Below are 69,068 nucleotides of genomic sequence, written 5' to 3'. Positions count from 1 at the left end.
TTCCCCCCTGCTTTCTCTTTCCAATCCATCCTGCTCACATTTAGGAAACTTAACATTCCAAAACCACTACTTCTATCTTTTCTTGTCTCCCCTTCAGGAGCCTAAAATGGTACCCACCATGGCAAGTCTCTGTTTCTCTGCCTGACTTTTGTGGACCTCCATATACCAGTCCCCCCCGACATTCACCAAGCTCCTCCTCTTCCCAGTTGTACCCCGTGTGCCTCTGCCCAAAGCACACTTCATAGAGCCTTGCATGCTATTCTCGCCCTCTCATCTTTCAAGAGCTGTCTTTGGTCATTTATCCTGTAGTTGGCCCTAAGTTCGCCAGGCACCCTCTTGTTAATAGGGGTGCAAAGTTGGATTGAACTTGGTTATTCTCCGTCCTCGAAGAGCCTATGGAGCTGATTCCTCCACAGGACTCCTGAATACGTAGCTACCACTCTTTTCCTCTGCCCCACCAACTCCCTTTGGAGACCACCACAACACAACTGGGCACCTGAGTTCACTGCTAGACTCTGTACATAGCAATCCTGACTCTTCAACCAAAAAAAGCTTATAAAAGGCCTGAGTCATACTTGCTTTTTCCTTCTGAACTCCCTGTGATTTCAGTTCTGCAATGAGTTGCTTTTAGCTTCAGGAAGTCCTTTCTTATGTCTACCTTAAATCACTGCTACATCACTGTGCACTTATTTCTTACAGTCTTATTCTTCATGGCTTTAGGGCAGAGCTTTGGCACTCTGCTTAATACTGGGTCTCTGCTAAGTGTTCACAAAGTGCCTGTCACTTGATTAGTAAGTGCCTGGTACTTAAAAATCATTATTTGATTCCCTCCTCCAGGTTCTTCCCTCCAGACTTGAAAACTGCAGCTTCTTAAACCTTTCTTCCCCAGTCACTTAATTATCACGTGACACTTCTCAAATTCTGTTAATCAGCGTTTTTTTCTTTATTTTTAAATGATTAGTGAGAGTTTTAAAGAAGGCCCTTAAACCAGAGGCAAAAAAAGAAAATATAAAATGGAATTCAGAAAGGGTCCGCCAGGGCAATTGAGTTCAGCTCCCTGTCTTTGGCCCTGCAGGCCCTTCTGCCAGCTAGTACATCAGGCCAACTGTCCCAGCTGAGCACAATCGTCCCAGCCTCTGATATGAATGTGCACTGCAGAAAAACTAGATTTGAAGGGATGGGAGCATAGCCTGCAGCCCCGTTGGTACTCTTCTTCAGAATGCTACTCATCACTGTAGTCAGAAAACTCCAGGCCAGGGCAAAATTTACTTAGGTGGTTGAATTTAGGCAACTTTTCATTCTTCCTTCCAGTGCCATTTCCTGGTAAATCCACAGATTCTCATGAAATTTTAGGTGCCGTGTGTGTGTGTGTGTTTGTGTGAGAGAGAAAGAGAGAGTGAGAGAGAGATTACCTCAGATAGACTAATTTGCGCTAAAGTTTTACTGACTTACATGCAATGCCTTGCAAGCATTTTTACCGCAATACCTCTAATGTCAGACAAGAGTGAATGTGGACACCAAGGAGGGGCATGGCCTTTAAGCCATCTGTCCAAGAAGACATTGAAGTTACCATTAAACACCCATATGATTTTTTCTCTTTTTCTGAGACACAGCTTCACTGTGGCCCAGTGTGGAGTGCACTGGTGCGATCTCAGTTCACTGCAACCTCTGCTTCCTGGGTTCAGGCAATTCTTGTGCCTCAGCCTCCCGAGTAGCTGGGATTATAGGCATGTGCCACCATGCCCAGCTAACTTTTGTGTTATCAGTAGAGGTGGGATTTCACCATGTTGGCTGGGCTGGCCTCAAACTCCTGACTTCGAGTGATCCAACCGCCTCAGCCTCCCAAAGTGCCGGGATTACATGTGTGAGCCACCGTGACCGGCCCCATGTGATTGTTTATTCTTCCTCAAGCTATTTCCACATAAGCTGGTTTTCTAAAAATGGAAGTAGTATCATTGTTATTTTTATGACATAAGAGTAATACATTTGAATGCTTAATACAGATAATACAGGACAAGATATCAAAAATAATGTAAAAATCACAAGAAGTCCCAACCCCCTGATGTGATAGTTTAATTTTTTTCCCTTCTACACTATTTTCTAAGACACATTCCTTGATTTAATATTAAAAAGTTTTAAATTACTTAATACTGCATAAAGAGACTCTGGCTTATCTTTGTGGTAGCATCAGGTCCAGGCCCTGGGGAAATGGCCCAGCCTGATTTCCACTTTGAAAAGCTGGCACCCATGTGTGATCTCTCCAGGAACCACAGACATTTCAGAAGAGAGGGGAAGAGGCAGGGCAGAAGAACTTTCTGGAAATGTACTGGATGGACACTTTTGAGAGGAGTGGGTGCTTTCCTACCTTTGCTCAAGTCACCCACAGGCAGCAGGCAGCCATTGGCTTGGACAACGTCTTTTGCAGTGTGCTGGTGTTTCCCTGAATGACCTACCTACAAACCTAGATTAATCTTCCTTGCAGGGAGGCTTCACCCTCCTTCAGCAGAGCGCTAAACACGCCAATTTCTAAAGAAGTGTTTTCTTTCTTTCAGGCACGAAAATTAATGAGCTCCATCTTTGGCATGGGCTAGAAAATTCCACTGTGGCATTGGCAGGGTTTATGCAGCACCAGAACTTTAAAGCAACCCTGTGCTGAACGCTGTGAGGAATAAAGGTAAGGCAAATTGGTCTGACTTCCTTGCCCACAGTGGGGAAGAGACAAAGAAAGGAGGCAAGGCCAAATCACCTGGCCGGGAGAGGTGTGTCCAGTCGGAGGAGGTGCGCTCCCGAATTGTTTTCGGAACGTGTCTCTGCAGGCAGCACAATGCCCTCCTTATTCCTCCATCCTCACACCATGGTGGCTGACTTGGAGCCTGACGGGCAGTGGCAAGCGTTCAGATCTGTGGCCGACGGGCACGTCTTGGACGGATTCCTTCAGCCACTGGGGTGGGAACAAGCAGCATTTGCCTCACAGTCTCGCCTTGTTGCAATGAATTGGCAGATTGAACTGAATACATACAACGTGTGGCCTCATTGTCAATAAGTACTTGTTCGTTCACTCAGTAAATGATTTTTGAGCACCTACTGTGCTCCAGGGGCTGGACATACAGCAGTGAACAAAACTGATGCAAAGCCTCTCCACAAGGAGGTGTGGGATGGGAGGTGGACAGTCAGCACAAAACCAAGACAATTTCAAGTATTCATAAAACAGTGATGGGACAGAGTGGGAGGAGGCTATTTTGGGATGATTAGGTAAAGCCCCAAGAGACACTGGAGCTGAAATCTGAATCACCCGAGGGAACCCACTGTCGAAGATGCGGGAGCAGAGGTCTTCTAGGTGCAGGGATCAGCATGTGCAAAGGCCCTGAGGCAGGAGTGTGTTAGAAAATCTTAGGAACTGAGTGGAAGCTGGTGAGGAAGTAGTACTCATGAGCAAGGGGTTAAGAGGTCAGAAACAAAGGCAAGGCCTGGATTTATTAATGCATTGTGTGAAACATTACATCTAACATTGTAGTGCTTTATCGTTTGCAGAGGGCTTTTTTTCTTTCTTTCTTTCTTTTCTTTTTTCTTTTTCTTTTTTTTTTTTTGAGACAGAGTCTTGCTTTGTTGCCCAGGCTAGAGTGCAGTCATGCCATCACAGCTCACTGTAGCCTTGACCTCTCAGGCTCAAGTGATTCTCCTCTCTTAGACTCCCAAGTAGAAATAGAGGTTCATGCCACCAGGCCTGGATACGTTTTAAAAATTTTTCTGTAGAGGCAGGGTCTCACTCTGTTGTCCAGGTTGGTCTTGAACTCCTGGACTCAAGCAATCTTCCTGCCTCATCCTCCCAAAGTGCTGGGCTTATAGGTGTGAGCCACTGCATCCTGCCCGCAGAGGGCTTTGAACATACATTATTCTAATTCAATCATTCCAACAAACCGATTATATAGATAAGAAAACTGAGGCTCATGAAATAACTTCGTTTAGGTCATAAAATGAGGAAGTAGTGGGACAGGGACTTTGACCAAGGACTCTGTTTGCACAACTCCTGATTGTTATGGACCACCATAAGCACTTGCCTTTAGCAGCTTGACATTTTTAAAAAATGAACATTTTCATTCTATTATTTAAAAAGTAAGGCTGGGTGTGCTGGTGTAATCCCAGCACTTTGGGAGGCAGAGACTGGAGGAGGATTGCTTGAGTCCAGGGGTTTGAGACCAGCCTGGTCAACATAGGGAAGACCCCATCTCTACAGACAATAATTAAAAAAAAAAAAAGTTAGCTGGGCTGCCTGTAATTACTCGGGAGGCTGAAGCAGGAAGATTGCTTGAGCCTGGGAGGTCAAGGATACAGTAAGCCATGTTCACAGCCCTGTACTCCAACCTGGGGTACAGAGCAAGACCCTGTCTCAAAAAAAAAAAAAAGAAAAAGAAAAGAAAAAAGGTAGAATCGCATAGGTAAAATGTTGGTGAATTTAAGAAGAGAAAAAAATTATCTACAATCTCATCTATGAAACATAATGACTTATGCATTTTAGCATATTCTTTCTAGTTTTTTCCCCTAGAAAAACCTAGGGTGTGTGTGTGTGTGTGGTGTGTGTATTACACATTACATATACACACACCACACATACATATATGTGTATATTGTCACCTTTATTGAGGTATAATTTACATGCTCTAAAATTCACACATTAAGTGTACAAGTTGATGAATTTTGACAAATGTATACACCTGAGTAATCATCGCCATGATAGAGATCTGGAATATTCCCTTCATCCCACAGAGTCACCTGTGCTGTTTAGCCTGTTCCCCCGACCCCCACTCCAGGCAAACTTTGACCTTATCTCTGTAGCCTCAGATCAGTTTTGTATATTCCCGGATTTCATGTAATGGCAACCATGTGTGTACTCTTTTATGTCTGGCCTCTGTTGCTCAGCATAATGTTTTCAAGGTTTATCATGTTATCATATATGCATCAAGAGTTTGTTCCTTTTGTTGCTGATTAATATTTCATTATAAGAATATATATTCACTTGTTAATGGACATTCACCTGTTAATGGACATTTGGGTGTTTTTGGTTTGGGGCTATGATGAGTAAAGCAGTTATGACCATTCCTGCACAAATCTTTTTGTGGACATGTTTTCTTTATTGTTATTTATTGTAGTTAGGGTCTTTCTATATTGCCCAGGCTGGTCTTGAGCTCCTGGCCTCAAATGATCCTCCTGCCTTGGCCTCCCAAAGTACCGAGATTACAGGCATAAGCCACCACACCCAGCTTGTAGACATGTTTTCATTTGTCTTGGGTAATTACCCAGGAGTAGAATCTTTGGTCATGGGGTAGGTCTTTATGTTTAATTTTACAAGAAACTACCAGACAATTTTCCAAAGTGGTTATATTACGTTACATTATATGAGAGTTCCAGTTGCCCCACATCTTTGTCAACACTTAGTATTGTTGCTCTTTTTAATATTAGCCTTTCTGGTGAGCATGTAGAGGTTTTAATTTGCATTTCCCTTATTGCTAATAATGTCGAACATTTTTTCAGAGGTAAGTGTTTTTATAGTTGTAATTCTTTGTCTAGAGGCAGAGCTAAAGACTGAGGCAATTTTTTGAGTCCTGGGTATTGCTGAAAATATCGATATTGTTATTGATGCAATGCTCTGGTACAGTAGGCTTCATTCTTCCTCTAGCCAAGTTGAAATGTGGAGGAAAAGAACTCTGGGTGCCATGTTGCCCAAGAATGATTTGTGTGAATGACCAGCCAAGGAGTGACTGGATCTTTTCAGCAGTGATTCCAGAATTTCAGTATATGCCGTGTCTGATTGGAAGAATGGGAACTGGACTTGAGTGCTTTCTCACCATATGGTGTTTTCATTTGGATTGTATGTGTGTTAGCAGGATCTCTAAGAGATCTGATGGTGATGATGGTGATGATGATGATGGGGAGGAGAATGTGGAAGGAGTTAGGGTAGAAACTAATGCCCACTGCAAAAGCAATGGCAGAGTTGGATTAATCCTACCATAGTGCAGGTGTGAGGCTGGCATAGTATGGTATTGAGCAGAGCACCTAGGAAAGCATATTAATCCTAACAGGCCAGCAGATATCCCAAGCAAGCCTTCTCTAAGCACCCGAAACTCCCCCAAAAGTGTGAACAAGAGCCATATTTAATATGGTGCTAGCTCCACCTCAATATTCTTATTCCAGGGGGAATTGTCCAGGGAGGTGGAAAGCACGTGGAGTTTGTGTAGCAAATCAGTCCCCTGGGGGGTAGGGCATTCAGGCCTCCCTGTGCGGAAGAAAAGGCCTTTGGGCCAGGTTGCCAGGCCTCCCCCTGAGCATATCAGTTCATGTGTTTCCTCAAGACATTCTTGATGATACTCCAAAGGCCAACCAGCAGAACACCTCCATCTGCCCTGAGACCTGACACTCACCAGTTCCCAGACGTTCTGAATTGTTCCAAGCCAGTTTATATACTTTCTCCATCTAAATGTGAACTTATAAAGAACAGAAACCATTTCTTATTTATAAAGTCTTAGTTTGGGTTCCCGTTGAAGCAGACCCTGAAACAAGGATTTGAGTGGAAGTAGTTTATTTGCAAGTTGATCCCAGGAAACATGGGTAGGGGAGTGGGGAGGTGAGGCAGGGGATATGGGCAGCAATGTGGGGTATGTTAGCAAGCCGGCTGCCACTGTGGGCACTGATATGGTTTGAATATTTGTCCCCTCCAAATCTCACATTGAAATGTGATCTCAATGTTGGAGGTGGGGACTGGTGGGTGGTGTTTGGGTCCTGGGGGCAGATCCCTCGTGAATGTCTTGGTGCTGTCCTCATGATAGTGAGTTATTGTGAGATCTGGTTGTTTAAAAGTGTGTGGTACCTGGCTGGCAGCAGTGGCTCATGCCTGTAATCCCAACACTTTGGGAGGCCGGGATGGGTGGATCATCTGAGGTCAGGAGTTTGAGAACAGCCTGGCCAAAGGTGAAACCCCATCTCTACTAAAAATACAAAAAAATTAGCTGGGAGTGGTGGTGGGTGCCTGTAATCCCAGCTACTTTGGAGGTTGAGGCAAGAGAATTGCTTGAACCTGGGAGGCGGAGGTTGCAGTGAGCCAAGATCGTGCCATTGCATTCCAGCCTGGGCAACAAGAGTGAGACTCTGCCTCAAAAAAAAAAAAAAAAAAAAAAAAAAAAATTTAAAAAATTGAAAAATGTGTGGTACCTCCCCTGCCTTGTTCCCACTCCTGCCATGTGATACACTGGCTCCCTGTTTGCCTTCAGACCTAATTGTCAGCTCCTTAAGGCCTCACTGGAAGCAAAGTGGGTGCTGGCACCATGCTTCCTGAACAGCCTGCAGAACTGTGAACCAATTAAACTTCTTTTCTTTGGAAATTACCCAGCCTCGGATATTTCTTTATAGCAACAGAATGACCTAGCATAGGCACCTACAGGTGGGTCCTGTGGGTCCTCTGGGCCATGGTACAGAACATGACTCCAAGTTATTCCACCTGAGCAGGGAGGGAGCTGGGGTATTTATCTACCAACTGACAATAGTCATTGAATGAGGACGTTCCTGGGAGGCTTTAACTTCTGGAACTTGCAGCTGCCCGCTTGTAGGCAGGGTGGACTCCAGCAGCTGGTAAAAGCCCTCAAGTAAAGATTTGCAGGTACTGGTAGCTGGGAGTCAGACTACCTTTGTACAGTGAAGTTGTAAGGCCAAGAGGCTATGGGCAGGGCACTGACAATGTCCGTTGTGCTTACCCAAAACATGGCTCAGTTCTGGCAATGAACAGATCCTCAATAAAGCATGCTGGTTGAACCCAGAGAGACCAGCCAGTGTTGGCCCCAAAGCTACAGCTCCTGTTTATTCTCCAGCAACCCCTGAATACCGCCATCAGCTGGCAATACTATTTCAGGATCAAACCTAAGATACCAGCACCCTTACATGTTCTTAAAGTGTGTGGTCTCAGAGCAAGCAGCCTCAACGTCATGTGGGAACATGTAAGAAATGTGAATTATTGAGTTCTCCCCCAGACCTACTGAGTCAGAAATCTGGGAGTGGGGCCCAGGAATCTGTATTTCCAGGTCATTCTAATGCAACCTAAAGTTTAAGATCCACTGTTTTGGACTCTAAAATTTAGGACCACTTAACAGTTTCCAAAGCAAAGCCGTTTGCTCTTGGTTAGAACTTCTCCACCCCCAATCCCAAGCACCAGTGGCAAAAGGGGATGGAACCTCCAGAAACATTTTATACTTTGCCCCCTTTTCTGAGTTTTTCTTTCCTTTTTAGGCTTAGTAAATATACATTATACCAAGTTATCAATTACCAACAACGGAAAGAAGCCCAGGCATATGTACTATAGAAGATAACCTAAAGGACACCTGTGTTGAATTTAACTTGAAGGTGGGAGGATTTATATTTCTGCTTGTTTTCCTGAGCTAATATTTAAGTTACTTCTCTTTCCTTGAGTCCCTACCAGGTGGGCAGTAGGGGGAAAGTCACGGGTATACCAGTAGAAGAAAAAGCTGCCCTAGAATTTTAAGTCCATCACAGCAGATGTGTAAGGAGCTGGGGGTAACCACAGAAGTTGCTTGGTGTGGGAAAACTGTATGAAGGATGGACTTGGTTTTACTGAAGTGACCCAGGCCAGGTGAGAATAGAAACTGTGGCAGCAAGTGGCAGTGGATGGACTCATCAGCAGTCTTCCAGGCTGATGTTTTCTGTATAGCAGACATCCCTCATTCCTTCCCAGCAACCCCACCTGAGAACAGCACCTAGACAGGCCGATTTCTTCTGGAGAGGCCTGAGGCTCTCGTTCCTGCCCTGCCCTGCCCTGTGCCCTGATGCCAGCAGCCACAGCAGCCCTTCCTGTGCCCACCCCTGACCCGTAGAGTGACATCACAATGTAGTCCATTCAGGATCTTGGGACTGATTGCTCCATGGGCCTGGGACATAAGCTGAACCTCTGGCCTGCAGTTCCAGATCCAAGGGGACTGAGATAAACTGCCAACTGCCACTGGCTTTTCAGGAGTACCTGGTGAGTATTCAGAACTTCCCCCAGCAGCATGGAAGGAGATACAGACAACAGCTGGCTGTCTTAGCACTTTAGGGTCTCATTCTCACATAGGTTTAGATGGGCCAAACTGGTGGCTGGGGGTTCGCCAGGTAATCCCCAAACTCTTCCTAGGAAAGCTGACTGACCTGATGCACAGATCCCTTCCCAGCCTCTTCCTGCTGTGTCACCATCTGTGGGAGGCGGTACTCTATTCTCCCCTAAGACTCAGCTTGCCACCTGCACCAGCTCCCTGGGCAAAGGTCGCCTGTGTTCTTAATAGACAGAGCAGAGAGGCCAGGCTTTCAGACGGCAAATTCACTAGAGCATCACTTCTAGCCCGAATTGAGGTCAGGGACAGCCATTGGCCAAATGACACACCACATAGTAGGATAAGCAGAGGTAGCTGACACAGCCACCTCCCATCCAAAATGGGTACGACGGCCCTTCCTTTCTGTAAAAGGCCTTCCTGCTTTGGCTGTTTTTAAATCTCCACCTCCCGGTGACCCGCTTGTATATTAAATCGCCTCCTTTACTTTCAGGACAGTAAGAGAGCTTTGGGATGGTGACGGAAATGAGTAGATGGATTAGAACACCAGGAAAGTGGGCAAAATCTAAGGTGGGGGCATGGGGACAGAGGCCAAAGCCATCTCTCAAAGTGGATGCTGGTTCTTTCCATATGGGCCACCGGCACTCGGTCGAGGGTGGTTTGAGGCCCAAGGTCTTCTACAACAAACAGTGGGGACCCGTTCTGGGCCTCAGGAGTTACAGCTGCCTTCCCCACCATGGCCCATTCGTGTCTTCCCACAGTCTGTCCATGGTCCATTCACCATCTGTGAGTGCCAACACGTCCACACAGCTGCCACTGAGTCCCTTCTCCCACGAAGGAGTGGCTTCTGTAGGGACCCCATGATTTTGAGAAGGCTCCTGGCTCTCCCTGACTGTAAGGTAGAAAGGGAGGTGGGGGTGGGGGATCAGAGAAATAGTTTACCTTTAGGGTTTGCCATCCCTCCTTAGTTTTATATGTGATGGGCTGAAGCCAACCTCTGCTTCACACACAAGTCTAAGATGCCGATGGTTCACCAAGCATGCTAAGAACATTTTAGCCCAGGTTAGGCCCCACTGGAAAAGGGAAAAAGACAGTAGAGGGGCCAGCGCTAGAGCAACCTGTGGTCCCCGTCCTGCAGCAGGTTTAATTTGGTGAGGAGAAAGGGAGCAAACGCTGAACCTCCCATGCCAGGCCCGCCACCTATGTTGTCACTCTTAATTCCGACCTCTGTGAAGCAGGTGTTCTCAGATTCATTCTACAGACACAGAAACTGAAGACTGTTCTGTGCTGGTGGCACGTCTAAAGAGGGCCATTAACCTGGAGCATGCATTCACTGTCTATCGACTATCCCCAACATTAGAGCTCTCTGAAAAGAGAATGAGCTGCTTTGCTTTGCAAGGCAGCAAGAGTATGCAGGCCCCAGTTCTTCAGTCAGCATGGAAGGGAACGAGATCCTTGTCATCACCTGGGAGCTGGACCAAAAGATCTTTAAAGGCCGTTTCCAAATCCAAGACTGTAGGATTCTGGGCCTTAGTACTTTGCCCAGCCTCTACGATTGAACTCAGATGAGTCATGCCTTAAGGGCAGCTGCAAACTTTCTGTTAGGCAAGGAGAACTGCAAAGAACCACAGAGATCAGCTACGGGCCTCAGGTAGGAAAGAGGAACCTAGACTGGTTGAGGGAGTTTTCCAAGGCTCCAGAGCCAATTTGCAGAGTTAACCTGTGTTGACTGAACAAATGGGGGAGCCAGGTCTGAGTGCTGATCAAACGTCCCCATGCCCATCTCTCTCGTTCACCTGGTTCTTTCCTATCAAGATTATGATTCAGCCACCATTTACAGAATACCTGCTGTATGCCAAGTGTGTTTCCAGAGATTATTTCACATACTCCTCCCCAACTCCATGAGGTGGGTGTCATCGGCCCCGTTTCTCAGATGAGCATGGGTAGGTAACCACCCCAGAGGTTCAGGTACTTGTGGAGATGTCATAAATACTACATGACAAAGCAGGTCTTTCTAACCCCAAGGAAAACTTCTGTCTCCATCTGCCGCCTCCTAGCTTGTGCAAGGAAGCAGGAAGCACTCTCCTTTCTTAGCTTTTTCCTAAGACAAACTGCCATTGACACACCAAGTTCCACAGTGCCTATTTCCAGCCCCTCCTGGACATTGTCCTGATGGATGCTGAACTCCCTGTGGGCCCGCCTGGTTCACTGGCTCAGCCCCTCGCTCTGACAGGGCAAGATGGAGCGATGTCTATACACGGACGGATGTTATACACCAAGGAAGAAAATCTGCTAATCGAAAGCAGCTTCGGCTAATTGTGGCACTCTCCCTTCTGCGTGGTGCCCTGAAATAGTAGCCATGCTCTGTTCTTTTTTCACATCAGGGAGCCCCAGTTGGCAACTTAAATGAGGTTGCAAAGAAGTCAGTTACACAGACCTCTGCCGCCAGTTTCCATGGATGAGGCCTTGCTGATGATGTTCCTTGGGTAGGACCCGTGTGCAACTGTCTGTGGACTTGGCTTCTTGCTGTGGATAATTTGGACTCACTGTCAGGCTGGAAAAGCCTCATTTAACCCTGGGGAAAACTGGAACGTCCAGAAATTTAATGGAATACTAAGCCCAAGAGCACATGGTCTGACCTTGAACTCTGGTTCTGATCTGCTTCTGAGTTATTCTATAGCCATCTCAGCCAGCAGAACCGTCATGGGAATATTCTGTCTCTGTGTTGCCCAATATGATAGCCACTAGCCACACAGGGCCACTGGGCACTTGCGATGTGGCCAGTGGGGCTGAGGAGTTGCACTTGTTGTTTAAATGGAAGCTTAGATTACAGAGCCGTGGGTGGCTGGTGGCTGGTGTGCTAGACGCTGCTGCTCTGGCCCCTGCTGACTTTTGTGACTTCATCTCTGATCTCATTCCCCTCTCCTGGCTTTCCCTTTCCCTGTTTTCACTCCCAGACCTCCTGCACTTTTTGATTTTTGCATTTGCTGTTCTCTCTGCCAGCATCACTTTTTCCTCTGATCATTTTATGGCTTGCCCCTGTTCAACAGGAGGGCCTTGGATCAAGTATGTGTCTTCAGAAAGACCTTCCCTATTCTATCTAATAGTGTCCCTAGCCCCATTCCAAATTTCTCCTTATCTCTCTGAAGTTATCGTGTTTGTGTGTTTTCTTGTCTACTGCCCTCTCCCTGGATACGAATCCCAGTTTCACCAGAGTGGGGATGCAGTCTGCCCTCTTCCACTCCATCTTTGTGCCTGGAACAGTGCCTGACAGGCAGAAAGTGCTCAGTATGGTTCTCAGAGTGCAGGAACATTCTGCAGGACAGCCCCCTCCTTCAGTGAGGAGGAAAGACAGTCACAGCCCCAGTACCTTCTGCTGTGTGACAAAATAACACGAGCATAGTGGCCTGGAACAGCAAAGATTCGTATTTCTTCCACTTCTCTGGGTCTGGAATGTGAGCAGGACTCAGTTCCACATTGTGTCAGTGAGGGTCACTCAGCTGGGGGCTGGGCTGGATGGGGTGGCCCAAGAAGGCCTCACTCACACAGCTGGGACTTTTGGGCCCTCCAGGAAACATCTCTATGGGGTTCTTCTGGGTTTTCTTACAGCATGGAGGTCTCAGGGCAAGTAGGCTGACTTTTTTTTTTGAGACCGTGTCTTGCTCTGTTGAGCAGGTTGGAGTGCAGTGGCATGATCTTAGCTCACTGCAACCTCTGCCTCCTGGGTTCAAGCGATTCTCCTGCCTCAGCCTCCCGAGTAGCTGGGATTGCAGGTGCCCACCACAATGCCCAGCTAATTTTTGTGTTTTTAGTAGAGATGGGGTTTCACCATGTTGGCCAGGCTGATCTCGAACTCCTGACCTCAAGCCTCTACCTCAGCCTCACAAAGTGCTGGGATTACAGGTGTGAGCCACCGCACCCAGCTGGCTTCTGAAAGAGGAAGCAGAGGCTACCAGGCGCAGAACTGGCAGCACCATTTTCATCACCTTCTACCTGGCTAACTAACCCACAGGGTGAGAGCCCAGATAAAAGGGGAGGGGAAACTGTCCACCTCCTGGTGGGTTGGTAGCATGTTCGTATTAGCAGGAAGGGATCTATGGACACGCTACACAGTCACTTCAACAATGCTGTGCTGGTACTTCTCAGCTTTGATCATGCACATAGGCCATCTGGGGTCTGGTTAAGATGCAGATTCAGTAGGTCTGGAGTGGAGCCTGAGATTCTGCATTCCGAAGAAACTCTAAGAGACAGCAAAGCTGTAGGCCCACAGGCTGCACGTGGAGTAACAAGGCTGTATTAGAACGCATCCTATCTGAGCCTGTGCTTAGGTTTGACATTGCAGGGCCCCCAATTCTACTTCTAGAGTGGACATCACTTATTTGCGTTAAGCATTACCCACTGTTGCTGAGGTCTACGTGACTGGTCCCTTCTTCCCTGGCATCCAGACTTGTGCCCACATGACGCCATGGGGTAACTGTCCCATTCTACCTCCCAAGCACTTCTCATGCCTTACTTTACCAGCCTTTAAGGCCCCTTCCTTCTTTAACATTTAATTCTCATCGTGTCCCTTGTAAAATTGGTGGAATGGGGCTCTTTCAGTTAGGATTAGAAACTAAACTCAAACTAGTTAAAATGCAAAAGATTGATTGGAGCATGTATGGCTTCAGGACTAGCTGTATCTAGGCCCTCAAATGATGTTAAGAAACTATTTGTCACAATCTCCAGTTCTGCATCACCAGGATCTCTCTGACAGGATCCCCCACAAGTGGAAGAAGAGACAAACACTCACTTAGCAACCCCAGCAAGAAGGGGGCACCACTTCTTGCCTAATCTTTCTGGCAAAAGTGCCAGGATTCTCTCTGGCTGGCCCAGCTGAGGTCATGTGTCCACAATGATGCAGTCATTGTGGCCAGGAGGATGTGTTACCTCATTGGCCAGGCCTGGTCATGTGTGTATCCCTGGAGCCAAGTGGGAGGCTGGCCCCACCCAAGCCACATTGGATGAAAGCAGGAAGAGGTGATTCTCCATGTGAAATTGGAGAGAAGAGAGAGCAATTAGGAAGCTAAAAAATTGTCCCAGTTGATCATGAGAACAGGTGTTGGAGTTCTTGTGTGATGGCTGAGAAAGCAGAGGGCAGGAACCTCATAAATTCCAGAGGGCCCACAGCTAACCAGGCCTCCCGACCCCTAGCACAGACTTAGAGGGGCTGTCGAATTAAAGATCTTTAGCACCAGAAGAATCTTGGAAATTAGCCAACACATGTTCCACAGAACACTGGTTCAAGGGAAGCTAACTGATGTTACTTAAAAGACTGTCTGGTCTAGGAAAGGTAAAAGACAATGGGCTAGGCCAGGTCAGCAGTTTCCTTGCTTTACGGGACTTTTCAGAGCCGTAAATAGGCTGGTACACATTGTGAATCCCCGAGAATGGGGGAGGCCTAGGGACCATTGTTTGGAAAATGAGTAACCTAACTCTGTTCCTCCCCATTTTATAGATGAAGCAACTAAGGCCAAGAAGGGAAAGTGATTTGGGAAAGGTTATGCAACTAGTTCATCCTGGGATGACCCCAAATGCTGTGCTGAGACATACCTCATGCTCTGCAGAAGCATCTCTTTGTACCTCAGAGTAGCCCTGTCCTCCTGGTTGTACTCCTGCTGTCTGGAGTGTGTGTGTTTTCCTTTCTCCCACATATCCCTGCATAAGGGTTTGTGGGCTTCTACAGCACTGCTCCTGCAAGGGCCCATGGGCACCCAGAGTGCCCAACCCCTGCCTGGGACATGGCCCTCACTGCTGCATGCCTGAGGGAACTACTGAGAGGCACAGAAAACCACATGGGTCTGTACTTAGGAAAACACAGCCACTCAACTGGCAAGGTGACGGCATTGATGAGGTTGAAGGGGCCTGAAGGTTGGCCAAATCTGGAGAGTCAGCACAGACAGACACCAAGAGTGCCAGGCTGAAGGGTGGAGGGAAAGGAAGGTTCCTAGAGCCAAGCACACACTTTAAATGTAGGGAGAGATTGTCGGTCAGGGCTGGGGTGTGCTGACGTGAGAGCGACTGTTATAGTAACATTACCTTTGAGACCCTCATTCATCTGGGCACTTCATATGAGCTCATTCTAAGCCACTCAGTGACCCGGGCTGGGGATTATCATGACCCATATAGATCAAGAAGAGAAAAGTAGCTGTTGGTTAGTTGGCTGAACTCATGAGTATGAGCTAAACACAAAGGATTCAAGCTCTGGCTCTTCTCCCTGCCAAGTACATGATCTTGGACATGTTACTAAACTGTCTGAGCCTCCATTTCCTTGTCTGGCAAATGGGACTCAGATACGTTCTCACATCATAGCTTTGTTTTGAGGATTAAATAAGATGTCTGTGAATTAGCAAGACACCTAGCGCATCCGTGGTAGGATATCCTTAAGTGATGGCAGGAATGGAGAAGTAGGAACAGATCCACCAAGTAAAGGGTAAAGCCAAGATCAAACACAGGTCCAGCCAGCTGTGGTTCCTTCTGCCTCTTCACTGCCACTAAGAGAGGGGGAGCATTCAATGAGCAGATGACAGTGGCTCCGAGTGCAGATCAGTGCAAAGGGCTTTCTCATCTTCTCTGCAAAGAAGGAGGGATGGCATATGTGTATCTTGGTCATTTCCAGGTGACTCTATCCAAAGTCCATGCAGGAAAGTGGACGCTGTGAGCAGGATGGAATATACATATCCAAACCTCTAGAGCAGAGCCAGAGCCAGGCATGACTTGATCAACATCTAAATGCCACCAACACCCAAGGGCCATGCAGAGGGAAGAGAACAGGGACCACATCTTGGCACTTTCAGATGGGTTTGCAAGCACTGGAAATCAAAGCTTCACCAGGGATGCTTTAAGGATGAAAATCCCAGCCAGGCATGGTGGCTCACGCCTGCAATCCCAGCACTTTGTTTGGGAGGCCAAGGCGGGTGGATCACAAGGGCAGGAGATAGAGACCATCCTGGCCAACATGCTGAAACCCCGTCTTTACTAAAAAAAATACAAAAAATTAGTCAGGCGTGGTGGCGGGCACCTGTAGTCCCAGCTACTTGGGAGGCTGAAGCAGGAGAATGGCGTGAACCTGGGAGGTGGAGCTTGCAGTAAGCTGAGAGCACACCACTGCACTCCAGCCTGGGCAACAGAGCAAGACTCTGTCTCAAAAAAAAAAAAGAGAAAATCCCAGCAGGGATTTAAGGGAAGATGCTGGGAGCTGGGAGTAGCATGTGGCCCCTGAGCAGGAAGATGGAAGTACAGCAGAGGCAAGAATGACAGTCCGTGTTTGTAGATGTTTTTCACAGGGAAGGTCAGAACACGTCCCAGGGAAACCACGTCCAAGATTCAAGATGAGAACCACCTGACCCCCCCCCATATATATATATTTTTTTGAGATGGAGTTTTGCTCTTATTGCCCAGGCTGGAGTGCAATGGCATGATCTTGGCTCACTGCCACATCCACCTCCTGGGTTCAAGTGATTCTCCTGCCTCAGCTTCTGGAGTAGATGGGATTACAGGCATGTGCCACCATACCTGGCTACTTTCTTTGTATTTAGTAGAGATGAAGTTTCACCATGTTGGTCAGGCTGGTCTCGAACTTCTGACCTCAGATGATCCACCCACCTTGGCCTCCCGAAGTGTTGAGATCACAGGCATGAGCCACTGCACCCGGCCCGAGTCAAGATTGTTTTCTAAGAATCAAAACTTGACTACAGGCTGGACATGGTATCTCACGCCTGTAATCCTAGCACTTTGGGAGGCCGAGGCAGGTGGATCACTTGAAGTCAGGAGTTTGAGACCAGCTTGACCAACATGGTGAAACCCTGTCTCTACTAAAAATACAAAAATAAAAAAGCAAAAAAAAAAAAAAAAAAAAAAGCCAGGTGTTGCAGTGCATGCCTGTAATCCCAGCTACTTGAGAGATTGAGACAGAAGTATCACTTGAACCCAGGATGCAGAGGTTGTGGTGAGCTGAGATCATGCCACTGCACTCCAGCCTGGACGACAAAGTGATATGTCTGAAAAAAACAAAAACGAACAGAAAAAAACCTGAGATCCCTGATCCACAAAAGCCTGAAATATGATGTTAAATTGTACTTATATGTGCAAGGGAACATTTTTCTTGAAGGAAGGTGCATAGCAGGAGAGGCAAACTGTGGCATGGCTTTGTTTTGTTAGGTCCACATAGCATTATGAATATTTGAATGATTTCCCAACATTTAAAAATTGGGTACTAGTACGTAAAAATCTAAATGTCGGGCTCCTCTTGAAAAGACTCACAAGATCCAGTCACATGGGACCCACATTCCAGAAATGGGTGGCCTCCTTTAGATGGGGTGTGTGGGACCACAGTCAGCTACACAGTCCATAGCACTTTTGTGACCTCCCCAGTGGATGTCCAATGTTGGTCCTCATTTGCCAGCACCCTTGCACTGTTTTCTTCACTGCTTTGTTTTTTAAATTTGCCTAGTCCCTCTGCCTTTTTCATTTGCAACTCATGATTTGAACTTCTAATAGATGCTCAAAGCGTGGCTGATTTTAAGATCATTGACACTGAGATCTTTTTTCCAGCTTAAACTCTTTCCCCACAATCCAGTGTTGAAACCGGCCCTTAGTAGAGGCAGAATGCCACCCTTCCCAGGCCCAGAAACACAGATTCTTTTCCTCCTAAGGAATGTATGTATGCTGTTTGTCCAAGGGCATGTTTACAAATGGCAAGTTCATCTTCTGATGTTATAAAACACCAAAAGCTATTTAGAAATTACTGAAACTCCTATCTATAGTCTCTGCAAGATACTGCTCAGGTGATAATGCAATCAATGAAAGCAACAACAATCTGGGAAATCCTTTCTTTATAACCTGGAGAATTTGGCTTTGAATGGAGACAAATCAGACAGAACTCTTGCTCAGACCCCTTTTCCAAAAGCCTAGCTTTCTTATGAAAGGGTCTTAAGTAGGTCTTTGCATTTGGGAAGATCAGGCAAGTCACTTAGAGCCGATTTCTGAACTGAGACTCAGAGATGCACATATTCACACCTGCGTATCCGGAGATATGTGGACCTGGAGGGCTGGAGGAACTCAGCTGCCTTGGTCCTTAGGAGGCTCCAGAACCACCATGCTGAGGCCCGGCGGGCAAGGGCAGGACACACAAAATGTGAGAGCAGAGGAATGAAGGAAAATTAAATCTTGGGCGAGGCATTCTGTCCAGCAAAGAACGGGAGGTAAATACATGGCACGTGGGCCTTCATTATCCTATGAGTGGAATGAAAGCAATGCTTAAAACACTGCACCACTGCACAGCTCCACCTGTACACAAGATGCCCCTTTGTTTTGGGGCAGCCAACTGCTGCATCCCTGTTTATATTTGCACCCAAGCAGAGGAAGTCAGTCCAAAGCTAGAAGGAGAGAAAATGATTACCCAGAAGCTCAATGGAAGACTTGATTAATACCTCAGTGGTTGAGAACACAGATATTAGGCTGAAGCCCACTCGGTTTGAGGCCTGGCAATGCCATAGGTCAGTTAATTTATCTTATCTGTGAAATGGGATAATCATAGAACCTATCTCATCTCAAGGGCAGGTGGGTGGATGAAATGAGATGATCTTGGTGCGGAGCTTAGCACGGTGCCTTGGTAAGCCTGGATAAGCATGAGCTGCTCTCTTAGGTGGGTTTCCCAGTTGCTGACCTGATAATCTAACTGCAGTGCAAGTAGTTGATATGGAAAGGGTTCCTGGTCCCATGAAGAAGGGAGTGAGGATGTGAGACCGGAAAGGGAAGGTGGTCTTGAGCAGTTACTGCCATGAGCACTGGGGGCTCCCTCCCACTGGGGATGTCTGGATATCACCTAATGTGGGCCAGGCCCCAGAGCTGTGCCACCTGAGGGTTGTGGGGCTGGATACTTACCCACCTACTCACATCCTGGCCGAGGGCTGCTCCCAGGGTGTCTTGTCCCCAGCCCTGCCCACTTGCAGGGCGAAGAGCCCCCCATGGAAACTGTGAGCCCTGGAGGGACATGGGCAAGGCAGGGACAGCATCTGCTAAAACTGTCCTTGTTGTTCTGACTCCTGTCCTGGAGAGGGAAGACCTGGGCTTTGGAACCACCCAGACCTCAGCCTGTAGCTTATCACCGCCTTTTACTAGATAGGTGGCCCCCTTTGCCTCTTTGGGCCTCCATTTTCACATCTCTTAAATTAGGACCAATTCTCTAACGTTGCAGAACTCTTTTTGAGGACTCTGTGTGACAATGGCCATACAGAGGCAGGCATGTAGTAGGTGCTCGGTTACTGTGAGCCCCCTTACTCGCCAGCTTAGTTCGGTTCCATTTCTCCCGCTTGCCTGTGATCCTTACTCTGTTTCTAGTCCCGGGGTAAGCCCAGGCCGGCATCAGACCTTCTTTCCATGTGAGCAGGGACAAGCTGACATCGAGACTAGTGCTTGCCTCCCAGGTGACTTCTGAGTGACAGGCTGCTGCAGTGATCTCCCAAGCTGGGTATTATCATCCTGTTTCTCCCTTAGCTTTGAGTCTCAACAGTCTGTGGCTTTCATCAGATCCAGAGTGGGTAGAATAACCGGCCGGCCTAACGGCGGCTAAGCCAGGAGTGAAATCCCCGCAGAAAGAACTTCGGACCCTTGCAGCTTCCCTGGCAGCCCAGGGCTGGGTGTGTGGGCAGATCTGGGGGCTTCTGCTGAGTCAGACTATGTGGGAGTGTTGTGGTGGGGGCAGGGGTGCCGCCAGATGAAATCAGGATGCCCAGTGAAATTTACATTTCAGATAAACAAGAAAAAACCCCTTCTGTATAAGTACGGTCTGGGAAATACTTGGGCCATACTTATACTAAAAAGTTATGTAGTGTTTATCTGAAATTCAAATTTCACTGGGCATCTGACATTTTTATGACCGAAATCTGGCAACACTACTCTGGTGGGAACGGAGAACAAACCTCCTGGGAGGTCTGGGTTAGAGATCAGCACAGCAACCCTCCTGCAGGCAAAGGCCAGTGTGGAGCCACTGCCTGCCCCCAGATGGCCTTCCCCGGGATCCCCTCCAGGGCCTGTAAAGCCCTCATGAGAGTCACTTTTGCCTGAAGACATTGTTTAACTACACAGTGGAGTCAGTTATAGATTCACTCTCACTACACTTGCCCGTCTAAAGAAAATACGATTCTTTATTCTTAGGCACCTCCACACAATGTGGTAAGAACAGAGTAGCTGCAAATTGTGTATGTGTGGGGTGGGGTTCCCTGGAAGCAGAGCCTGAGACCTGGGTTCCGGTGCCCCTGATCTGGTGAAGGAAGCAGGACAGGGCAGGGAAGGAGCTGAGAGGTGTGGACCAGGGGCACTCAGCTTCTGCCTGACCCCCTGGGGGGCTCTGGAGCCAGAATGGTACCAGGGAGTTGGCTCCATCTTGAGACAAGGGAGTTAGGGTTTTGTGCTTCTGCATCCGCAGGCCATTAGCTGCCCTCAGGCAGGGGGCTGGGCCTTGCAACCTCCCAGGTGTCTCCAGGTGTAGCAGCTTCCACAGCAGAGGTGACAGTCCAGAGAAAGCCACGACCACACATTGAGGATCCCCGCAACACTGGTAGCAGCGGGGCGCACCAACTGGTCCAGGAGACCTGGGCATGGCACCGATGGCACCTACTAGGCTCTGTCTCCTTGTAATGTAATAGTCAGATTCTCTCCAGGCTGTGTTAAAGAGTCCCTGTTGGGAGGCGCAGTCTCCTTAGGGACTTTTCTGCCCCTCCTCTGTCCTTCCTAAAGAGTGATGGCTGCCAGGTGTGTGTGGAGACAGGTGCTGACTGTGTCTTCAAGGCAGTGGGGAGAGGGGACTTTGATTACCTGTGAGATCTGCAGGATGATGGCCTGAGCCTGTGGCAGTGTGACTGCTGGAATCTGCTCCCTGCTGTGGAGGGGTGACCAGCCCCTTTTTGTCTTTTAGGGCTATCTTAGTTTCCTCTGCTGCAGCCTGTGGCCTGGTCATTTGCCCATGGTTGTATGGTCCCCATGCACGGGACTTCTTCATCCTGACTCCAGGCTTCAATTCACCCATCAGGCCTTAAAGCATCTTCTGCCCTATCATGCCCTGAACTTTTTGCTGCAAAAAGCCAAGGGCACTGGCTCAAGCTTATCTTCCCAGCCACTGTTTACTGCTGCTACACTGCTGCCCAAGACACTTCAGAAGTGACCGTTGTTGTCATCTCCTGCCAAGTCCCGGAAGGCAAGCCACCAAGTCCCATGCACCTTTCCCACAGCCCGACAACCTTCCCAACTCTACCTGCTGGAATCTAAAGAGTCTGCCCACTTCTGGATGTTTGTTCAGGTAGGGAAGTTCAAGCCCCATGCCTATGAACATTCATCTTTCTTTTCTCTTCCACCTTCCCTGGGAGGGTAGTGTGGATAATGAGGTGAGCCTTCTTCCTCTTCTAGAATCCGTGGGGTGGAGAAGGTAGATTCTCCCTTCCTCTCTTCTGGGGAAACTCCTTCTCCCTCAAGCTAACATTGCTTTCCCCTTCTCTGTGGGGTTATAATGGTAGAGAAAGATGGGATCAAAATGCTCTGCTCATAAGGGGGTGTACATTGAGAGGTTTAGAAACATGTTAGAATGCCCCTATGTTTATAGCAGCATTAGTCACAATGGCCAGAAGGTGGAAGTAACCCAGGTTCCCATGATGGATGAATGGAGGAGCAAAATGTGCTGTATATGGTGGAATGTTGTTTAGTCTTAGAAAGAGGAAAAATCTTGGCTGGGCACAGTAGCTCATGCCTGTAATTCTAGTATTTTGGGAGATCAAGGAGGGAGGACTGCTTGAGGCCAGGAGATCAAGACTAGCCTGGGCAACTTAGGGAGACCCACAACCTCTACAAAAAATTTTAAAAATTAGCTGAGCATGGTGGTGCACATCTGTAGTCCCAGCTACTCAGGAGGCTGAGGTGGGAGGATGGAGGATCACTTAACCCCAGAGTTTAAGGCTGCAGTGAGCTATGATTGCACTCCAGCCTCGTGATGGAGCAAGACTCCATCTTATAAAGAAAGACAGAGAGAGAGAGAGAGAGAGAGAGAGAGAGAGAAAGAGAGAGAGATCCTGTTGCATGGATGCACCTTGAGGACATCAAGCTGAGTAAAATAGGCCAGTCACCAAAAGACAACTCCTGTGTGATTCCACTTCCATGAGGCATCTAGAGTAGTCAGCTTCATAAAGACAGAAAGTAGAATGGTGTTTGTCAGGAGCTAGGAGGAGGGGGAAATGGGGAGTTGTTGTGTATTGGGTATGAGAATGTTCTGAAGATTAGCACAACATGAATACATTGAACACTACCGCACTGTGCACTTAAAGATGACTAAGATAGTCTGGGCGCAGTGGCTCATGCCTGTAATCCCAGCACTTTGGAAGGCCGAGGCAGGAGGATCACTTGAGGCCAGGAGTTTGAGACCAGCCTGGGCAACATAGCAAGACCTCATCTTTACAGAAATATTAAAAAGTTACCTGGGTGTGGTGGCTCGTGCCTGTAGTCCCAGCTACTCACGAGGCTGAAACGAGAGGATTGCTTGAATCCAGGAGTTCGAGACTGCAGTGAGCTATAATCAGGCCACTGTACTCCAGCCTGGGTGATAGAGTGAGACTCCATCTCAAAAATAAAAAAAAAAAAATAAATAAATAATATAAAATAAATAAATAAATGTTAAGATGGTAAGAATTTAAGTTGTGTATTTTACCACAATTAAGAACAAAAAGTGGTCTGGGTGCAGTGACTCATGCCTGTAATCCCAACACTTTGGGAGGCTAAGGCAGGCAGATCACCTGTTGTCAGGAGTTCAAGACCAGCCTGGACAACATGGTGAAAACCCATCTCTACCAAAAATACAAAAATTAGCTGGGCATGGTGACAGGTGCCTATAATCCCAGCTACTTGGGAGGCTTAGGTACAAGAGGCAGAGATTTTAGTGAGCCAAGATTGTACCACTGCACTCCAGCAGCCTGGGCGACAGAGTGAGACTCTGTCAAAAGAAAAAAAAAAAGAAAGAAAGAAAGAAAAAGAATAAAAGGTGAAAAAAAAAATACATCTGTTACAAATGTAGATATTTCATCCATGGAAGGTGAACTAATATGCTTATCCATTCTTTATATGACTTATTCTATTTCCTCAGCTTCTGATCCTTTGCAGCTAACAGGCCCCAAAGGGAAGGGAATATTGTCATGAAGGAAAAATGCTACCAGAAACAGTCCTAGCTAGAACCACTATCAGAGAAGCATGTCCAGCCTAGATGGAATTTTATAGACAAGAGACAATGCTATTCACAAAGGTTGGGAGACAGAATCATGGGACAAGAAAGGTGGAAGTTGGACAAGCTGGGAGACAAGCTGGCTTCTTCATGGATCCTTGCAGTTTGCCTTGGCTGCAGGCACGGTGATCTTAGCACACATCCATAAGACCTTACTTAGAATTGCTGGGGCCAGAAGTTCTAGGGAACTCAAAAAAAATTTTTTTTTAAATGTGCAATGTGATGCCTCTTTTGTATATTACAGAACATTCCTAGTGGAGCCTGGCTCAGCACCCTGTAAACCCATTAATATTCCTGTGGTGGAGTGTATAAATATTCACACTAACTGGGATAATAAAGACTATAAATAGCCTCATGTCAGTTCAGGCCAGCGTTCGCTGCCAAGTAAGTCTCCCCGCCCTGTGCCCCCAAAAAGAATTTCTGGATTTCAGAGCATTTGGGATATGAAAATGGTAGCTTAGGGATTGTGGACCTGTATGAATTTTATACCATTTAGAGACTGTAAAAGAACAGAGACAAAATGTAGGAAGGAACCAGAAGGATGAGGTCAGTGAATTCAACGCTGATCTTATAAATAAGAAATGGAGGTGACTGGCCCAAGATCGCTCTGCTGGACATTGGTGGAGCTAAGGTCAGACAAGGATCTCCTACTGCACGTCAGCCCAGCTCCTCCAGCAGGAGTTAACAGGAACCTCCAGACCCAGAGTCTATGAAGCTGAGCCGCCCCCTCCGTCCTAGTTCCTGAAAAAGTGAGCCCTGCCTTTGGGAATGCCTCCTTATGGCTAGTACACCATGTGTGGTGTGCCCTGGCGTGGGCTGGTTCTGTTTTCTCTGGGAGTGGTATCTGCAGAAGACATTGTCCTGAGGGTTCATACACTTAGCTCAAGGCCTTGCATACGGATGGCACTCAGTGAACATCTGAGGAACTGTTGAATGTATTTGGTTATTCATCACCTGTAGACCCATCAAGATAAGGATGTATAATCAAAGGGCCATATGTAAGACAGCCAACAAAGGAGCAGAGAAAGAAAAGATCTTGTTTCCCACTGCAGAATCGGAGCTAACGGCGAGGAAGGCAAATATTGTTTTATTTTTGAACAACGAGCATTAATGGTCTTTGGAAAGTGGTTTGTTTCATTCCTGATACCTAAGCCATGGGCCTGACCCCGCCCCATCCCTCTGGGTGGAATGGGGAAGCCTTTGTGCCCAGCACAGTGCTCTGGTACACAAAGGGTGCGCCCAGAACACTTGTTGGATGAGTGAGTGAGTGATGAGTATTAGGGGTCATTAGTTAGAACTCTGTTATAAAAGGCACAATCCTAACTTAAACTGAAGTAAGCAAAAATGCCTATTTTGTGTATTTTGCCTGACATAATTGAAAAGTCCAAGGGTAGGCGCCTTCAGGCATGTCTAAATCCAGGCCTGCAAATGATTATTGGGGAATCTGTCTCTTCCCTTCTCTCAGAGCTGCTTTCCTCCATACGGGCTTCTTTCTCAGCTGAGCTCTCCACAGGTGTGGCAACCATGGCCACAGCAGGCTCAGGCCAAGCAGCCCTCACAGAAAGTGACTCATGGCCCAAGAAAGTGAGGGGTGGTCACTTGCCCACCCCAGGATACTGTGGTGAGCGTAGTGCACCCTGAAAAGTAGTTCCTGAGTGGATTGTACAAAATGGAGCCCTGTGGGAGCTCTTGAGGCCATGAGCTTCCCTCCAAAATGGGGGCATTTCTCCCTCCAATGTATGAGTGCAGCCTGACAGGGTCTCCTCAGACCTTTAACAGCCTAGGTGGGAGAGGGCTCCTCAGAGTCCAACCTTCAGTGTTATAGGAAGGTTACCCCTGTTCTTTTCTTTTCTTTTTCTTTTTCTTTTTCTTCTTCTTCTTCTTCTTCTTTTTTTTTTGAGACAGGGTCTCCCTCTTATGCCCAGGCTGGAGTGCAGTGGTGAGACCATGGCTCACTGCAGCTTCTACCTCCCCAGGCCCAGGCAATTCTCCCACCTCAGCTGCCCAAGTAGCTGGGACCACAGGTGTGTGCCACCATGCCTGGCTAATTTTTGTAATTTTCGTAAAGACGAGGTTGTGGCATGTTGCCCAGGTTCACCCATCTTTCCTTTCTATTTTTTTTTTTTTAAAGAAAGAGACAGGTCAGCCGCAGTGGCTCACACCTGTAATCCCGGCACTTTGGGAGGCCGAGGAGGGTGGATCACTGGAGCTCAGGAGGTCAACACCAGCCTGGCCAACATGGTGAAACCCTGTCTCTACCAAAAATTAGCCAGGTGGGGTGGTGTGCATCTGTGGTCCCAGCTATTCGAGAGGCTGAGGCAGGAGAATCTCTTGAGCTCAGGAGGCAGATGTTGCAGTGAGCCAAGACTGCGCCTCTGCACTTTAGCCAGAGCAACAGAGCAAGACCCCGTCTCAAAAAAAAAAAAAGAAAAGAAAGAAAAAAAAAAAAAGAAAAAGAGAGACGGGGTCTTGCTCGGTTGCCCAGGCTGGTCTTGAACTCCTGGGCTCAAGTGATGATCCTCCTGCCTTGGCCTCCCAAATTGTTGGGATTACAGGAGTGATGACAGCACCAGGCCAGCCACCCTCATTTTCATTCTTTCTCAGGTCATTTGAAGGGAGAACACGAGTCATTTGAAGGGAGAAACTGCAACTCTGGGGAGTGTGGGTAGAGGTACAGGGAGCCAGGAAGCAGCATTGACAGATAGTATTCCTTCAGATTCTGAGGAGTGAGCATCTGGACTCCTTTGGGCTTTACTCCATCAGTGCAGAGGTCCCTTTGTCCTCTCACTGCAGACTGAAGGCACAGCAGGCCTCCAAGGAACAACCCTGGGGTCATTCTTACCCTCATGCTCTCCCTGCTGCTTGGTGCTACAAGACTGGAGTGTTCCCAGGGCATAGGGGTAGATGCTCTATTTTCCTATAAATCTGCTTGGTTTGGGAGATACTTATATTCTCCATATCTTTGAGGTGTTAACTATGTAACAAAGTAGCTTTTAATAAAGGATGTCAGTACTTTGAATATATAAATCTACATTTTAAAATAAAAGTAGAAACAGAAAATGAAGGCACTGAGCAAAAGAAGCAAATTTAACTACAAAGTGAAAGCGCTGTTCATCTAGGCTAGTTTCCCTATACTGTCATTAGGGTTAGCTCAGAGCTTCCTAGTAGCCCAAGTAAAAAGGGAAATAAGATCTTTACAAATTATTTTTTATCATAAAGGTAGAAATATACCAATTTTGAAAGGCATGCTTTATTCTTGGTATTAAGTTCCAAAAGAAATATGTCATGTGGGATAAAATGGCAGTAGCAACAGTCTCAACCATGTTCCCACAGGTGCAGATTCCCCTGCCCAACCCCTGTAATACACCTTGTGACTACCCTCTATAATAGGTGAGGGAAAAACGCTAATTTTAAGTATTAACATCCCACTTTCCTAGGGTAGGCAATACCATTTGTGTCTAAATATAAAGCAAACATGGAAAATAAGATAATCTCACAGTTTCTCAGCAAGAAAATCCCCAAAAATGCTTTCTGGCCACTTGAATATATAAATTTTAGGGATACAGAAAAAATAGCCTTACATCTACCATTTGATTTCATAATTTAATTACACACATTTGAAATCACATATTACATAAAATAATGTTTAGAAATGTTCATGCAGCAATCTGTTAATGGCAAAATAATATATGAAAATATTGCACTTTTCCCATTGACCTTTTGCAATAACAATGGTATTCTAATGGGAGTCATTTTTTGTGTTGTAGAGTTTTTTCTGTTTTTTGTTTTTGTTTTTTTTGAGATGGAGTCTCGCTCTGTTGCCCAGGCTGAAGTGCAATGGCGAAATCTCAGCTCACTGCAACCTCTGCCTCCCGGGTTCAAGCAATTCTCCTACCTCAGCCTCCCAAGTAGCTGGGATTACAGGCACCGGCCATCATGCCTGGCTAATTTTTGTATTTTTAGTGGAGACAGGGCTCCTGACCTCAGGTGATCCACCCGCCTCGGCCTCCCAAAGTACTGGGATTACAGGCATGAGCTACCATGCATTGTAGAATTTTTAGAGAATAACAACTTCACTTCCAGCCAATGGTAGAAGAGATGTCCCTTTTTGAATCCATGTATAATGTCCCCACTGGAAATTGTATCTCAAGCCCCAAATAGCCATTTGTATGGCATTAGAGCAGTTCCCCTATCCTCACCCCATTTATCTGATAGAGGGGGAATATTTGTGATCACCTCCTTATGAAGACCTGTCACACAGCTTTTAAAAATAACCTTAAAGGATGTCAAACATTTGCAACTGGGAGATCATTCCTTTGGGAATTGAGATTAAATTCTACTGATTCCTTTATTCCTTTTTTAAAAAGGTGACTCTCTAAGCATCTAAAACCAGAATTGACTGTGGTCATTCCCTGCCATTGTGTTCTCCCCAAACAGGACTTTGTGGTTCAAAATGCAGTAGGGTCATTGACAGAACACCCTGTAATACAAGAATTTTTACAGGGCAGGATTATGTTGAGGCATCTGCTTAGTTCTGTTGTATGATGGCCAAGTGCTTAAGCTGTCCATAATGCACCCAACCCTGCAGCTCACCCAGGGTTACAAGAGGGATGTCTTAGAAGAGGGGTGCTCCCCTGGAAGACGGAGAGCTAGTGTGCTTTGCCAGGTGCATGGTTGTTGTTGTTGTTTTGTTTTGTTTTGTTTTTGAGATGGAGTTTCACTCTTGTCACCCAGGCTGGAGTGCAATGGCTTGATCTTGGCTCACTGCAACCTCCACCTCCCGGGTTCAAGTGAGTCTCCCATCTCAGCCTTTCAAGTAGCTGGAATTACGGGTGTCTGCCACCACACCCAGCTAATTTTCTTTTGTAGTTTTAGTAGAGATGAGATTTCACCATGTTGGCCAGGCTGATCGCAAACTCCTGACCTCAGGTGATCCACCTCAGCCTCCCAAAGTGCTGGGATTATAGGCGTGAGCCACCACACTCGGCCCAGGTGCATTGTCTTGAACAGGTTATTTACTTTCCTGGGCCTTGGTTTTCTTATGGGAGAAATGAGGGGTTTAGGCTAGATTAGAGAAGGATTTTGGGGAACACAAGGGGGGCATGGGGATGGCATCATATATTGGGGGGCTCTAGTGCCCTCTTCTCATTCCCAAGTCAACAGTAATTCTGCTTTGATCTATTTTATATCAAGGAATTCCAGGTAAAATTTCCTTTGAAGTAAAGATATTTTTTTTAATTAAAAAAAAAAAAAAAAGAGGAGCAGCTTGTTATTGAGGTCTGTCTGCTCTGAAGTTCTCTGACTTCAAAGCCATTGGGGTCATAGTTGTCTTCCTATTGATGGCTAATGAGGACATGATGCGCCAGGTGATTTGGGGGTAGATGCAGCCTGGGAGCTGCGAGTGTGCGCCATATGGCAGCACAGACGCTGCAGATCCCACCACTAAGGCCCGTTTAGCTGGAACCCCATCATCCCAGCAAATCTGCTTGGAATTTTATCAGATAGAAGCAAAGGACAAGACATGGTCCTCCAATTTTGCAACATACTTGAGTCACTTGGGGAGTTTTTAAAACTTCTGATGTACAGGGCATACCCTATGCTAATGAAATCAAACTCTGGAGGTGGGATCCAAGCATCAGTAATTTGTAACTCTCCCCATGTGAGGCCTAATGTGCTGTCAAGTTTAAGAATAAGTGCCACTGGTACAGTCGCTTGGAAAACAGTATGGCAATTCCTCGAAAAATTAAAAATAGAATTACCATATGATCCAGCAATTTCACTTCTGGGTATATACCCAAAAGAATTGAATGCAGGTTCTCAAAGAGATATTTGTGTACCCATGTTCATAGCAGTATTATCCACAATAGCCATAAGGTGGGAGCAACGCAAACATCTATCAATAGATGAAGAATAAACAAAATGTGTTGTGTACGTACAATAGAATATAGTTCAGCCTTAAAAAGGCAGGACATTCCGAGACATGCTGCAGCATGGATGAACCTTGAGAACATTATGCTAAGTGAAATAAGCCAGACACAAAAGGATAGATATTATATAATTCCACTTAAATTTTTTTTTCTTTTCAAATTATCTGCGGGGCAAGTTCTACACAGTTCCACTTATATGTAAGTTCCACTTATATGAGGTATCTAGAGTAGTCATTTTAACAGAAACAGAAAGTAGAATAGTGGTTGCCAGGGGTTGCAGGGAGAGATGGAGACTTGCTGTTCAATGGGTATGGAGTTTCAATTTTGCAAGCTGAAAAGAGTTCTGGAGATTGGTTGCACAACAATGTGAATGCACTTAACATTACTGAACCGTGCACTTAAAAATAATTGAAATGGGACATTTTATGTTAGATATATTTTACCACAATTAATGCAATAACATACAAAGAGTAAGTGGCATCATGAATGTCTTGCCGGTGAAAGTGAGGTCTGCGGGCAGCAGTGTCACCTCTCGTGGGAGCTGGTTACACACACAGTATCTGACGCCTGTCCCAGACCTGCTGTCAGCACCTGCATTTTTAAACAAAAAACCCCCAGGTGGTGCATGCACTCACTCAACTTTGAGAAGTGCTAGAGTTGTCATGAACCAAATATTAGACCAAGGTTTAGAAGATCAGAAGATGTAGCAGACATTGTTGTTTGCCTACCCAGCATTCATTCCCTCCCTCCCTCCCTCCCTCCCTCCCTCCTTCCTTCCTTCCTTCCTTCCTTCCTTCCTTCCTTCCTTCCTCCCTTTCTTTCTTTCTCCCTTTCTTTTTCTTCCTTCCTTTCTCCTTCCTTCCTTCCTTCCTTCCTTCCTTCCTTCCTTCCTTCCTTCCTACAGAAACTGACATTCTCTGAGTAGCCTCATGTTTCAGAGGGGGCTCACCTCATCCACCTCCATAGCAGTCCCACTCCCCTGACCAGTGGCTGCTTTACAGGTGGGCATGTTGCCTGGTTCTGGCCAATGAAACTAAAGGAAGTTCCACTGGAGAGTTTCTGGGAGAGGTTGCCTCCCCTTGAGGACGCCCAAGAAGAAAAGGCCTCTCCTTCCTTTGGAAGTTTTTTTTTTTTTGAGATGGAGTCTCACTCTGTTGTCCAGGCTGGAGTGCAGTGGCACGATCTTGGCTCACTGCAGCCTCCACCTCCCAGGTTCAAGTGATTCTCCTGCCTCAGCCTCCCGAGTAGTTGGGATTACAGGCGCATGCCACTACGCCTGGCTAATTTTTGTGTTTTTAGTAGAGGTGAGGTTTCACCATGTTGGCCAGGCTGGTCTCCAACTCCTGATCTCAAGTGATCTGCCTGCCTCAGCCTCCCAAAGTGCTGAGATTACAGGCGTGAGCCACCACGCCCAGCCCCTTTGGAAGTTTGCACATTGGAATGGGACCCAAGCAAATTCTGGAGGCATCTTGGGACCTTGGGAGCAGCTATCCTGGCCCTTGTTCACACAGAGTTATTGACTGATAAGATCCTGGGTCCACCTCATCAAAGGATTTCTTGTTATATGAGATTAGAAATGTATTTATTGTTTCAGACCACATGAGGCAGGATTTTTCATTACTTGTAGCCCAGGGTTTCTTTTTTTTTTTTTTTTTTTTGTATTTTTTAGTAGAGACGGGGTTTCACCGTGTTAGCCAGGATGGTCTCGATCTCCTGACCTCGTGATCCACCCGTCTCGGCCTCCCAAAGTGCTGGGATTACAGGCTTGAGCCACCGGGCCTGGCCCCCCAGGGTTTCTTAACCTCTATGCTATTGACACCTAGAGCCAGATAATTCTTTGTTGTGGGGTGGTTGTGTGCATGGCAGGATGCCATGCCCTGGCCTCTGCCCCCTAGAGCCAATAGTCCTTCCCCCTCTCCCAGGTGTGACAACCCGAGTGTCTCTGGACATTACCAGTGTTTCCTGGGGATGGGGGCCAATGGCCCCCAGTTGAGCACCACTGTTGCAGCCAAAGGAGTGGTAAAGACCTTTTCATTCTGACCTCCGACGTTACTGGAGAACCCCAGGAGGGCAAAAATCGCTGCCTATGTCCCCGCCCCAGAGGTGTTGCAAGGATCAAAGTGAGATCAGGTGTGTGAGAAAAGCAAACACACACAAGGTGTTACTAATCATTACCCGTCTTTGATGCTGCTGATGCATTGATAGCAATGTTGTAGTTTCCATTTATTCTTAGATTTCATAGGCAGAGATGTTTAACTTAACAGATGGCCAGCATGGATAGTGAATGGAATTTTCCCTCAGCAAAGGCAGAGCAGCTCATGAGACTTTCAGGCTTTTCCTTGCTTAGAAATTCTGGATTCTCACCCAACTCATCAATCCCAATTCTCAACCCCCAGTTCATTATCCCATAAAGCCACGGGTGCTGAGGCGTTCTCCTGTTAACACCTGCGTTAAACACCATCTTGTACTTACGAAATATATTTTCACAGATGAAGAGACAGATTCCTATTTAGCCGCTGAAGAGAGGTCGACGCCCTCGGCTCACACATCTGTGGATTTAAGACCCACAGAGTCAGGGGACCCTGAACAACCTCTCATGTGTTTTGCTCCACTTCCTAGAATCTGCTGACACATCAAGGCCACTTTTCTTAGGAGCCCCCTGACTACCAAAATCAGTGCCTTTGGATTCATCTCTTCTGGGAGAGTTCAGTGTCTTCTGAAGTGTTACAAAACGTACTTCGGGGCAAGGAGCTCGACTTTATAGAAAGGTCTGGAGGAGAATGGGGCGGGTGGGGACAGGAGAAGGGATGGGGCTGTGAAAGGGAGGTGTTGGATGCACCTGATCATTTATGTCATCGAATACTTGCCATGTGCTCGGCAGAGGGGCTGGTGTTGGAGTGGGGAGCAAAGGCCATTAGGAGGCAGCTGCAGCCCTTGGAGGCCTCGTGATCTACTGGGGAATGTATGGAGGACATTGGGTCATTCCTGTAACATAGTCCCATATGGTATGGGGTAACTATCCCCAGGAACAGGAGAACTATCTTGATTTTGGTTCCCCCAGCCCCACCCCTGCAACCCATGGGCTTGGAGGGGCACTGACTCCCTTGCTGAGCCCAGAGGTAGAACACACAGACCATAATTTTTGTTTTAGGGGTTGGCATATTACAGTTTGAACCAGAGAGGGCATTTGTTGGGGGCCTCTAGGAAAAGACAGCTTTGTGTTTCCTTGGGGGAGAGGGCTGTGGCTTGCAAAAGCGATGCTGCAGCCCAGTTACTTCCACGAAGGAGTTGAGCTGAGGACTGAGCCCATTCACAAAGAAAGACTGAGTCGAGAGAGCTGCCGGGAAATCAGTTGGAGCCTTGCTCAAGCCACATCTGATCTACTTCTGGACTTTTTGGTAGTATGTGCTAATAACACCTCCTTATTATGTAAACTGATTTACACTGAGTTTTCTGATACTTTCATCATAAACTGTCCAAACTGGCACAGAATTTTGTACCAGGAAGGGGATGCTACAATGAACAAACCTTAAATGTGGATTGGTTAAGAGACATTCAGGCAGAGAGCAGCAAAGATGTCTCTATCAAACTAGGAAGATGGCGGCCAGGCGTGGTAGCTCATGCCTGTAATGCACTTTGGGAGACCGAGGTGGGCAGATCACCTGAGATCAGGAGTTCAAGACCAGCCTGGTCAACATGGTGAAACCCTGTCTCTACTAAAGATACAAAAATTAGCCGGGCGTGGTGGCATACACCTATAATCCCAGCTACTTGGGAGGCTGAGGCAAGAGAATTGCTTGAACCCAGGACGCAGTCGTTGCAGTGAGCCAAGATCATGCTATTGCATTCTAGCCTGGGCAACAAGAGTGAAACTTCATCACAAAAACAAAACAAAACAAAAAACTAGGAAGATGGTAACCCTCATTTAACAAAATGGCCAGTTTTGCTGGCATGCAGACCTAATGCTTACGGAGCCCATGATATTTCGAGATGTTCCAGGAAATATTCAGGATGTTGGCTACCTCTGGCAGTCTTCATTAAGGTCCTAGGATACTCAACTCCTGGGAGATGGTGGTCCATTTAAAAGTGGAGAGGGATGAAAATAGTTCTGCCAAGAGAGAGAGTCTTTTTCCCTGGGGCCTGCAATCTAAAGTTGCAGGAAATTGATGAGCAAGTCCTGCTGTTTAGGGAAGCTGATTTATCTGGCTAAAGTTGGAGCACAGGCAACAAATGAGGCAACTTAAGCAAAAGCCATCTTCTCTTCCTTCTTTCGAGGTGGAGTTGGTGAGACCGATGAGTGCCGGAGCAGCTCTTTCACCACTGTGAGGGGAGCCAGGCAAGAATAAAGCCAACACAAGGAGGGAAAGCTGGAGAATCCCCAAGGAATGGAGCTGCGACCCATTGCCACCTGCAGGCTTTGGATTTCTAGAATGTGTTCTTTACGATTTGAGCCAGTGTGAAGAGTTTCTAGCGAGTTTATACTATTATGGAGTGTGATGAACACTGAAATAAAAGTATGACTAAAGTGTTGGGTGGTTAAGAGAGAAGGTGGGTTAATTAGCTACGAGAAGCAAGTTGTTGCTTTAGGCATTTAGAATGGAGTGAGTTGGAAAGAACCCACTGCAGTTCTTAATATTAAGCACACTATTTTCGTGGAAATGTATTTGACTCATCTGTGGCCATCATTAGTCTTCTCTTGGTCCATCCAGGTAGGAATGGATGTGTGAAGGCCTTAGTGGAGGCCAGTGCACCTGCGTTGAGCAGACCCCAGGAAATGCTGGATGATGGAAGGAATTCTGCCATCTGTTGCCCCAGTCCCCTGGTGGGCTGAGGGAGTTCCCCATTGTCCATGCACACTGGGAGCAGTCAGGTATCTGCTGATCCTCCTCTTTCCCCACTGCTGTCACAGGAGATGGACCACATGTCTCCCAGGCTGAGAGCCTTCCTCTCTGAACCCATTGGAGAAAAGGATGTCTGCTGGGTGGATGGCATCAGCCATGAGCTCGCAATCAATTTGGTCACCAAAGGTATCAACAAGGTAATTCATTTTTTCTTACTTCTCTGACTTCTCTTCCCTACCTTTCTTCCCCTAGTCCTGCCAGATGGCAGTTCCTGCCACGTGTCCCTGTGAAGGGCCATCAGAGAGCAAAGCTACCGCTTGGCGGGGTGCCACATGCTTTCATGCTATTGACCCCACATGCTCAGCCAGCCTCAAGGGCCTGCAGATGATGGGCACATACACACAGAATGGTTTCAGCTCAGTGCAGCTGGGCTGGGTATGATTCACTTGGTGTTCAAACACTCAGGGGTCAACAGAAGTAGGTTAGCTGCCGGGGTCTGAGGCGAACTGTCAGAATGGGTGATTTAGGTGCACTCCACACCCCCATGAAGGGACCCATGGCATCTCGCTTGCCCCTGCCAGGGCACCAGCCTGGCCACAGCAAGTGAAGAAACAGGAGCCTGTGGTCTACCCCAGAGTGAGTTATTCTATGATGTCACTCTCAGCCCAAGAATGACCTCAAGGATATCCAGTGGAATTGGAATATCCTTTTCTATGTCATTGTTTGTTTTTATGGGGCTTTAAAAAAGCTGCTTAGGGCCTCAGGAGAGGATGAGACAGTCCCAAAGAAAATGCACAGAGAGTGAGCATAGACAAGGCAGGCTGTGAACTCACAGAACATGGCACACCCGGTCAGGAGAGGCACCAACTAGAGCTGTTGCTATTCATTCTCCTCAGTGCCCCAAGTCAGTCTACCAGACAGGACAGCGTTACAGAAACACCCAAAGAGGCTGGGAACTACTGCACACATGACCGATGACTAGTTTGGTTTGCATCTAAATCTGAACCATGAGAGCCGTGGTTTTCTGATTACCCCACTGCTCTGCACTAGCGGTAAATATTCGGAATAACGCTCCAATCTGAGAGCCAGTTTAATGTCCAGTAGATGCTATCGTCAGAAACGGAAGCGCCGTATTGGACAGATTGGAGTCTTTCCTTCCAGATGAAGGAGGGAGAACCATTCCCTAGGGAACAAATTTTAAATGAAAAAAATTTGTGTACTTTTATTATTTATTTATTTTTTATTTATTTATTTATTTATTTACTTAAGACAGGGTCTCACTCTGTTGCTCAGGCTGGAGTGCAGTGGCGCCATCTCGGCTGACTACAACCTCTGCCTCCCAGGCTCAAGCAATCCTCTCACCCCAGCCTCCCATGTAGCTGGGACTACAGGTGTGTGTCACCACGCCTGGTTAATTTTTTGTATTTCTTTTTTTTGTTTTTTTTTTTTTGAGACGGAGTCTCGCTCTGTCGCCCAGGCTAGAGTGCTGTGGCCGGATCTCAGCTCACTGCAAGCTCCGCCTCCCGGGTTCACGCCATTCTCCTGCCTCAGCCTCCCGAGTAGCTGGGACTACAGGCGCCCGCCACCTCGCCCGGCTAATTTTTTATATTTTTTAGTAGAGACGGGGTTTCACCGTGTTAGCCAGGATGGTCTCGATCTCCTGACCTCGTGATCCCCCCGTCTCGGCCTCCCAAAGTGCTGGGATTACAGGCTTGAGCCACCGCGCCCGGCCAATTTTTTGTATTTCTTGTAGAGACAGGGTTTTGGCATGTTGCTCGGGTCGGTCTCAAACTCCTGGACTCAAGTGATCCATGCACCTCGGCCTCCTGAAGGGCTGGAATTATAGGTGGGAGCCATCAGGCCCAGCAAAAAATTCCTTTTTTAAAAAAAGAAATAATTGTTCTTTTTACTTTCCTGTTGTGATGTAACATACCTAGGAGAATATGTATTGATAAAAAGGGTACAGATCAATGAATTTTTACACATATATGTACACTCATGTACCCACTACCCAAGTCTAGCAATCAGATGTCTCCAAAATTCCAGATGGTTCTCTTGTGCCTCTTCTTGGCCAAGGCTATCCCCTATCCTTAGAGGTAACCATTCCTCTGATGTCGAACACCATTGATTAAATGTGTCCATAATTGTGGGGTTTTGTTGTTGTTGTTCAGCTATACTCATTATTTAAAAATGTTTTTATTAAGGTATAATTGACATACATACAGTAAATTTCACTCTTTGTAGTACATAGTTCTAAGAGTTTTGACACATGCATGCAGTGATGCAGCTGCTACCATAGTCAAGACACAGAGCAATCCCATTACTCAAAATACTCATTCCCTTGTGCTCTTCATATTCACCAGCCTCAGTCCCTGGCAACCACTGGTTTATTTTCTGTCTCTGTAGTGTTGCCTTTTCCAGTTTAAGTCTGTGTGTACGAATAGCTTAACTGTGTTTTAAATGAGGATTATAGGTGGGTGGGTTTTAGAACAAAAAATGAATGAATAATGGAAAAATGTCAGGCATCTGAAAACTTGCCTGTAGAGTCAGGGCTGTGGGGACGGTTTGTCTGTGTGCAGCCGGGTCCCTGGAGATGTGCTCCTCTTGTGTCCATGACCTCCTGGACAGTGCAGTGAGCACTTTCCTAGAGCTGCTAATTTTAGGCACTAGCACTGGGGCTGTCACCTGCATTCTTTGCTTTGAGCCGCCCACACCTGTGATTGAGATGAGGGTCCCTCTCTCCACTTTACCAATGAGGAGACAAGGGCTCCGAGGAGTAGTGCCTTGTCCGCTCCCAGGTGAGGACTGGAGCAACCGTGGATTGTACCATCGCAAATTGCACAAGAAGATCCATGGCCAGGTGGTTATGCCCAGCAGGGAGGAGGCTTAGACTAAATTTGGCGGTGAGACCCCGTATCAGGGTCTAGAGTCTGGGGCCTGTAGTGAGACCCAGGAGGAGACCCAGATGTGGCCCCTCCAAGATGGGCAAGTGCTTCAGGGTGAGAACCCATCTGAAGTCAGGGCCAGCAATGACAGCATCCCGGGTGGGCAGATCCTGGCAAGACAGGGTTCTCAGATTCAGCCAATAAAGATGCTGGCTCTTGGTGGTTTTAATTTTGTTTTGGTTTTTTGTTTTTGTTTTTGTTTTGAGACAGTCTCATTGTATTGTCCAGGCTGGGGTGTAGTGATGTAATCTCAGTTCGCTGCAACTTCCTCATCCTGGGCGCAGCCACCACCTCAGTTTGCCAAGTAGCTAGGACTAGAGGCATGCACCACCATGCCCAGCTAATTTTTTGTGGTTTTTTTTGTTTGTTTGGTTTTGGTGTTTTTTTTTTTTTTTTTTTTGTAGAGACACAGTTTTGCCATGTTGTCCAGGCTGATCTCAGCTCCTGGGCTCAAGTGATCCTCCCAAAGTGCTGGGACTACAGGCATGAGCCACCATGCCCGGCCTCTTGTATTTTCATACCTTGCCTGCAGGAGACCTAATCCTGGCATAGGGAGGGACATCTTTCTCGGCCTCACGCGACCTCCTGTCTTTGCTGGCTTCTGCCAAGGTGCAGCCATCACCCTCCCCTGCTCCCCGTCCCACCCCAGGCTGGGGCTCAGCCTCAGTTTCTTGGCTGTGCACAAAGCCACCTTGGGTTCCACCCTTGCTTATGACAGCGTTCCTGGCCTCGTCCCATGGGCTCTGCTCTCTCAGCCCTTTCTGTACCCTCTCTGTGCACCTACTGGAATGCAGGCCTGTGGGCCACCCTCACACTTACCTCCCTGGGCTCCTCACTCAGCCATCGGCTCTCTCCAGAGACCCCAGGGTGCTAGATGCCCTGGGGGAGATGAGACAGTACCACGCCCTCTCCCCCGACTTATCCGGATGTCCTGTCACCTCTCTGGGAGTCCCCTTCTCAAACTCTTACCAACCCCTACATCGAGTACCCTCTCCATTCCTCCTCTCGCACAGGTCTTTCAGCTTTTTTTAATGGAAGATGTGGGGTGCTGGGAGGGGACTGTTCTTACTGCCTGTCCCCGTTTTCCCCAGAGCTTTAGTTTATGGTATAAACTGGTCTCTGGCTCCTGGTTTAAGTCAGGACTTTCAAAACTATTGATTCTGCCATGGATCTACCTAAGCCTCTTCAGGAGCTTAAAAGCCATATGTGATGGCCTTCTTCTGGGTGTTTTGTATCCGCCCTTCCCAGGGGCAATCAGCTGTGGCCTGAGGATCTAGATCCAGACAGCGGCTGCAGGTGCCTGTGCCCTCGTCCAAACTGAGATGTACTAGAAATATAAAACATACCCTGCAGTGTTAAAGACTTAGCCCGAAAAAGGAACGTAAAATAGCTCATCCGTAATTATTTTATTGATTACATGTTGAAATGATAATATTTTGGAAATATGAGAGAAAATATGTTATTGGAATGAATTTCACCTGTTTCCTTCCCCTTTTTTACTGTGGCTACTAGGAAAATCAAAATCACGTATGTGGCTAACTCACTTATTTCTGCTGGACAGCACTGCTCTAGATGTAAGAGCGGAAGAGCTGTAAGGGAGAAAGGAACTATGGAAACAGAAAATTAACGGTGCACATGGCAATGAGGCTTGCTGTGCCTGGCTCTAGCTCTGTCTTGTATTCTCTGTCCCCCCACCCCATCCCTGACCCCTATACTACAGCCAGACTGTCTGTGAACCACTCTCCTGCTAACCTGGAGCCTCTCTTGAAACAGGTTTTGATCCCCTTCAAGACCCTACTCACAGCCCACCTCCCCTGGGAAGCCTTCTTTCTGCCACCCCACCCAACAGGGTCCTTTTTCTGAGCAGTTTGGGTTTTTGGTGGGAGCCCCTTGTTGTGACATCTGACAAAAGGTCTACACTAGCTGGGCATGGTGACTCACGCCTGTAATCCCAGCACTTTGGGAGGCCAAGTCAGGCAGATCACTTGAGGTTAGGAGTTCGAAACCAGCCCGGCCAACGTGGTGAAACTCCGTTTCTACTAAAACTACAGAAATTAACTGGGTGTGATGGCGCATGCCTGTAGTCCCAGCTACTTGGGAAGCTGAGGTGGGAGGATCACTTGAACCCAGGACACAGAGGTTGCAGTGACCTGAGATTGCACCACTGCACTCCAGTCTGGGTGACAGAGGGAGACTCCATCTTAAAATAAAATAAAATAAAAAAATAAAGGTCGACTCTAGTTTTTCTGCACATGCCCCAAGAGTCCACAAAATGTTAGAGGCACAACTTGCCTCTGCTTTTCTCCCTAAGTTCCTTGGAGGCAGAGGATGGGTCTGTGTTCTTTGTACTTCTCTTCTCCCTGTGAAAACCCCACTTAGGGGTAGGTGAACTTCCAGACATCCCCTGAATGCAGAACTGTGGGGCAGAGCTCTGTGCTTGAGTTCTCCCACAGTGCAGAAGTAAGTTTAGCATCGCAGAGAATCTGGTTCAATGCTCTTTGCAGACGCTATAAAGCCATATCCTTGAGCCTAAATCTTCCTCCTAAGAGCTGCCTAGAGGATGAGACTGGAGGAAATAGAAGCAACATTTGGCATTTGCTTCATGTCAAGCACCTCTAAGTGCATTACGTATATTCATCTCATTTAATTGTAAAAAACAATCCTACAAAGTATACTATTTCATTTCCATTTTCCTGATTAGAAAGTGGAGGCACATAGAGACCACATGTGGATTGCTCAAGATCACATGGGGTGAAAGAGATGAAATTTGAATCTGGGCGGATAGGCTGCAGGGTCTGGACACTAAGCCATTGTGCCGTCTGCCCCTGAAACTGAAACTGAGGAAGGTGTTTCTCACCTGGCTGCTCTTACCTCCTTACCGGCGAGGCTCTGCTCTCTCTCGCCCTCACCTCCTTGCCTGCGAGGCTCTGCTCTCCCTCGCCTTCTCCTCTTTACCTGCCAGGCTCTGCTCTCCCTCGCCCTCACCTCCTTGCCTGCGAGGCTCTGCTCTCTCTCGCCTTCACCTCGTTACCTGCGAGGCTCGCCCTCACCTCCTTACTGGCGTAGCTTGCTCTGCTCTCTCTCGCCCTCACCTCCTTATCAGCGAGGCTCTAGTCTCCCTCCCCCTCACCTCCTTACCTGAGAGGCTCCCTCTGCTCTCTCTCGCCCTCACCTCCTTACAGGCGGGGCTCTGCTCTCTCTCGCATGTCTGCCTGCAGCCAACCGTAGCCCCAACTCTAGACTCTCCATGCTCAGGGACTTCCCATCTCCTCCCTCCGTTGCTTCGTGGCCATTGGTGGACAGGAGCGAGAATGAGTTCAGGACCAGAAGGCCCCAGCGTGGCCAGGCCCTGCCTCCATCATGTCCCCAGGTCTCCACAGCGAAGCCTCTGAAGGCTCCACCTCCTTTCTGTCCACTCTACTGGGTGAGCGGTGACGCGCTGTGCTCCACTGACTGGTGTCTGAGCCCCACAAGGGGCCAGTCACGTTAAGTTTGGGGTTTTTCTGCCTAGGGTTGCCAGATCAAATACAAGGTGTGCAGTTAAATTTAAATTTCAGATAAACAAATAATTTTCTTAGTGTAAAATTAAAAGACAGGGAGGAGGAAGAAGGGGTAAACATTCCCTGAAGTGAGGGTTCTCACTAAAGACACAGAGTTTAAGCCAGGCGGGGTAGCTCATGCCTGTAATCCCAGCACTTTGGGAGGATCACTTGAGGTTAGGAGTTCAAGACCAGCCTGGCCAACATGGTGAAATCCCGTCTCTACAGAAAATACAAAAATTAGCCAGGCATCGTGGCGCACGCCTGTAATCCCAGCTACTTGGGAGACTGAGGCAGGAGAATCACTTGAACCTGGAAGGTGGAGGTTGCAGTGAGCTGCGATCGTGCCACTGCACTCCAGCCTGGGCAACAGAGTGAGACTCCATCTCAAAAAAGAAGAAGAAGAAGAAGAAGGAGAAGGAGAAGGAGAAGGAGAAGGAGAAGGAGAAGAAGAAGGAGGAGGAGGAAGAGGAGGAGGAGGGGAAGAAAAAAACAAGAGTTTAAACCTGAAATGACGTGAAGACCTAGGCGACTGGCGAGAGAGAATCAGAGAAAGTTGTGTCACTGCACCATGGAGTCTTGTGGTGACTGAAGTTCGTTCAGCACAGGTGCTCAGGACCTGCGGACTTGGGCAGAAGGCATTGTAAGCAGCTAGAAAACAAGAGAGGGCCGAGACAGCTTATCTCTGACAAGGCCTGGCATTATGGTAAGGACTGAGCATTTTAATGAGTGTGGATCTCAGCCAGCTATTTAATTTTTAGGGCCAACTGTAAAATGAAAATGTGAGACCTCTAGTTCAAATTTATTAGGAGGTGTGGTGGCACGTGCTTGTAGTCCCAGCTACTCGGGAGGCTGAGGTGGGAGGATCATTTAAGCCCAGGAATTTATGGTTGCAAAGAGCTACTGCACGCTACTGAACTCTAGCCTGGGTGATGGAATGAGATCCCGTCTCTTAGGAAAAAAAAAAAAAAAAAGTAGGCCGGGTGCGGTGGCTCATGCCTGTAATCCCAGCACTTTCGGAGGCCGAGGCAGTCGGATCACGAGGTCAGGGGATCGAGACCATCATGGCTAACATGGTGAAACCCCGTCTCTACTAAAAATACTAGAAATTAACCAAGCATGGTGGCACACACCTGTAGTCTCAGCTACTTGGGAGGCTGAGGCAGGAGAGTCGCTTGAACCTGGGAGGCAGAGGTTGCAGTGAGCCAAGATCGTGCCACTGCACTCCAGCCTGGGCAACAGAGGGAGACTCCATTTAAAAAAAAGAAAGAAAGAAGGAAAGAAAAGCATTTAATAAAAAAAAAAAAAAGAAATTTAGTAAAAATTTCAAGATTCCAAGAGCCGAGTGTTAAACCAGCTGGGGGGACTCTTAGCACCAGGCGCTGTGTGAAAACATGGCTCAGATGCAAGGGAACCCAACCCTGGCATAGGCTCAAACTGCTGCTGTTTAGCAAGGAGTGGGCACTGCAAACTGGAGGGTGATTCCTCCCCTGCTTGGGGGTCGGCCCCTGGAGGAACCTCACTGTTTGCACTTGGAGTTGAGGGGCATCCTGCCCTTGAGCCCCCATCCTTTATTTTGTTTGTTTCGAGGCAGTCTCACTCTGCTGCCCAGGCTGGAGTGCAGTGGCACAATCTCGGCTTACTGCAACCTCCGCCTCCCGGGTTCTCCTGCCCCAGCCTCCCAAGTAGCTGGGATTACAGGCGACTGCCGCCATACCAGCCTAATTTTTGTATTTTTAGTAGAGACAGGGTTTCACTATGTTGGCCAGGCTGGTCTTGAACTCCTGACCTCAGGTGATCTGCCCGCTCAGCCTCCCACAGTGCTGGGATGACAGGTGTGAGCCCCTGCGCCTAACTGAGCCCCTCATCTTACTGCTGCAGGAAGGAATGTACTTCCCTGGCTTGGCCATGGCCACGGCCACTGTACAGGGTGGTAGGGCAGGGACATCTGCTCAGGGTTTCTGTGTTTCTATGTCACCCCTCCCACCCCAGTAACTGAATTCTGGGGAGCTCTGGCCCACAGAGGGAAAGGGGCAGCATCTTTTCTCCTTGATTAGGGGGCTTTCTGGAGCTGGGGAAGAAACCAAGCAGGCATCTGGCAGGGCCATGAGGGGAGCCCACGACTCCAGCTTCCCTGGGGAGCAGGGTGAAGTGCTCAGGGATGAAGGGAGAAGGGAAGTCAACTTTTCCTCCTGGACGATGCCACAGGGAGACAGGAGGGAAAACTGAGGAGGGAGTGTCAGGTTGCCACTTGGCTCCAAAGGCTGCAAGATGGGGCCCTTCTTCCTGGAGCATTCCTGGAAGGTTTGCCCAGGGTCCCCATGTTCCCAGGCATCCTGGCTGCTGAGCCTGTGGGTACGTGGAGGCTCTCACTAACAGGCCAGCTGATGTCGGCAGTGCTGCTTCTAAAATGGGCAGGGGATGCATTCGCCTCCAGGCCAGACTGCAGACAGCTGGGACATGCAAGAATAGTGCAGAAGAAAACAGGAGGCTTGTGCCTCCACCTGGGGAATGAGACGGGTGAGTGCATATGAGGATCAGGTGGATTAAAACATGTCAGGTGTCTAGCAGCATGTGGCCGACAGAAGTGCTGAAAAGTGCTACTTAGCATTAATCATTATTATTAAGTATTATCATCAACGTTTCTCTTTATGGAGAAAGCTTTGTGTAAACCACTTACTATTAATTATTGTTAATTGTTATCAATGTTCTCTCTCCTTGGACACAGCTCCATGTCTCTTGTTTCTGTTACCTTCCCCTTGGCATCTCCCACACCTACATCTACTGGCTCAATTAACACTTAATAAATGTTATTTTTCAAAAACATTAATTTAAATACATCTCAGTAAAATGAACCATTCAAAATGGGAGGATACTGATAAAGTAAAATGAGATCATGCCAAGCAACTAAATTGCTTTTTTAAAAAAGATTAAAGTAGCAGTTCAAAATCACCACAAAAACCTGGCTTTTTTTCTCTTGTCAACAACTGGACCATGACTAAAAATAAAACCCCCCAAATTCAATGCTTGGGTATATTTTATGACTGGGATTCAGCTTTTATTTAATTTCTCTTCTTAAAAAATATGCTGTTTTTGGTTAAGATGAGCATAACTTAGTTTTACATAACTAAAAGTAAACAGACACCAGTGGGTTTTCCTGGAAAGGGCCCAGAACTCGGGCATGGGTGGACGCTGGTTCTTGTTGGTTCCAGGCTGGAGAGCCCCCAAAACCAGCCCTGAGAGATGGGTGTTTAATGTGACCTGAGATCTCCAGCCTCCACCATTTAGTGACTTGGCTCGTTTCTGGCTACATGGCCTTGGGAATTCCCTTCCTCCATGTGGTCCTTGTGCCTTGTCAATAACGGTGTAATAAAACTATAAAAAATGACTTAGAAGCCTTGGGGGCAAGTATTAATAGCTAGAAAGCTTGAGAATGCCATAGAAATATAAATCATGGTGCACTGAGTGTGTATCTTCCATGTATTTTTCATCCATAGAGACTCAGGAAGGGGAAGGTGAACAAGGTTTAGCATGTTTCAAACCTTCTATGCTCCTCCTACAGGGCTACAGCTCCCAGTATGAGAGAGGAATTTACATTTTTTGAATGCCTTCCCATTTAATTCACTTAATTTAATTTGCAGAGCACACCATGTGCCTTAGGAAGGTGCAGAAACTGAGATCCAGGTTCTGTGGGTTCTTACTTCAGGTTACATGAGTTGCCTGAGATCACACAGGTGGTTTGCAAAAACAAATCGATGCTAAGATGCCATTCATCTGTCAGCCCCATGTGCAGTGGTTCTCAGCCCAGGGAGATTTTGCCCCCAAGGGGACGTTTGGCAATGTTTGGAGATGGTTATGATTGTCACTGCTTGGGTGGGGGAGGGAGGGTGTCACTGACATGGGTAGAGATCGGGGTGCTGCTGAACATCCTGCAATGCACAGGACAGCCCCCCATAACATTTCAAGCTTTGTCCAAAATACGAACAGTGCCGAGGCTTAGAAACCCTGTGCTATGGGCGCAGTGGCTCACGCCTATAATCCCAGCACTTTGGGAGGCCAAGGCAAGTGGATCATCCGAGGTCAGGAGTTCGAGACCAGCCTGGCCAACATAGCAAAACCCTGTCTCTACTAAAAATATGAAAATTAGCTGGGCATGGTGGCGGGCACCTGTAATCCCAGCTACTTGGGAGGCTGAGGCAGGAGAATCGCTTGAAACTGGAAGGTGGAGGTTGCAGTGAGCTGAGATGGCGCCACTGCATTCCAGCCTGGTGACAGAGCAAGACTCTGTATTAAAAAAGAAAACAAAAGAAAAGAGAAGAAACCCCGTGCTAAACAATTGCAGAAGTAGTGGGGCGGGAACGTCTCTTACTCTGTCTGGGCTGTGTATGTGTTTCTAAGAGAAATGCTTCACTGGAGGTCTGAGTGTGCTAGGCCCCGGTTACTCAAACTGTTGTCCCTGGATCAGCAGCAGCCTGGAGCATGTTAGAAATGCAGGCCTCTCGCTGGACTTAGACTTCCAGAACCTGCATTTTAACAAGCTCCCACATGATTCATGTGCTTGTTAAAGTTCGAGGAGGGCAGGGTCTGATTCATTCCAGGCTGAACGGCCCACAAACCAGCCCTGAGAGATGGGCATTTAACTTGTCCTTAGCTCTCGCCGGGGCTAAGACCCATGTCAGGGCTTCAGGGACTGACAGGCTCCCTTGAATCTGCCCTGTTCCCCCTCCTTTGATTGTCGCGTGAGCCCTGGTGGTTGGGGAGGAAGAGCGCATCTGAACTGGCTTATGATAACCTTTCCCACTTTCCTCCCTGCCTCATCCCCTCCCCAGGCCTACATCCTGCTGGGACAATTCCTTCTGATGCACAAGAATGAAGCCGAGTTTCAGAGGTGGCTCATCTGCTGTTGTGGTGCCACTGAATGTGAGGCCCAGCAGAGTTCTAACTGCCTCAAGGAGTGGTGCGCCTGCTTCCTGTAGACACAAACCTCATCGCTGCCCCCCACCCCCTGGGGAAAATGACACCCTCTCCACCTATGCCCAGGCTCTGAGTCCTCATTTGTGTTTTTAATTGTAATGATACACTCCCATTATAAACAGTGGTTCAAGAACAGAAAACAGGACAAATGCAAGAGAAATGACTCCCAAACCCACCACCCAGAAACCGTAGTCACACCCCTTAGATGAATATCGTGTCAAATATCTTTCAGCAAAAAATTTGTATGAAAAAATGGATAATTTTATTTTAAAACAGGAATTGAATTTTAAGTCAGTGTATTAGTGACCTATTGCTGCATAACAAATAATTCCAACATGTAGCAGCTTCTCAAAACAAACAATGATGCTATCTTACAGGGTTTCTGAGGGTCAGGAACCTGAGAGTTGTCAGGAACCTGCCAGCTGGTTCTGTCTCAGGGTCTCTCATGAGGTTACTCACTGTTGGCCCAGCAGCAGTCTGAAGGCTGGACCAGGGCTGGAGGACCCACCTCCAAGATGGCTGCCTCACATGGCTGCTGGCAAGACACCTTGGTTCCTCACCACGTGGGCCTTCCCATCGGGCTGCTCGTGGCATGGCATCTGGCTTCCCCCAAAGCTGGTAACTCAAGAGAGAGTGAGAGAGCAAGCAGGAAGCCACGATGCCTTTTATGACCTTGTCTCTGACACATGCAGTATCACTTCTGCCTTATTCTATTTGTTAGAAGCAAGTCACTAAGTCCTCAAGGGAGGATAATGAAACATTCTTCAAATAATATGCATGCACATTTTAAAAATCACAGTTTCTTGAGGCCTCATTTACATATAGTAAAACTTACCCTTTTCAGGTGTGCATTCTATAAATTTTGACAAATTCACCACCATAATCAAGATGTAAGACACTGTCATTACCCCAGGAAGTTCCCTCGTGCCTCTCTGTAGTCATCGCTTCTCCCTTCCCAGCCCCTGGCAACCATGAATCTGTTTTCCATCCTTACAGCTTAGATTTTTCCAGGAAGTCATATAAATGGAATCATATAATATGTAACCTTTTCAGGTGGGCTTCTTTCACTTAGCATAATTCAGCTGAGATTAGTCTATTATACAGGCTTTTTAAACTCAAAAAAGTTTTATTAGATGCTATTGGTGCCCGGCCTACATCCTTTTGGTATTTGTGTTCTGGTAGAGTCCAGTGACTTCCCCTAGCAAACACCTGAATGTCTTCTGCCTGAGGGTCTCTCTGGCTAAAAAAGTGGGATCAGCCCACACATAGGGCAGAGAGAAAGTGGCAAGCAGTTAATGCCCAGTAGAGCCCACAGTGATGGGTGAACAATGAAGGATAAATGTCTTAGCTTACCCTGCAGACAGGACAAACTCTGAGACAGTCTGTTTGAGCTCCCTAGTGGTATTGAGCCCTAGTTTCCCACAGTGGTCACCTGCTCTTGAACAGCTCATACTTCTTTCCTTCCTTGTCTTCTTTCCCCACTCCACTACCAGTGTTCCCTGGGATCATCCCCCTACTTCTACTCCCTAGAAAATACTCAAATTTTAGATTCAGGTTCTGCTTCTGGGAGAACCCAACCTAAGACAAAAGTGTTGGAATTTAGTTTTATTTTAATGAGAGAAAAAATTGAAACTGAAAGAGTTGCTGAAATTTGATGGATTTTTTTTTCATCTCTGAATGTAGTCATAAATTATTCAATTTCTTTTGAATTTCAGAATAATATTGAGGAAAACAGAGGTTGATATCATTAGGTTTATTTTAAACTCTGATTTTCAGTGAAAGATTGTGTGATGGCTAATACTGAGTGTCAACTTGATTGGACTGAAGGGTGCAAAGGATTGATCCTGTGTGTGTCTGTGAGGGCATTGCCAAAGGAAATGAACATTGAGTCAGTGGGCTGGGAAAGGCAGACCCACCTTTAATTTGAGTAGACACCATCTAATCAGCTGCCAGTGAGGCTAGAATATAAAGCAGGCAGAAAAACGTGTAAAGACTAGACTGGCCTAGCCTCCCAGCCTACATCTTTCTCCCATGCTGGCTTCGTGCCCTCGAACATCGGATTCCAAGTTCTTCAGTTTTGGGACTCAGACTGGCTCTCCTTGCTTCTCAGCTTGCAGACAGTCTATTGTGGGACCTTGTGATGATGTGAGTTAATAAACTCCCCTTTCTGTCCCTCTAGAGAACGCTGACTAATACAGATGGTATGAATTCCTGCTATAAAGGTAAAAAGAAATTGATATTCATGATTCTTCTCTACTTTCTTCTCACTTTTATTGGCTTTATTATTAACTTTTAATTTGTCAAGGTTTATAGCATTTACATTCTTCCCACAATTGTTTAGTCTTAGTTGTATATCTAAGAGCTTATCACCAATCTTTGTTAGTATCATTATTTTAAAGATCGTATCTTTGTCATTCCTGAATTATTTTTTGAAAATGTCTTCATTGGTTGACTTGCATCAGTGTATCTATCTGTCAGAATAGGCCAGGTTCTGCTTCTGTAACAAACATCCCCCACATCTCAGTGATTTATCCAACACAGATTGACTTCTCTCTCACACTATGTGTCTAGTACATGTCATCAGGGAGCTCTGTCTCTTGTAGTCACTCTGAGGCTTTGGTTAATGGAGATACCCTCTCAACACACACTTCCATGATTACCACGGTGGTGGTAAGGAGCCATGCTGAATGATATACTGTCTGTAAAAAGCCTCTGTCTCAAAGTAATACATTCTATTTGCACTCACATTTCATTGACCAAAGGAAATCATATGGCCACACCTAACTCCAAAGGGGCAAGGTCCCTTCTGAATGCAGGAGAAGGGGGAACATTTAGTGGCAGCACTAATCAAGATCACTGTCATCAATTAAGTTTATAACTTTTTTGCTTGCTAATGTTTTCTTGAAAAAACAGAAACCAACCAAAGGTTATTATTTTTCTCCTGAAAGCCTTGCAGGTATTATGTTTAAGGTGATGAATATTTCCTAAATTTGTAAAGTGACTGGAATATTTCTACTGGAGTCTGTTAGCTCTTTCTAGCTCTGCTTTTCTTGCTCTCTCCAAGGAGAAACCAAAGAATCAAGAATTCCAGGAAAGCCAGTGTGGCCCAAAGATTTAAATAGCTTCATATTCTGAGAGCTCTGGGTCTCAACAGCCAGAAGCTTTCCTTTGCTACTTCTTGCATGGCCCACCCTTGGACTAATTCTTCACTGAAATAGCCATGGTATTTAGAGGTCACTAATTTTCTAAGACATGAACTGGATGGCTCCAGGGAAAGGAAAGAGAGAGGTACCTTCATCTCTCAGTCTATTTCCACATGCCTCCAACATTGCTGAAATTCATCCTTCTAGCCGAGTTGATGTCCAGAATCATGTAGGAGGACCAGGGAGCTGAGAAACCTGGAAGAGATGGGGCCCCCAAGACTGAAAAGCCTTTATAAGATGGACCCTATCACAGATATTGAAGACAAGAGTAGCTGTTCCCTATTTAGTGTAAACATCTTCCCAAAGGCACTAGGAACTTTTCCCATCAGTCTTTCATTCCCTGTGTTGATTTTTGTCATCCTTGTAGATAAAATTATTGGTCTAAATTCTTCCCTTCTCCCTGCATTCCCCATGTTTGTCATGTGACTTTGCAGTTCCTCCCACTAGAGGCAGAGTGTAACTCCCAGCTCCTTGACTTAGACTTGGCCATATGACTTGCTTTGGACAATGGTATGTGGCCAAAGTGAAAGTGTGCCAGTTCTGAGCCCCATCACTCATTTCTACTTGCTCTCTTGTGCCTCCAAGAGGAGAGCTACTCCCTTGTATAACTGCTGCCCCTTCAGCCTGGGCTTCAGAATGAAACCAGGTGAAGCTGACCAGAGCCAACCTGCTGCCGGGACCCAAGGCCAGCCAGCCCTGCAGCTTGATGCAAAGTCGCCCAACTGAGCCCAGCCTACATCAGCCAACCCTCAGCCAACTCATAGGTTTGCGAAGGAGAACAAAGGATTGCTATTTAAAGCCAGTGGTGTTTGGGACAGTTGGTTATGCAGCAATAGCTAACTGGTACATTCTTTATAGTCTAAAATGTCCTTACCCTGCCAAATTGTGCCACATTGAAGGCCAACCCAACCTTTAGATGGGGAAGTAGCCTAGGGTGGGGTGAAAAACTTTGCTTCTGGAGCCAGCCAGGCATGGGTGTGAATTCCAGTTCTACCAATCCCTACCTTATCCTGGGTGAGCTACTTCAACCTTGCTGAGCCTCTGTCTCTTCATCTGTAAAACGGGTCAAGAAGGTAACAAACCTTCCTTGCAAGGTGGATCAACAAAAATGCACATGTAGACCGGGCATAGCGGCTCACGCCTGTAATCCCAGCACTTTAGGAGGCTGAGGTAGGTGAATCACTTGAGGCCAGGAGTTCAAGACCAGCCTGGCCAATATAGCGAAACCCTATCTCTACTAAAAATACAAAAATTAGCTGAGCATGGTGGCACATGCCTGTAATCCCAGCTACTCAGGAGGCTGAGGCAGCAGAATCACTTGAACCCAGGAGGTGGAGGTTGCAGGGAGCCGAGATCACGCCACTGCACTCCAGCCTGGGTGACAAAGTGAGACTCTGTCTCAAAAAAAAAAAAAAAAAAAAAGAAAGCACATAAAGGATGAGGTGAATAGGAACATCATGAATGACCACTAATGGCTGTTTTCTTAGAGCTGTCTTAGAGCTGTCTTTCCAGTCCTTGCCTCTTGCACTCTTGGTCCTCTCATGGCCCTTGGGAGAGAATTCACAGCTGCGAGTTGAAAGGGAGCCAAGATATCAACTTATCCAAACTAGTCCAATTTTGTCCCACCATGTGAGTACTGGACACTGTATAGCTTAAGGACTATACACTCTTTAATGGGCAGGTAAGAAATAACAACAGATGAAAATCAAGTTACCTCAGATTTTGACTATGGTCTTGTAGGGTCCCACTAGCCCACTGATCCCCAAATACATTTTGCAGTGTGCACAAGAGGAGTGGGCTTGCACACACACCCCCAGTCCTGCCAGTGGCACCTCTTCTGCTTCTCGGGGCCATTGATTATTTGGGAAAGGGTTAGTGCCTAAGAACATTTCTTGATTGTCACAGATTTGACCAGCTTCTTAAACTATAGATGAAATGTCTTCAAGGAAGAGGGATTGGACGCCTCTTCCTGGCCTAATATCTGTAGTTCAGAGGTATCCATGAATCAGTCAATGATTTTGATTAGGATGTACGGAGTGAGTGAGTCTCCACAGACGCTGTGGCAGAGGGAGTGGTAGTAAGTGTGAGTCTCTGGCTTCCAGGGGTGACTGATTGTGAGAATGCAGGGCCACGTGGCAAAGGGGTTGAGAGGTGTGTCTTCCTTTGGGCTTTCCCAGAAGCAGACCCTGAGACAAAGATCTGAGTGAAGACGGTTGATTTGGGAGCTGCTACCAGGAAAGGGCAGGCAGGGGAGTGTGGCAGAGAGGGGAGGCAGCCAAAAAAGGTGATGTCGCCACTCATCACAGCGGGCAACTGGTGCCCAGTCCTGCTGGCTGTCCTGGGAGCCCGTGTAGAACAAGCATTTGAAGCTACCCCACCCTCGGGTGTCTAAGCACCACTCTTGCCAGTCATTTGTGGAAGGCTGCTCCTGCAGGAAGTTCGTTCCTCAGCTCCTGAGCCTGCTACCTGGGAAACGAACCTGTGAACAAGTGCTCAGGCAAAGAAATGCAGACCCTGGCAGTGGAAGGTGGGCTGGCCCCTGTCCTGAAGTAGCAAGGGGCTCTAAGGGACTGCCAGCCCCTGCCACAGGTGGGGTTTGGAATAGGACAGGCCTGGCTTTGAAAACAGAACCCACCCCTTCCCTCCCATTATGAGACCTTTGGAAAGCCACCCTCTCAGCCCAGCCGCCCAGCTGTAGAATGGCGATAATAGTATCTGCTCAAGTGTTAGGAAGATTAAAATCCTTGTGCCCGGTAAAAGCTTTATGCACAGTATATCTAAAAACCTACGTATTAAAAGGTGCTGCACTACTTTTAGCCAAATATGGGACCAACCTTAGTGCCCACTAGTGGATGAATGAATAGAGAAAACATGGTATAGATACACCACGAAATATTATTCAGTCATCAAAAAGAATGAAATCCTGTCACTGCAGCAACACGGATGGAGACGGAGGTCATTATGCTAAGTGAAATAAGCCAAGCACAGAATGACAAATATTGCATGTCACTCACACATGTGGGAGCTAAGAACGTGGATCTCATGGAAGGGGAGAATAGAACAATGGTTACCAGAGGCTGGGAAGGGGATGAGGGAGGTGGGGATGAAAAGATGTTGATGCATGGGTACAAAAATACAATTAGAAGGAATGAGACCTAAGTCAGTAGAGTGAATACAGTAAACAGTAATCTTCTATATTTCAAAGTAGCTAGTAATGAATAATTCAAATGTTCCCAGCATAGCAAAAGACAAATGTTTAAGGTGATGGATATTTCTTTTTTTTTTTTTTTGAGACAGAGTCTCGCTCTGTCGCCCGGACTGGAGTGCAGTGGCCAGATCTCAGCTCACTGCAAGCTCTGCCTCCTGGGTTTACGCCATTCTCCTGCCTCAGCCTCCCGAGTAGCTGGGACTACAGGCGCCAGCCACCTCGCCCGGCTAGTTTTTTTTGTATTTTTAGTAGAGACGGGGTTTCAGCGTATTAGCCAGGATGGTCTCGATCTCCTGACCTCGTGATCCGCCCGTCTCGGCCTCCCAAAGTGCTGGGATTACAGGCTTGAGCCACCGCGCCCGGCCCGTGATGGATATTTCAATTAAGGGTTATCAATCAGGGGATTTGATTATTATACGTTATATGAATGTATCAATATATCACATATGCCCTGAAAATATGTATGTCTATTATGTGTCAATAAAAAATAATCTTTAAAAATGTGCAGCACTGATTGTGTATTGTTATTTAAAGAAAGGAGAAACTGGTGCAGACCAGAGTGGTCAGGGGAGGCTCCTTATTGGAAATGACATTTAAGCTTCTGTTAAAAGGGGAGCTCAGGGGCTGGATGAGGGCTCGTGCCTGTAATCCCAGCACTTTGGGAGGCCAAGGCAGGGTTATTGCTTAAGGCCAGGAATTTGACACCAGCCTAGGCAACACAGCAAGGAGAGGTCAGGGTTGAATAAGCTGCAGATAGAGAAGAGGGAGGAGGAGAAGGGACAGAGAAAGGTCTGTGACAGGGAAGACAAACCCAATTGGCCTGGGGGAGTGAACTGTGGGAACCAAGGAACAGGTTAGGGGTGGGGCTGAATCCTGTAGGGCCAAGAGGCTTCTTCCCACTTCCCCTCCCAGTGGCAGGTGAGCTGGTAATCGGTGCAGTCTGATAAGCCAGTCATTGCAGGATTGCCATCCTGGGGAAAGGTTTGTGTTCTGCAGCTGTCAGTGGGGATCAGGGACTCCATCTGTGCTGACAACCCAGAACATGGCAGGCCTGCTCGTCATGCCTGAGAAAGATCCTGTAGTAACGGATCCTTAAAATACTCACAATCCTTCAATCCTCCTTGTACCCACACCCTTTACCCAACTTCTCAGCTCCTCAAGCCAAGAAGTGGAGTCTAACTCCCTACCATTGAACTAGGAGTCTAACTCCCTATTATTGAATCTGGACTAACCTTGCAACTTGCTTTGGCCAAAAGAATGTGGTGGGTGAGATGCTGTGAGAGCTGTCAGCCTGGGCTCCTGCTTGTGCTGTTGTACCCCTATAACAACCATGTGAACAAGCCAGGGCCAGCTTGCTGCAAGATGGGAGACACACAGCCCGGTTGTCTCCATGGCCTCAGCCAGCAGTTATCCAACCTCCAGATATGTGAGCGGGGACATTCTAGACCAGCCAACACATCAGCTGACCTCAGATCCACGAGACAACCCAGCCAAGATCAGCCAAACCTGGCACAGACCAGAAAAACCATCTAACTAACCCACACACTCATATACATGAACCAATGTTTTAAGCCACTACATTTTGGGGATGTTTTGTTGTACAGCTAGAGCTAACTGATACAAGTCCCATGTGAAGCCTTAGAGTGTGGAGTATCTCCTGGTATCAATGGGAACCTCCTATTTTATCTTTTAGAGAGCACCCTGGGTGGTATCCAGGCATATGATAATAGAAGGATCACCACCACTCACAGGCAGAAACCAAGCGACTGTAGTGGGCATGGAGTGAGGGGAGCAATAAAAGCTAACCACTGAACAGAGTCATTTTTAAAAAGCGCGACTCCGAGAAGAAGGAGGTAGGACAAAACCGTGACTGAATCTCAGAAGGTGAAACGAGTTATCGATGGTGTGACCAGCTGTGGGTGGCCTGGGTGATTTATTCCTGGAAACCTCGGAAAGAAAGCTGACTCATGGAGATAAACCCTTAGCAAGTGTGTCTGGAAATGTATGTATAAGTTTTGAATGTTTGGTGTTCTACATGAAGGTGAAGGCCTTATTCAGCACCACGGTTTATTCACTTTAGCCCCAGGAGGCTTTGGGGGTGCTGACACTTTACTAACACCCCCAAAGCCTCCCAGGACTGAGATAAGGGGTATTTTTTCTGTCTCAAAGGCAGAGAAACTTAACCAAAGAGGTTAACACAGCTACGATGATTTGGTTGGTGATTTCACTCTAGGTCTGCCTGGCATTGAAGCTGTGCCTGCTGTCTACAGAGTCCCCATTGGTGGTGGGGAGCGATCTGGTGATTCCGAGATGCTCTCGGGATCTCGAAGGGAGTGCTGACCAAGGACAGACAGGCATTGCAAAGAATGAGAAAGACTCGTTGGAATGGTGATGGCAAGAGGACCACGAATGCATTAAGGGGGAAGCAGTTAACTAAAAATCACTCCACAAATGTTTACTGAGCACCTACTACGTGCCTGGCACAGTTCTAGGTGCAACAGAGAATAGGGCAGACAAAATCATCATTCCTTAGGAGCTGACATTCTATGGATGAGGCAGAAAAGAAGGGTTAAATAAAATAAATATTAATATAAATCATGAAACTGGCACTTTTTTGGTTGAAAGTAGCTGAATAGGGCCAGGTGCAGTGGCTTATGCCTGTAATCCCAACACTTTGGGATGCCGAGGCGGGCAAATCACCTGAGGTCAGGAGTTCAAGACCAGCCTGACCAACATGGAGAAACCCCGTCTCTACTAAAAATACAAAATTAGTTGGGCATGGTGGCATGCCTGTAATCCCAGCTACTCTGGAGGCTGAGGCAGGAGAATCACTTGAACCCGGGAGGCAGAGGTTGTGGTGAGCTGAGATCGCACCATTGCACTCTAGCCTGGGCAACAAGACCTAAATTCCATCTCAAAAAAAAAAAAAAAGGAAAGTAGCTGAATATAGGCCATTTCATATGGTTCAACATGATACTATGTTAGTTTCATGATGGGTCCTATGAGGAAAATAAAGCAAAGGAAGGAGGTCAAGAAGGCAAAGGAGAGTGGGGGTTTTAAGTAGAGTAGTCACAGGAGGCCTCGCTGCAAAGGTTAATTAGAGTCAAGTAAGCAGTGAGGCTGAGAGCAGTGGGGTAGTTGGGAGAAGACCATTCCAGGCTGAGGGAACAGCCCACACAAAGGCTCTGGGATGGGACGGGCCCAAGGAGTGGAGGGAGCCAGCTGAAAAGAAAATGGGTGGGATCAGATTGCATGGGGCCTTGAGGGTCATCGACAAGACATTGGCTTTTACTCCAGCTGAGCCTGAAATTCACTGGAGGGCCACAAGATCAGACATACATTTTTGAAGGATCACTTTATAGTGTTTAGAACACTCTGGAGGAGAAAACATGAGAAGAGAGACCAGTGAGGAGGCTACCGCATGAACCCAGTGGAGAGGTGACGGTAGGTTAGGCCAGGATGAGAGTGACGTCCTGGTTAAAGTGATCAGATTCTGCATCTATTTTGAAGGTAGGGCTCCTGGAGTGAGAGTAGGAAGAAAAAAGTAGAGGTCAAGGCCTGAGTCCTGCACATACCAATGTTTAAAAGGCAGAGAGATGACCGAGGAGGAGCGGGGGTTCCTAAATGCTGTGTGAAGAAGGTGTTTCCAGGAGGAGGGAGCGAGCAACTGTGCCAAATGCTGCCGATGGGTCAGACGAGGGGAGGACTGGGAATCGATGAAGGACAGTGTTTTTGCATGCTGTTCAAGAGATCCCGGGGCATGCAAGAGATCCCGGGGTCGAGGCGGGGGGAGTGAAGCGGGGAACTTTGGGGATGCGGGGCAGAGGGAAGAGCTGCTGCAGCATGTCCTCGAGTAGACAATAGGTTTGGGATCCAGGACACAGAAGGAAAGACTGGCCTTGGCTGGGAGGACACCCACAGTGGGCCACAGGAGGGAAGGCAGAGCAGGCAGCCCTGATGCAGAGAAGAAAAATGGTTGTTTTCTTTTTTTTTTTAAGACAGAATCCTGCTCTGTCACCCAGGCTGGAGTACAGTGGCCCCATCTCGGCTCACTGCAACTTCTGCCTCCCGGGTTCAAGTGATTCTCCTGCCTCAGCTTCCCAAGTAGCTGGGACTTCAGGCACACACCACCACACCAGGCTTATTTTTGTATTTTTAGTATAGACGGGGTTTCACCATATTGGCCAGGCTGGTCTCAAACTCCTGACATCAGGTGATCCACTCACCTCGGCCTCCCAAAGTGCTGGGATTACAGGCGTGAGCCACTGCGCCCAGCCTGAAAAATGGTTTTTAACAGCTGTGTGATTAACAGTCCATCAAATGTGTGTGCAATAATGTGTTGATTGTGCCTTCTATTTTTGACTTTTAGGCTTTCAGTTTTTTTCACCATTACAAAGCTTTTATGAGCAACTACATATGTGTTTTTTTAAAAATGAATGAATGAATTCTTAAATAGAAATCTTTGCAATATTTCCCATTCTTTTTTTTAAGGAAGATGCCTAAGAATGCATTTAACTACATAAAAAAGCACAGACATTTTTAAGGCTTTTGATTCTTACTGCAACTGGTTTTTCTAGTCACCAACCTGGTGACTGGCTTCATGTGAGTCTGATGACATCCTATCCCATCTCAGAGTAAAACCAAATTTCTTAAGATGGCCTGGAAGACCCTGCACAATCTGGGCCTATTCCTTCTCTCATCTCCCCATCCTGGCCATACCGGCCCCTTGTTTGTCCTCAAACACACCAGACCTGCTTTTTGCATGAGGCCTCCCGGCCTCTGCATGGCTCCTCCTGGGCCTGGAACAGCCTTCCCCAGCCTCCACTCAGCTCACTCACCTCTTTAAGACTGCTTACACTTTCTCAGGAGGTCCTCTCATTAAAAATATCACCCATCTCCGCTACCAGCTTTATTTTTGTTTTTTCTTCACAGCAGCCCTTATCATCTTCTAATATCATTTTAAAATGTACTTATTTTATTATGTCAACCCATTCAAATTAATCACTAGGGCCTGGCCCTGTGCCTAGTATGAGCAGGCACACAATAAGTCAGCGTTGAATCAAGCCAATGGCCAGCACTGAGAGATGGGGGCCTCTCCTGTCCAGCCATCCGACCCTCTTCCCCGGCCATCAGTGGGAGCTCCGGTATTCCACCAAGTCCTGTCAGCTATTCTTTCTTGACTCAACTCTGGAGCAAACTAGAAAGACAACTGCTGCAAGGGTTGTTTGTTCTGCCTTGTGGTGAAACCTGGAAGAGGTTGACCTTGACGGAAAAATTCACTGGTGACTGGGGTGAGCAAAGGTTTGTTTCTGGGAGGCGTACAAAGCCTCCCAGGGCTCACACAGAGCAGAGCCCTCCAGGGAACCCCAGTGGCCCACCCAACTTCCAGACCCTGACTGCCCATGGGGCAGACTCAGGTGCTGTGACCTCACCAGGACCTGCCAGGGATCAAACTCCCATGCCCAAACAAGAACCGACAGCCCCCTGGTGCTCCTGAAAGCAGGCAGTTTCCTGAACAGCCACAGTGTGACCCAGGCAACCGGGCGGGAGAGGAAAAACCCACGGGAAGCAGGGAAATCCCTTGGCTGGCTGAGTCGGGCAAAGCTGCAGGGAACTCTCGGGAACTTCCCCATTGTGTAACACTTCCGGCCAGGCTCCTTGGGCTTCCAGGGCAGGCACAGGATCAAAATTCCCAAACCTAATACAGTTATGTTTTTAAAGTGTCCATAAGTCAATGGACAAACAATGCCCCATAATTAATGGCCTCAGGGTTGGGCCCTCAGCAAAGGAAGCAAATTCAGAATTGCTCTGCGTCACCCATAGGCAAGCAGGCCCCTCCTTAGAGCCCAACGGCTTCTCTCTCATTCCCCATAAGAATGTTGTCCACCCAGGCCCCTGGGTTACCCAGCCGCTGCTGAGGCTACCCACTCCTGGCTCAGAACATTCTGGAATTCCTCCTTTGGAATGGCCACTAGAGCCCCAAGTGATTCTCTATACTAGTCTCAACGTGGTGACGACCGATTTGATATATTCTCAACGTGTCTTCTGAAGAACCAGTTGAGTGACTGAGTTATGGAATATGGTCTCTTACAAAACTCTATTGAAGTGTAATACCCACAGAAAGATGCACAAATTATCAGCCAACAGTGCAGTGAATTTTCAGAAGTGAACACAGCCACTTAACTACCACCCAGGTCAAGAACAGGACATTACTGGCAGGCCCTCAGGCCCCATCTCAGCCAGGTCTACCTTCCCACAGCTGACATCTAGCAGCAGAGATCGTTTAGTCTATTTTTGAACTTTATATAAATAGATGCGTAAAACATGTGCAGTTCTGTGTCTGGCTCCTTTCTTTTTTTTTTTTTTTTTTTTTTGAGACGGAGTCTTGCTCTGTCACCCAGGCTGGAGTGCTGTGGCCAGATCTCAGCTCACTGCAAGCTCCGCCTCCCGGGTTCACACCATTCTCCTGTCTCAGCCTCCCGGGTAGCTGGGACTACAGGCGCCGCCACCTTGCCCGGCTAGTTTTTTGTAGTTTTTAGTAGAGACGGGGTTTCACCGTGTTAGCCAGGATGGTCTCCATCTCCTGACCTCGTGATCCGCCCGTCTCGGCCTCCCAAAGTGCTGGGATTACAGGCTTGAGCCACCGCGCCCGGCCTGGCTCCTTTCAATGTTATGTTGGTGTGATTCGTCCATAATATTGTGTGTAGTAATAATTCACTCTTTCTCGTGGCTGTATAGTATTCCATTGTATGAATAGACTACTTACTGGCTATGACAGATAGTGCTACTAAGCATATTCTTGTGTGTCTCTTTTGGTAAACGTATGCTCCTGTTTCTCTTGGGCGTACTTCGAAGTGGAATGGCTGGGTAACAAAGCGCAGGTATGTTAATTTTATCGGACACTGCCAAACAGATGCCCAACATGGTTGGACCAATTTATATTCCTGTCAGCCATGTACGGGAAGTCTGCTTGCCCCAAATCCTTATCAACACTCGGTGGGTCGGTCTTTTTAGTCTTGTCAATTCTTGGGGAGGTGTAGTAGCAACAAATTTTTCAATATTTTTAAAGTTAAATTTTAATTTTTTTAGAGGGAGAGTCTTGCTCTGTGACCCAGGCTGGAGTTCAGTGATGCAATTATGGCTCACTGCAGCTTCCAATTCCTGGGCTCAAGTGATCCTTCCGCCTCAGCCTCCGGAGTAGGCGGGATTATAGGTGTGTGCCACCACAGCCACATTTTTCAGTTTTAATTCGCATTTAGAAATATGGTCTTCGTTGTTAAAAATCTTAACGTGTAGTTGTAAAAGAAAGAAAGGGACACCCGCACTGTAACCAAAAGGCTGGTGGGTCAGTCACTTGCTACCTGCAGAGTCCAGTGAACAAGAGCGAGGTCCACTATAAATAAATTGATTTATTTTCAAAGCTAGATTACAGGACGAAGCACAGGTGTCCACCTTGCCTTTGAATGTATCACTTCATTTTTGGAGCAGAAAGTGGGCACTTTTAAAAGGCAGGGAAGGGGCTGGGCGTGGTGGCTCACACCTGTAATCCCAGCACTTTGGGATGCTGAGGCAGGCGGATTGCTTGAGTCTGAGACCAGCCTGGGCAACATGATGAAACCCCATCTCTACAAAAAATACAAAAAAAATTAGCTGGGTGTGGTGGCGTGCACCTGTATTCCCAGCTATTTGCAAGGCTGAGGTTGTAAGATTGCTTGAGCCTAGGAGGTGGAGGTTGCAGTAAGTGGAGATCGCACCATGGCACTCCAACCTGGGTGACAGAGTGAGACCCCATCGCCAAAAAAAAAAAGAAAGAAAAATATTTAAAAGGCAGAGGAGGAAGCAGGCAGGCAAGGCGAGGGGTCCGAGTGTTAGCTTGGTGTCTAGGTGGTTGAGCTGGTGACTGCTGGTGCCCTAATGCGCAGGCTGTTCTCTTTTGAGGCAACCTCCCAGAGGGTGAGAGTTCCTTAAGGTGCACACTTTGGTTTATAAATTGACTGTTAACTCTCAAGAGTTCTGTCTTGCAGCATGTAGATGAATTTGCCCTGTAGGGAGTCTGGTGAAGGGGAGGAAAAGGATATATTTGCATTTCTAAAGGGCTAAGTAGGAAGTGAGGAACCAGAGGAATGGGAAAAGAAGACATAGAAACAAAAAATACTTAAACCATCTCTTAGGAAAATGGGGGTACTTCCTTACAGTGCTGGGTTTGTAATGGGGCTCTGAAGACATCCCCAGTACCTGGAATCAGGGCAGCACCATGGCAGTAAGTGCCCAACGGGGCCATGCACCTGAGAGCAGAAGGTCTGATATCACTACTAATACATCAGTCCTGTACCGTCTAAGCTTGCTTCAAAAATTCCAATCTTCCAGGGGCTTTCAGAGACATACAAAAAAAGGACAATTCTGAGGTCTCTTCAAGTTCCCTTTCCCAGGATTTGCAGACACTTGGGCTGCAGAACGCAGTGCCTTTCCAGGGGCTGGGGGCTGGGGAGGGACCATGGAGTACTCTGCTCATGCAGGCACTCAGAATCTCTAGAAACAGTCTCTCACACTACCTAGCTCTCCCTCAACCTCAAGAATCTGGAATGCCCGTGGAGAGAAGCTTGGCCCCTGTTCCAAAAAGTCTGTGTGATAGTGAGGGTGCCGCCTCCCCAGGAGGGTCTCCAGGCACTGTCGTAATATCCCAGGCAGGCCATTGAGGATGAAGGGGTGACACGTGACAGCCCCTTTTTGGGGAATTACCAAGGGCTCAGCCCAGAAGTGATTATGTTTGTCAACCTTAAAGGTGTAGTCTCCCCTCCTCTCCCACCCACGTCCTGTTCAACATTAGCCTGTCCACTCCCACTCCAGAATGTACTGCCCATCTTCCCACTTCCATAGATCATGCGACACACTACTTCTAGCTGGAAGATGACAACTCTTCTCCACCAGCCCTGTTTTCGCACCTTCCCTTCTATTCCCCTCCCTACCCCAGGCCTTTGATCCGCTGCCCAGCAGCCAGAAGAATTATTTAAAAACCAAATTAGACGATGCAGTCACATCTTTAAAACTGCAATGCCCTTTCATTGCACTTGGAGTAAAATTGAAGTTCTCTGGGGCTTCCCTGGGTCCCATGTGACCTGTGCCTGTCTCTTTCTCAGACCTTGTCTTGGCCTCTCCCCTTATCTTCATCAAGACTTCTTTCTGATCCTCGAGGTAGACCAGTTAGTTCCTGCCTCAGTGTCTTTGCATATTCTGTTCTCTCCACCTGCAATGCCTTTTCCACTGGTATCTGCATAAAGCACAAATGTTGTCTCTTCGAAAAGGCCTTTCCTAACCACTTACCTTCCAGTCATCTCCTCCTCTGGCTACTCTGTCATATCACCCTCTTTATTTTCTTAATAGTGCTTATCACCCTCTAAAAAGATCATGATTTGCTTCTAAAATGTCTGTCTCCCCATATCCCGAATGTAAGGTGGTATATCCCCAGCACCCTTAAGTGTGGCCAGCATTCTGCAGGAAGCCTGTAGGTATTTGCTGGATGAATTCTAACATGCTTCCAGTAGTGGCAGGAGCTGATCCTATGGGTCTCCTCCCTTTCTCTGGTTCCAACAACTTGCGGTTGAATCCGTACCATGGCTCACAAGCCACTGGCTTTTCCTACCTCAGCTATAGCAGTACCAGGAAGGTGAGCTGTCCCTACTCATATATTTGGGCAGCAAATTGAGAGGATCTGCTCCACTCCTGCAGAGTGTGTCTGTGTCCATCACAGAGCTGGAACTGCCTTTGTGTTTATATAAGCAAACCGAGGCACACACACTTTTTTAAAAAGTTGAGTACCCGCATGCCAGGCACAGTGCTAGGCACCAGAGTTAAAGCGAGAAAGTTCACAGTCCCTATTCTGAAGATGCTCACAGTTTAGGGTTGGGGAAGAAAAATAACGAGATAAGGTCAATGCTATTGGGTTCAGAGGTTGCAAACGTGAGTGTCTGCGGGGGCCAGGCAGATGCTGTGTCCCCTCACCCACCTCGGGGCTCGCTGGCGATGCAGTGAACACCCTCAGATGCACTGCAGCTCCCTGCTTCTCTAAGGGCTTGCTGTGCTTGCACACTTGGCAAGCTGAGAGGACCAGGGATGGATCACCCCAGGGGTGGCCTACAGTCAACAAGAGATGACAGCTGGCGATAAATACCCCAGCCACCGCACCCCTAGTAGGACCATTCTGAAGCATGCTCTATGATGTTTCTCAGAGGTGCCCAGTAGCATTGAGCCCCATTTGCCTATGGGATAACTGGTCCATTAGCACCCTTTTTACAGGCTTTCTCTCCTCCCTGTCTCCCTTCTCCAACCCCTCCTTGTGCTTCCTGGATTCACCTCCCAAATAAACTACTCGTACCCAAGTTCTCATCTCAGGGTCTGGTTTGTGGGGAATTCACACTAAGGCAGTGTGAAGCAGCTGGGTGTCATACAATAGGGAATGGTGGGGACTGTGGTGAACTTCTGTGCTCCCTGAAAGGTAGTAGTTGACACTCAGCTCCTGGCTGGTGGTGGCCAGGTTGCCATCTCCTTCCATTTTTCAAGAGTTGCATCCAGATTTTCACGTGATATCTCTCAACTTTTTAAAGTCATAATAAATTCAGAATACATTTAAAATACTAAACAGGGCAAATAAAACACATCAATAGCTATAATCTGCCATATAGACCATAAATTTTCTGCCCCTGGTGAGCTCAATTGAGATGTGTAGAGGGATCATGGTGACTCCAACCTAGCCCTGCCCAGCCTGAGAGTAGGTAGGGGAAGCTTCCTGAAGGGTGTGATCTTTGAGTGTGGTCTTGAGAAGGAGACAGCTGGGGAAGAAGATGGGAAAGGGCAGGAAGGGAACGTCAGGCAGGGAAGAGAAAATGGCATGAGCAATGTGGGGAGAATTAAAAAGGGGCTTGGAGCACTGGGGGATGGGGAGAGAGACCATGGATTGTCGAGAAAGATGAGAGAGATGAGTAACAGTCCACTAGATGCCAGGCATGGTATTAAGCACCTGTGTGCATTTTTCATTGCATCTTCCTAACAGAAGTTGAAATTATTATTGTTCACTTTACATATGGAGAAACTGAGACAGAGAGAGGTTATTCGCTCAAGGTCACACAGTCAGTCAATGGAGGAACCTGGGCTGGATCAGAACCTTCTTACGCTTAGGTGGAATGGGGCCAGATCATTCAACACCTCACGTATTACTCTCAGATCTTTACATTTTATTCCAACCATGGTGGGGAGACCCCGCAGAATTTAAGCAGAGAGGGTAACGTCACTATGACCACAGCAGGGGGAAGGCAGAGGGTGGGAGGCAGAATTGGGGGGCGATTGCATGAATCAAAGTCAGAAATGGTGGGATCTCAGCTAAGTCAGTGTTGGGGCATGAAATCAAGGAGAGAGATTCAGGTGTAGGGGACACTAATATGTTCTATTTTGGACACATCGAGCTGGAGGTACCTCTGCAGCATCTCAGGGTCAACCCTCTGTAAGCAGATGGTTCTATGGGTCTGGAAGGCAGGAAGAGACTTGGAGTCATTAGGACACAGGCAGAAGACATGGCTGTGGGTGATGTTTCCATCAGGGAAAGTGGGAAGCGGAAAGTCGCTGAGACAGAATCCTGGGGACCTGCAAGATTTCAGGGTGAAAGGATGTAGAAGAAGGCACAAAGAACACCAAAAGGTAAGAGCCAGAGAAGCAGAAGGGGACCAGAAGAGAGCAGTTCCATGGGCCACTGAGAGAGGAAAGTTCCCAAAAGGCAGCATCAAATTCTTCCGAGGTCAAGCAAGAAAATGACTGAAAGTGTCCGTTAGATTTGGCAACAAGGAAGCCATTGGTGACCTTAGCAAGCATTACTTCAGTGGGGACAGAGGCAGATTGGGGTGGGTAAGGAGTGAACAGGAGACGGGGGTGGGGAGACGGTGAGAGTAGAAATGATTCTATAGGCTGCCTCACCCAGGGAGAGACCCAGGCAGCCTCCAAGGCGAGAGGCTGTTCAGGCTTCCGTTCACTTGTGCAATGTTGCGTGTGCAATGGGTATTTAAAAACATGTATTTCTGCTTTCTAATTCCAGCAGGTAAACAAAAAAAAAAAAAAAAGGAAAAGAAAATTTGTGTTTGTGTGTCAACAACTTCCTCTGCTTGGCTAAGTTTTGGGAGAGCACCTTCTCTCCTTCTTTTACTCTTTTACTCTTCTTTTACTTTTTCTCTCTTGGAAAGTGCTTACACCTGCTTACAAAGTGAGTGTCTGCTCTTGATCCCTTTGAGTCCTTAGATGATTTTAAACCTTCATTAGAGGTGAGGGGGTGGGCAGGATCCATATCTTTCTGCTTCTCCCTTCAGATAAGTAATCTAGAGTGGCACGTGCGCACTGATCATCAGTACCCACCTGCTAGAGTCATGGAGCCTTGCTGTCCTCTATCGTAGACTGCATCACAAGATTGACAGGAGACCTCCACATCCGGTCTGGGAGAGGTCGCCGCCACCTGCTGCACTGCTCATGTGTGACCCAGCAGCCACTGTCATTGGCTTGAGAAGGAAGCTAAGGTGTTAGAAAGTGTAATGCAGTGACTCCTGTCATTCGCTGTTTTGTTCCTGCGTGTAGGAAAAACAAGAAGTAGAGCTGATGACAGGCAGGACCCTCTAATCGGGCTGGTATAGGGGGAAAGTGGATTTATCTGAGTCCGTCCTTTTGGGATAGTCCTCAGTACTTCAGTAGCTGATACTTGAAACCAATTATCTAGGGGTATCTTCACACAGATTCATTCATTCATCCAACAAATCTTTGTGAGATCTATTGCAGAGTTTTTTCAGTGGCTACAAATCATTTGACAGTCTTTCCATCAGTAACTGAGGTGTAGATTCCCTAGTAACTACTGTGGCCAACAGAGGATTGTGGAAGTTCTACTTTGTGTTCAGGGCTACACAGCTTTAGCCTAGTTCCCTGAGAGGTAAGCCATCTGACTGTCCTGAGGTTGCCAGGCTGGGGCCACCTGCAGGTCCCAGTCCACATTCCCAACTGAGCCCAGTGTCTCAGCCATTCCAGCCCAAGGCCCAGCCAAGAGAGGGAGGTAGACCTCTTGGAAGTAGACCCTCCAGTCCCAGCTCTTCAAGTCACCCCCAGCCAGTCCAGTTTTCATGAAGTCTCAGACATCATGAAACAGAAACATGCTATTTCTCCTGGGCCCTGCCGAATCTGCAGGCATAATAAAATGCTTGTTTTAGACCTCCACATTTGAAAAGGCCATTATGCATAATAGATGGCTGAAATAAGAATCTACTGTCATTAGGTGCTACTCCAGGCCCTGCAGATAAGCAATAAGCAAGCTAGAACAGTCCCTCGCTTTGTGGGGCTAACACTCTCACTGAGGAAGACAGATAATGAAAACAAGCACTGAAGCAGTGACTCAATGCTTTAGAAAAATAAAACCAGGGACCATGAGAGTGACTGTTGGACAACTTGGGGAGTGGTAGAATCAAGGAAGTCTATCTCAGGAGGTGATATTTGGGCTGAAACCTTAACAAGAGCAGGAGGATCAGACAGAACAGCAAAAATAAAGGTGCTAAGGAGGCTTGAGGAGCAGACAGCAGTTGGGGAAAGTAGAGAGTGGTGAGGAAGGGCCTGAGTGAAATGAGATGAAGCTGGAGAGGCAGGTGGGCTACCCTGCAGGGCCTGTGGGCCAGGTAAGGAAGCCTGTACTTTAAAGAGATGGCCCTGGCTGATGTGCGGGGGAAGAGTGAGGGTGGAAGCAGGGTCACTGGTAAGGAGCCTCCTATAGTAATCCAGATCACAGACAGTGGTGGCTGGACAAAAGGTCAGAGTAGAGACAGGAAGAAGATGAAGTGACGCTGTGTGTTGAGGTTGAGCTGACAGCTCTCATGAATGGATTGACTGCAGAAAGCAAGAGACAGAGAAGAATCAAGGAGAGCACCTAGGTTTTCCTATGTCTAATAATTTTGAATTGTATTCTAGGCATTGTGGATGTTATTTAGCAGTGACTCTGGATTCTATTATATTTCTGAAGAGCACTGATGCTTGTTTGTCTGCTTACTTGTTTTATAAAGCTGTAAACTTGGCTCTCTCCACTCCAGCTGCCAACTCGGCCTCTCGGGCAGCAAGTTGAACCTCAGCTCAGTTCTCTTAGTCTTGGCTGGGCTGTTGGAAGTCTTCTACACACATACACAGTTGAGGGATCAGCCAGAGATTTGTACAGAGAAAACACACAGAATTCAGGGCTTCTCCTCACTGGTCCTCACCTTTCTGGGGCTCTCCTCTTACTTTCTAGCAGCTGGGTTTGCCCAGACTCTAACTTTTGTCTGTCCAAGCCAGAAAGATGGCAAGTTTTCTTTTTCTCTTTTCTTTTCTTTTTTTTTTTTTTGAAGACGGAGTTTCGTTCTTGTTGCTCAGGTTGGAGTGCAATGGTGTGGTCTCGGCTCACTGTAACCTCCACCTCCCGGGTTTAAGCAATTTTCCTGCCTCAGCCTCCCATTTAGCTGGAATTACAGGTACCTGCCACCATGCCCAGCTAATTTTCATATTTTTAGTAGAGACAGTGTTTCGCCATGTTGGCCAGGCTGGTCTCGAACACCTGACCTCAAGTGGTCTACTGGCCTCAGCATCCCAAAGTACTGGGATTACATATGTGAGCCACTGAGCCCAGCAGACGGCAGGTTTTCTATAGGAATTTTGACCACCCTGCATAGTTCAGGCTGAGAACTGCTTTTAGGCTAAAAGTCATAAAAACCAAACCAGCAACCTCTTTCTATGCCATTCCTTTCTTCCAAGTGCAGAGCCTCCTCCTGTTTCTGCCTGCTTTTGTTCACTCTGTGATGCCTTTGGGCAGTTGTTATTTTTATTTTGAGATAATTACATTATCACATGCAATTGTAAGAAATAACACAGAGATACTCCTTGTACTCTTCACTCAGTTTTGCCCATTGGCAACATCTTGCCAAACTATAGTACGACATCACCACAGGATATTGACACTGACACAGTCCAGGTACAGAACATTTCCATCTCCACAGGGACCCCTCACGTTGCCCTTCCACAGCCACACCCTCTTTCCTCCCGCATTACTCTTCCTTTAACTCCTTGTAACCACTAATAAGTTATCCATTTATAAAACTTTATTATTTCAAAAATGTTATGTAAACGGAATCATACAGTATGTAACCTTGGGGGAATTTCTGTTGTTGCTTTTTTCTTAGCAAGATTTCCTGGAGATTCATTGAAGTTGCATGTATCAATGGTTCTTTCCTTTATTTCATGGCATGGATGTGCCACAGTTTAACCACTCACTGGATGAAGTCCCTCTGGACTGATTTCAGCTTTTGGCTACTATAAATAAAGCTGTTATGAACATTCGTGTCCAGGTTTTTGTGTGAGCATAAGTTTTCATTTCTCTGGAATAAATGCCTAGGAGTGCAATTGCTGAGTCACATGGTAGTTGCATGTTTGGTTTTCTAAAGAAATTGCCAACTTATTTTCCACAGTGGTTGTACCATTGTAAAGATCACTACTCATGAATGAGTGATCAAGGTTTCTTGCATCCTCACCAGCATTTGGTGTTTGTCACTAATTTCTGTTTTAGCCTTTCTGATAGGTGTATAATATCTTCTCATGACTTTAATTTGCATTTGTCTAATAGCTAAAAATATTGAGCATTTTTTCATGTGCTCATTTGCCATCTGTATATGCTCTTTGGTTAAATATCTGTTCACTTCTGAGCTTTGTTTTTATAAAGCAAAACGACATACACAATTCTAATAGATACGTATCCTACAAACCTTCACATTTGTAGTCTCTCTGTCTTCTTCCAGTGAGACTGCCACAGTCAGGACATTTTGCCCTAGGGTTCAGGAGATGATTGTGAGTCTAAATCACCCTCAGGTCAGTGAGGATGGCCAGGAAGAGAGGAGGGAGCAGGAAGACTTTCTGGTGTCCTTAAGCAGAGGCCCGTGGATAAGATTTATCCTCTCTCTCTCTATTCCATTCCCCATTTTCCGATGGTAAACAGAGGCTCCTAGCCCAGTTGTCATTCCCATCCCTTCAATATCTTCCTTGGGCATCCTTTCCCACAGCCCCTCTCAAAGTCACAAAAGCTGACCCCATTGTATTGTACATGGTGGATACTCCAAAAATATTTGGGTTTGGTGGACAGAGTTTAGTTGGAATTCTTGGTGTGGTATCACAGAAATCCGTTTGGAGCTTGCCTGGTCCAGAGGGGGCATTTGTCAGAAACAGTCATTTCTGAGAGATATTAAGTCAGTGTGGGAAGGACGGGAACAAGTCTGGGTCTCAGGCAGCTGGAATCTGCAATCCAACCCAGCCACTACTCTGTTTCTCATCTCTGTCCTCTGCTCATCAGCTTTTATGATCTGTGACTACAGATTGCCACTTCCACAATGCAAGGAACATGGTGCCACCAGCCCTGGAGCCTCCCAGAAACAGAGGGCCTGACCCTGTTCCAGTATTTAAAGTCCTGGAGAGAGCAAGGACAGGCTCAATAGTGGCAAAGGGGTGGGGCACCATGATGGACAGTTTATCAAATTGTGGGGGTGGGAGAGCAAGAGGTCCTTTGCAACCATAGCTGTTTGCTCTGAGTTTACTGCAAACATTGAAGGTTCCAGTGAGACCCTTGGAAGGCACATGAAGCTCACTCTCCCAATCTGGAAAGTCTGCTTGACTCCAGCTCAAATCTGACCCAAGTTTCGAGGGGCCATTCAAGTCAGCCTCCTCTGTGACCTACTTCCTGGGGTCTAACTCTCCACAGCATCCTCTGTGAGTCAGGATAACACTATCTGCTGTAACAAATATGCCCCTCCCTTGCAGTGGGTTAACACAATGCAAGTATTTTCTTGACTCACTTAAAAGTCTAACAAGTGTGTTTGAAGTTGATCCAGGGATGGAAATTTTCCTCTGATCTTGTGGCTCCACATTTCCCCATCTCAGAGTCCTCTGCATTTAGCCAGAAAAATGGGGAAAGATAATGGAGAAGACCCTTTCTTAACCACCTCACTCCCATTCACATTCTATTGGTGGGAG

General features: G+C 47.2%; 1 protein-coding gene across 7 annotated transcripts; it reads left to right on the top strand.

Annotated features, from left to right (window-relative positions):
* The first annotated feature begins 8,909 nt into the window (after nt 1-8,909).
* BANF2 (BANF family member 2) lies at nt 8,910-45,665 on the top strand. Of its 7 annotated transcripts, none has more exons than XM_033185335.1 (5): nt 8,910-9,019; nt 21,235-21,417; nt 33,582-33,642; nt 34,216-34,344; nt 45,461-45,665. In XM_033185335.1, the coding sequence occupies exons 4-5, from the start codon at nt 34,219-34,221 to the stop codon at nt 45,605-45,607; spliced, it is 273 nt and encodes a 90-aa protein (XP_033041226.1). In that variant the 5' UTR covers nt 8,910-9,019; nt 21,235-21,417; nt 33,582-33,642; nt 34,216-34,218; the 3' UTR covers nt 45,608-45,665. The 7 variants fall into 7 exon arrangements, with proteins under 7 accessions (XP_033041226.1, XP_033041227.1, XP_033041225.1 ...); XM_033185336.1 differs by lacking the exon at nt 33,582-33,642 and adding an exon at nt 31,229-31,436; XM_033185334.1 differs by lacking the exon at nt 21,235-21,417.
* The last annotated feature ends 23,403 nt before the right edge of the window (nt 45,666-69,068 follow it).

This window comes from Trachypithecus francoisi, unplaced genomic scaffold (assembly GCF_009764315.1).
Source record: "Trachypithecus francoisi isolate TF-2019V2 unplaced genomic scaffold, Tfra_2.0 Lachesis_group21, whole genome shotgun sequence".
NCBI classification, from domain to species: Eukaryota; Metazoa; Chordata; class Mammalia; order Primates; family Cercopithecidae; genus Trachypithecus; species Trachypithecus francoisi.
This window is presented reverse-complemented; position numbering and strand designations above follow the sequence as displayed.

Bases quoted from the DNA above. Each gene is read 5' to 3' on its own strand.
- BANF2 (XM_033185331.1), top strand. The intron at 34,345-45,460 runs GTAATTCATTTT...TCCCCTCCCCAG, and splicing joins TCACCAAAGGTATCAACAAG to GCCTACATCCTGCTGGGACA.